Raw genomic sequence first — 72,089 nt, forward strand, 5'->3', positions numbered from 1 at the left:
ATTTTCAGTCTAAAAGAATGGAATATTTGTGGGAGCTATGAAAAGAAACATGAGGGGGAGCCTGGGTGGCGCAGTCGGTTAAGTGACCGACCCTAGGTTTCAGCTCAGGTCCCGATCGCAGGGTCGTGGGATTGAGCCCATGTTGGGCTCTATGCTCCGGGCAGTCAGTCTGCCTGAGATTCTTTCTCCCTCTCCCTCTGCCCCTCCTGTTCATACGCTCTCTCTCTCTCAAATAAATAGATTGATTAAAAAAAGAAAAGAAATATGGTGATAGGGAAGAGGGTTAAATTTTTGGAGATATATATATACATATCTATATATATATATGTATATATATATCTCCAAATATATATATAGATATGTATAGTATATGTATGTATATGTATAGATACAATAAAAACAGATATTTTATAAAATCAGCAATTGTTTTTCTAGAATGTGATATTTCTACCACTTCACATATTAATATAAATAATAATGATGGACTAATTTCATTGTATAAATATCCACTGCTGAAAGAATCCCAGGAGTATTTCATTGAATTTATTTTCATTAAAATTATTATTTTTTTCCAGCTTCATTTTACTGTACTTTCTTTTTCAATTTCTGAACCTGTGGGCTCATGATTTCCCTTTAATTACTCTTTCACACCATTTCCCAAAAGTCAAAACTTGCACCTGGTAGTGAGCAGAATACCTGTTTTAAGCAATGGGATAAGACCCCATTGGCAGGGCATCTATATTTAAAGCAAAAGGCAGCATTTGCTTAATTCTAGCATTTTCTTCGGCATTGTTCTGTAAAAACTGATAACCAGCTTTATACTTATAAAGTTATATTTTTAGTTGTCTGAAAATCCTGGACAGGTCTCTTAAAAATGTATATCAGAAGATGTTATGATATTAAAATGCCACATGATGATTAATATTATTATAAAAGTCCAAAGTAAGAATGAGATGGTAGATGTCCCAAAGGAAGCACCTTTATGATATAAATAATCTTTGTAATTTTCTCTAATATGCTACAAATGTATTTCTGACTCTAAACGAATAATCCCTTCATGGAATAACAATTAAATTTGATTTACAGTGCCACTAAAAGTTAACCAAGAGCTTCTATCAGTTGTTTAGAAGAGAGTAGATCATAGGAAAAACTCTAGCTGTTGAATTGTTCCCAAACAATTGGAAATAAATCTTCTTAAGATCAATCTTATATAGTACTTACTTCCTTTTGCATCTAAGATGAATTCATTATTAACAAATGATCTGTAACAGGAGCATTTTGTGTTTATTTGTGTGCAAAGCTGTCTATCTGAAACACAAATCGCAGCTGCCCTTTTCCTCCACTATTAACACAGCAGCTTTGACATTCGACAGACAATTATATTTCAGAAATTAGTAACTGGTTGAATAAATATAGCTCTCTTTTCTTTATTTCCTTTAACTCAGTTTATGGCAAAATCTGTGAATTAAGCACAATCCACATTTACTTGGCAGAAGGCTGTTACAATGAATGTCGAATAAACTTATTTTCTTTTTTTTTTTAAAGATTTTATTTATTTATTCGACAGTGTTAGAGACAGCCAGCGAGAGAGGGAACACAAGCAGGGGGAGTGGGAGAGAAAGAAGCAGGCTCGTAGCAGAAGAGCCTAATGTGGGGCTCGATCCCATAATGCCGGGATCACGCCCTGAGCCGAAGGCAGACGCTTAACCGCTGTGCCACCCAGGCGCCCCTGAATAAACTTATTTTCTGCCAAGACTCTCTTCTTCCCCATCACCCGTTTAGCATCCAATTCAGAAAAAAAACCACACCCATGGAACAATGTTTTCCAATGTTTCATGGTACTCTCCTTCCTTGAGATGGTAATAGGTAGAACTTTAAAAAACTCTATACTCAACTGTGTCAAGTACCTGCATACTTGTATTAGTTAGCTAGGGCCGCCATAACAAAATGCCATAGACTAGGGTGGCTTAAAACAACAGAAACTTATTTCCCCAATTCTGGAGGCTGGAAGTCCCAGATTAGGGTGCCAGCATGATTGAGTACTGGTGAGAGCTCTCCTCCTGGCTTGCAGATGACTGCCTTCTTTCTGTGTCCTCACATGGCCCAGAGAGAGAGAGAAAGAACTCTATGGTGTTTCTTTTTATAAGGGCACTAATGCCATCATGAGGGCCCCATCCTTATGACCTCATCTAAACCAAAATACCTCCCAAAGGCCCTATCTCCAAATACCATACCATTGGAAGTTGGCTCTTCAACATACGAATCTGTCATCCTTGTAAGGGAGGAGAGGGAATGCAACACACAGGTCAGTCCGGAGGGATTCTATAGATTCCTCTTGGGTATTCACAGCACATTAGCATATGAAATGTCCTGAGATTTTTTTTCTGGAATTAAGAAACACTGTTTTCTAAACATTTTTTTAAACTAAAACTCTACCCTCCCTCACACCCCCACCCCCCCAATAGTATCCGCTTTTATTGACATCTTATGGAAAGTGTTTGTTAGTGTTTGGGACCAGTCCACAGTTTGGGAAATGCTATGGTAGAGCTTCCTTGTAATAGTGGGGAGAAGGATGGACATTGAGATCAAGCCCTCAAGCATCTTTTGGAAAAATAACCTGAACTGAATAGCATTCCTCTCAACCCACTGGGAAATTGTATATTACTTATTTAGGCTTCAAAAGCTATAAAACAGAGAAAGAAAACTTCATTCTTTGTCATACTGCTCGAGACCTTTCACTTCCCTGTACAAGAGTCATTGTCATTTTAAACTTGTCTTTGTTGCTCTTCCACATTCGTAGAGGGAGGTCCCTTTCCACACATCCCCTCCACATGCATATAAAATGAGACATTTCTATTGCCTTAGAAGCCCCCAAGTTGAAAATGTTAGGCATAAAATACCCTATTTTTATTTTTTTGAAGATTTTATTTATTTATTTGAGAGAGAGAAAGCACATGAATGGGGAGGGAGGGGCCGAGGGAGCGGGAGAAGCAGACTCCCTACTGAGCAGGGAGCCCCATGCGGGGCTTGATCCCAGGACCCTGAGATCATGACCTGAGCTGAAGGCAGATGCCTAACTGACCTATATTTAAAGGGGGGCCAGTCACCCCTTTAGAGGTGATTTTGTTACCACCATCCTGCAAACACCCTCCCAGTCTATAGAAGATGACTACCATGGGAAGAGAGAATTCTAAGAGAAATGTGGAAATTATCAGTTGGCAGAAAGTGCTGGGTGCTGGGTCTTTCCTCCCCTTCTCATTCCAACAAACAAACAAACAAACAAACACAGGCACATAAATTAAAAATCCTCATCACCCAGAAAAAATGAGAATCCCTGCAGAAAGGGAAAGTTCCGCAGAGTTTTGAGGTCTGCCCAAGATGTTATTAAGGGTGAAGGAAAATATTTGATAGAGTGTGTTTGAAAGTGATGACGACAAAACAAAACAATAGAAAAAATTTCACATCAGTACCCCCAAAACTTCCGATTATTCATCCCGGGGTTGGCCAACTCCTGATTTATGCCCTTTTGAGGAGAGAAGAGAACTGGAGAGAAATGGCAGTCCAGAGAGAGGCCTAGCAGTGCAGCAGCCTGCACTCCCTCCATGCAGCGAGGCAAGCATGCATGAGCTTCGGGCAGGCGAAGTTAGCAACTCCCTCCCAAGTAAGTTGTGTGCGAGCCTTCTTGAGGGACCCCATCTATGAGTGCCACTTGCCACCTGGAAGACCAGGGAATGCTCAGGCATGCTATGTCATGGAAGTGTGCAAAAGGAAGGCCTCTGAAAGACACCTTTAAGAACTTATAACCTTGACCCTTACAAAAGAGTCAGTATTTGGGTGCCTACAAGACGGCATCAACAGTCAAGAGAGAGGTAGAACTATAAGCAATTTGCCTCTTTCCCCTTATCTTCTCTTTCGCCTTTCCCTTTAGCCCTATGTGGTATAGAAGCAGAAGGTAGTGTCAGGGTGGACATTGGACTAAACTAGGTTGGGCTTTTAAGACTTCAAAGGGAAAGCTCTGGGATTTGCCCAGTATGTCATTAAGAGTGATGTAAAGGAATCGACAGAGGGTGTTTGAAAAACAAAATAATAGGGGCACCAGGGTGGCGCTACAGGTAGAGCATCTGACTCTTGGTTTCAGCTCAGCTAGTGATCTCAGGGTTGTGGGATCGAGCCCTGCCTTGGGCTCAATCCGCGCTGAGCAAGGAGTCTGCTTAAGATTCTCTCTCCCTCTCCCCTGCCTCTCCCCCTGTGCGGGCGCTCTCTCTCTCCCTCTCTCTCAAAAAAAAGAAAGAAAAACAAAACAACAAAGTAACATTTTATGCCAGTATTCCAACAACTTCATATTTCTTAATAAATCAGTTATATAATGTTTCCGTTGCCTTCTGTTGCTTTCTCTTTATCGATATTTAACTTTTAATACTTAATTCACCTCAGTCTTACCATATTTAAATTTTAAAGACAATTTCAGGATCTGTTCTTTATGGCAAAATCCAAAAAAAAATTATATGAAATTTAAGATTTGGTCAACATGAATGTCCCCCCAAATTAAGGAAAATGTCTTGCTCATCTTTGCCTCCCTGGTAACTAGTACATCACCTTGAACAGTGTAATCACTCAATAAATGTTTGTGAATTAAGTTAAGCTACTGGTTGATATCTGAGGAAATTTCTAAGAGCTGAAGGACTCCATTTTTCTTCTTTTCTTGTCTCAGTTTTCCATTCTGACCATTGACTAGAAAGACAACTCTTGGAGGGCGGCCTCATGTAGGCTTATTTTCTTTTGCCCTTAACGTTAATTTAGCATTTACAGATCATTAAAGGAAAGCATGTCCCCACTGTTTAGTAACCAGCTATATTCAGTGATACATAGACCAAATCTCTAAAAGGTCAAGAATACAATATAAAATTAAGTACTTTTGAGTGCCTATCACGAATTTGGCATGGGCTAAGTACTTGAAAGAAGCAGAAGTAGTTTTAAAGTTGGTATATGCTCTTAAAGAATTACACTCTAATTGGAAGCTAGAATATAAACACTATTGTTGGTTCAAGATCCTAGAAAGAGACAGGGGAGGTGAATAGCATTGCAGGTGGGGACAAGCATTTTAATACACAGATTTGGAGCATAGGCTCTGAAAACCACATTGCCTGGGTTTTTATCCTGACTGCTTCTTTAGCGAGTTACTTAAGCTTTCTGTGCCTCTCATACTTAAAATGTGGATGAAATGAATTAATGTAGCACCGGACCTACAGGTAAGGGCTCATTATTAATAATGATGATTATACAAAAATTTGGAGTTGGGTTTTTGAGGGACTCAAAAAAATTGATGGGAGTAATTCCTATATTAGAATAGTGGGAGAAAGTTCAGAAAAAAAGGGCTAGGGACAGATAAAGGGGGCCACTGATTGCCAAAACATTTGGACTTCATTCAGTAGTAGAGAGCCCCTGCACTTTTTAAATTGCTGAGTAGCGCTATAAAAATGTTTTAGAAAACTCTAAACTGGCTATGCAGAGTGGTTTGGGATAGGGACAAGTGAGAGACCGAGAGAATATACTACGGCTAATAGCTGACTTTTGTCAGATGCTTTCCATGACCTTTGTGACTGCCAGAAATATTACTATTTATAAAGATTACTACATTCCAGGTAATATGCTGAACACCTTATATGGGATATTGTTACAGACTGAACTGTGTCTCCCTCAAAATTCACATGTTGAAGCCCTAACCTCCAATATGATAATTTTGGAGGATAGGGCCTCTAAAGAGATATATGAGGTGAAATGAGGACACAATTAAGGTTGAATGAGGTTAAAAGGATGGGGCCCTAATCCAATAGGACTGGAATCCTTAGAAGAGAAGGAGATACTAGGAGTGTGAATGCACACAGGAAAGACTACATGAAGACACGAGAAGGCCACCATCTGCAAGCTAAGGCTTTAGGATAAATCAACCTTGCTATTACATTGATCTTGGGTTTTCAGCCTCCAGAACTATGAGAAATCAAATTCTTGTTGTTCGAGCCACTCAATCAAGGGAATTTAGTTATAGCAACACTAGCAGACTCAGGCAATAGCTCATTTGACTCTTCAAACAGCCAGAAGGGTAATACTGTGCTCTGATGATCGTAGTGTTATCCATAAAGAAACCAAGGCTCAAAGACCTTGAAGTGAATTGCCTAAGACAGCTAATAAGTGGCAGTAAACAGGATTTATATTCAAGCTGTCTGACTACAAATATTATAGTTCAGTTGAAAACTGATAAATGAAAGAATTTACACACAAATGGAAAAAACACGACTTGGCATCTGACTGGCTAAAAAAACCGGGGGGGTTATCACCAGATGACTGAGACTTTAAGCCTTGGGGTCCACACAAGATAAATGACCAGCTTGTTTGTGTGTGACATGCATGCACATAGTTTATATTAAATATTGTAGAAAGGTTGTTCAGAGCAGAAGGGAGTTAATTGTGGATGAAGCGCTTTGGGAACCTAAAGATGGCTGACTCAGGTAAAATGAGTGAAGGCGTATGGTACTACCGGGGAGAAACAATATTAAAGTAAAAGGATACATGGGGGCAAACAAGGGTAATGGGGGGGGGGTTTAGGTATGAATCATGAGGCCAGATCACATTTCATCTGTTTTAACTGTTATTGATTATAACAGTGCCTGACTTTTAGAAGATACTCAGTAACATTTGGGAGCTATAGGAGAGAACAGCAGAGAAATGTCAAGATTTAGTATTTGGAAGAAAGGAGCTATTTAGGTGTTTTGTTTGTTTAACAGGCGCAGTTACAGATTGAGACAGAATTTTCCTTGTCTCTTGACTGGGCTTTCTCTTTCTTTTAGAAAGGCCTGTGAGCTAGCTCCAATTCCAATTAAACAGATAAAAACGTGGGCACTAAATCAAATGATTTGGTATCTGATTTCCCACTGTTGTGTATGTCTCTGGGAACGATCAAATACAGCTGCAAGATTAACAAATCCACGAGAGCTGACTACAGGAGGTAGTCCTTTAGCTGCTCTGAATAAAACGAGAAGGTCCAAATACAATCATCATTTAGCCTTCCTTGCTTTAGCGAGCTCTTTAATGCACGGAGCGAGTGTGCCTAGCGGAGACTCGGCTGCCTTGAGGATGAGGCTACCATCACTCTCCAGGATTGGCGTTAGGAAGTCTCTACTACATCTCTGCCAAGAACACTAACTGATCCGCATTGCGCCTGCCCAAACCGCCGCAGCCTAGCTCTGCGGACATCCCACAGCAGCAAAAGGAGCTGTAAGAGGAAATCCGAATACGCGGCAAAAACCAATCGCGCGGGGAGCTAAAGGTTTTATCCACCACAGCTGACTCCTCTAGACTACAAATCCCAGCATTCACTCTTCGCACGGGAGCCAATGAGGAAGCTACAAGTTCCTTCAGCCAATCACATGCTGACCCAGTGTACCACGCCGAGTGAATTGTGGGATTTGTGGTTTTCACGTGGCAACATTATTTCACAGTGAAGGCAAAGTAGGCCACGCGTCCGATTCGAATGAAAGCTTCTACTAATAATTCTTATGTTGGTCCCCACGCTACCCCTTAGCTAGCACTACTCCCTGGCCTTATACTCCTTAAAAATCGTAAACCTTTCCTTTACTGTCATACGGAAAAAAAGCAAGTTATTCTCAGATTACAGCACGCTTGTCCCCCTCACTCCCCCCATCCTTTAACCGTCGCTTTCAAGTCTCGCGAGGACAGCCCCTTTTGGTCGTTGTCATGCCTCCTGAAAGGCGGTTCACGCGAAGACTGACGGAGGCCTCAGCCAACAGGATTGCCTTTTAACTAGCGTCTCTATCGCGTGCGTGGGGAGACCTCCGTGAACCCTGACCTCGGCTTTCCGTGGCGTCCCGCGTTTACCGCCCCCGCCCCCGGAGCGAAGGAGGCGGGTTTTGGCCCCTTGCCCTAGGGAGCGAGTGCGAAGAGAGTGGGAGCGAGACCGACCCGAGTGGAGGTGTCTGGCTCACCGGAGAGGCCCTGCTGTACTCCTCGCTGCCCATGAGCTCTTTTTCCAGCGAGCAGCGCCGTCGTTAGGCAGACCCCGTAGCCTCTGCTTCCTCCAGTACAGGCCCACGCCTCTCCGAGGAGGGGGCAGCCCATCGAGGCGCCTCCCTAGTCGGCGTCGGCGTCGGCGTCGCGCTGCGACCCTGGAAGCGGGAGCCGCCGCGAACGAGAGGAGGAGCCCCAGCAACAGCGGCGGCGGCAGCGGGCAGCAGCACCAGCAACGCCAGCGGGCGGGATCGAGGCCGTCAACATGGCGAGCGCCTCGTACCATATTTCCAATTTGCTGGAAAAAATGACATCTAGCGACAAGGACTTCAGGTGAGGCCGAAATCCGACCGTAAACCCACCTTACGGTTCCCCATCCGCGGCCCTGGCCCTCAAACAGGCCTTGCCCCACCCCTTTGGCCTTAGTTGGTTTGTGTGCTTTCCCGAGCTCTCCGGCCCACCACTCCGTTCCCTGATCCCGCAGGCTCCTTTTTCTCCCACCTTCTACCCCCTCCCCCCATTCTTTCCTCTAGGCCGTTGCCCGCGGCGGGTCCGAGGCCCCTTCTGCGTCCCCAGACGCCTCCACTGCATTCCCTGCTCCCCACCCCCAATCCCGAGACGTGATTTTCGCGTCCCAGGTAGTGTGAAAGGGGCAAACTCATCCACCGTTGTGGGGAAGGGAGTTGCTCTAGGCTTGGAGACCAGGAGGCCGGGCCTACCGGCCAGCCCGCCTCAAGCGCTAGGCCGCCCTGCTTGCTCGGGCTCAGGCTGCTGCCCACTCCGGCCCCAGCTGCCGCCTCTTTACCCGCCGACGGGAGTGGGCCCAGGTGCATTCAGCTTGAATGATTTGCTTTATTTGAGCTTTCCACGGATTGGGTTATAAACTTTTTCTTTGGACAATTCCTTTCGTGAAGGTGGGAAGAAGGGGGTGGGGTGGGGAGGGAGCCAGGATGAGGAAACTTGACTCGCAGGGTTTTCCCGCCAGCATCTCTGTCATTTTTCCTTGTCAGGTGAAAACTAAGCAAAAATTCGAGGTTTCGTTCTCATTTCCTTATATCCAAAATTACTGCCAGAAAGGTGAATTCCTGAACCTTAAACTAAAAAGTAAAGCAAGCAAATGGATCGTACTAATGGAAGTTTTCAAAAATGAGGGTGGTGAATATGAAGCTTTATTACAGCAGTTCTGTTCCCGGAGACTTGTACTGACCGTTCCAAACCTTGGTAACATTCATATTGAAGAATTGTTATATTTTCACGGATTATCTTGGTCCACCCACCTCCCGCCTCTTTTTTTTTTTTTTTTTTGGTACTACAGTGGTGGTTACATTTCTTCTTTCCCATCTCCTATTCCATCACAAAATAAATAAGCTCCCAATCTAAAAAAATCTTTATTTCTTTGATACTTTGTTCTCTAAGGCTTGGTAGTTGTATTTTGTGAGCATTTTAAAAGAAAGAACAGATATTTTCTATTAAAATTGAGGGTGAGGCCTATTTTCGTTTTGTTTTATGTATGTTATGAATGAACAGTATTAACACCTGAAAACATGTTCAGACCTCATCTACCAGGAAGAGATTTTCCTGTTTGTGAAAGGAGAAGCATGAAAAATGTAGTGATCATGTTCCTAATTAAATTGATGTGCCGGTGTATTCAAATGGTCAGTGAAATACAGTTTTGGTTCTGTGACTTCAAAGCCAGAAATGATTTTTTTTTTTTTAAAGTTTTGCTACCTAGGGAGGTGCTGAGTATTGCATTTGAAACTTGTAAAATTCAGTTTGCTAATACCAAAGATTTTAGTGTTGTGACTTTTTGGAAGAGACATGTTTGTTTTGGTTATTTTGGTATTTTAGATTGGTGTAGATCAATATCAAGATTTATTGGAGGAAATAAAAGGTGTGTGTGTGTGTGTGTGTGTGTGTGTGTGTTTTAAGGATTAGAGTGCTGTTTACTTCCCTTTGGAGCTTTGCTTGCTCCCAGTGCAAGACACTGAAATTTAAATGCACATTTGAGTTGAATATATACATATATATGTAAATTTTCAGCTGTGTAGAGCTTGTGGTGTGATTTTTCCCACCCTTCCCATTCCTGTCAATTTGGCTCATTCTGTAAAAGTACTAAATACTAAATATCATTCTGATTGTATTCAATTTCGTACTAAAGATAGCACTTTGGTGTAATACTATAATATTTTGTTCAACTAGGTAGACTTGTGTATGGGTAGTATGCTTAGAATAAACAAATCAAGTCGTGTTAATACTGCATGTGTGATTTTGACTCAAGCTACCTAAATTTCTTGTAGGGATAATATATACGTCATTTTGTGCTTTCTTTTTTAAATGAACTGTATGAAAAAAATAATGCTTTGATGTTAAGCTGTAGTCAGTGTTGAACTTGATAAAAATTATCTATGAGTTTCAGCCAGAGTAAATCAAAACATTGCTTGGAGGATTGTTCTTCTAAAAGTGTAATATTGATATATTTCCAATAGTTGGTGAAGAAGGTAAGTGTAGAAACAGTGACTTCCAGCTATTTGGCATTTTTAAGATATTTTTATTAACTATGTATTAAAGTCTTGTAATATGCTGAAGCCATCCAGTTAACGGACAACTTTTTGGAACTGAAGTATCGTGTATATTAAATTACAGATAATTTAAGAGATTAAAATAGTGAGCATTTGAGGTCAAGTATTTTGAACATTTTTCTGTATAATTCCAGTATAGGCATTTATTTGAATATATGTGTTCTATTTTAAAATTATTCCTCTACTTTCTCATTTGAAATTTGTTTATTTTGGTGTAAATATCGCAGTTTGTCGCTACGTGTTTTGAAATACCTACTAACAAATAACAAAGATCTTGAAGACAGTTAATATTGCAGAATATCTCGTGCAAACCACTCTGCTTGTGAGAAGGGGAGACGAAAACAATAATATATCTAAAAGGAAAAAAAATTATTCCTCTCATGGTAGAATCCAAAGAGAATATGACTTACTGGTCACTGGGCTCTAGTCATGTGTTCTAATCTAGTAGGATTTTTCTTGTGAACTCTCTATGAGATCTTGGGCAGGCTATTTAATTTGGGATTAAATTTTTACTTTGAGAGACTTGTACGTGGATGATTACAAAAGGTCCCTTATAGGCCTGAAATTTTAGGTCTCTGGATAACTACGTAGTCCGTTCGTATAAAGAAAGTAAAGAAATGGGTATAAGCTTCCATTTTTTCAGATGTCAGCATTTTTAAAGAATCATTTTGTAGGATTTAAATCATGGGTTCTATTTATTGGTTGGGGTACTGTACTCTTTGAAGGAGGTATTTTAAGGTTTACTACTAGTAGGTAGGTCATTCTGTAAATAACAATGAAAACTTTAATGTGCATGAACCATGTGAGTGCTCTATTTATGAATATTAATATTGACAATTCAGTGGGTTGAGGTAACTGAAGTTTTGCTTTTATTTTCATATGCTTCACCACCAACTGAGTTAAAGTAGTCCAAGGAATAAAGAGCTGAAAAAAATTTACTACTGTTCTATCTTTATCTACATAGTAGTTAACATTAATGCTTACTGTCAACTTTATATACTTGGTCCTGTTTATCCTTATAACTCTAGTAAAGTGGATACTAACAATCTCTATTCCAGTCCAGGAAACTGAGGTGTGGTGATGTTAATTAAGTACTTGCCCAAGGTGAGTTAGCCATTAGATCTGGGATTTCCAGACCACCCCCAACCCCAACCCCCAGATCATGAACTGTTAACTACCATGTTATGTTACTTCTCCAGGGTTTTGACTAAGGGGACATTAAGACTGAGAACTTCAGTTTGAGTTCCCCCTGAGGCTTATGGAATATTTTGTGCTAGAAGACACTTTTAGTAATTCCCTGAGAGGGACTACAAAATGTTTAAGATCTAGTGCTTGCCCTCAGTAATATTTACATGCTTGTTGAATGGTTAAGGCACTTTTATAAAAAGATAAAGAACCCAGGGCAATATGTAGTCGTCAGCCTTCAGTGGCAGAGAAGATGAAAGCAAGGAGATTCCTGTTTGTGGAGTCACCTGAGCTAGGTCTTGAAATTGTAGGTAGAGAAAATGAGTGCAAGTGTGAAAGCTCACTATACAAGTAGATAATCTTGACTGGAGCTGGGGGTATTGTTTAGGGAACTGCTTGAGGGTAGGGACCTTGTTTTACTGAACTGAATCCTCCACTGTTTTGGCCTTGTGGTTCTCAGGTGCTAGTTTTAGTTGGATTTTAATTATAGAGTCAAGAGAAAAGCGTGTAAGGATTTTGGGAAATCTCTTCCAGAAACAGTTGTAAAAATCTTCCAGTTTATTTTTTAAAATGCTATTTGATACAATCTTATAATTTACTGCATTGCAGAATTTCCTAGCTTGATAATGGTTTATGTTACCAAATTTATGTATGTTTGTATCTATGTATGTACGTATCTGTTTTGGATATTAGCAGGTATTTTTTTCTTGGAAACTTTAAAATGCTAATAAAAATCTCAGGCCTGGTATGGAATTCTGCACTTCCGGAGCTGGAAGGGACCTTAGAGATCCTATAACATAGCTGAAAATACTGTATGGGCATTTATAATAATGTAACAATAAATACTAGTGAAGTTCTCTGTACTACTTGTGCTTGAAGAAAAGTTTAATTAGAGAAAATAGATTTGTAGCGCTTAGGAAGGTGATTTCTGGGCACTTTTTAAGTACTTTGCCGGTTGATGGCAGTAAGTTACTGGATTTCATTTATGTGATTTTTCTTGATAAAGGTGTACTGCTAACACTGATTATCAGCAATGATTAAAGCTCACCACTGAAAAATAGAAAGACCTCCTTGAGGAAACTGGGAAGAAGAAAGGACTAAAATTTAGTTTTATTTACATGAACAATAAAAGACCATCCTAAATTCATACTCCAAGGGAATAAATGAGAAAAAAATGAGATAGTGGTGGTGTGTGTATGAGTTCTTTGAAAGATAAATAGCTCACTGGATAGTGCAGTTGGCCCATATCACTTAGATTTCTGTTAGTAACAAAGGTAAAATTGTGCTGAAGGGTTGTGAAACTGCTCATTGTGCAATACAAGGTATCTATTTCTACCATTGTTTCTGCACATCTCTACATTGGATTTACTAAAGATGAGTAAGTTCTCCCCTCAAGGAACTTTCAGTCCAGTAGAATAAGCCAGGTTTGTAAGTTCTATCCTTTGATTATCTTGTTCATAACTGTGTTTGCAGAACCTGGCACAGTTCCTAATGATGGTACTCCCAAAATATTTATCGAATACATGAGATGGTACTGCCTGTAGGTTATATCCACCTGGGACTGCCATAGAAGCTTGAAAGTTAACATTTTAACTTCAGTGTCTCCCACCTTAAGCCTTTTTTATTTTTATTTTGTCCCATTGCATTATCATGTCCCAAATGTCCCATTTGGAAAACCTTGATGTCACCCTTCTACTTTTTTCTTTCTCATTTAATTCCCTGATGATTATTTCTCAAAATTAGTTTTCCTGTCTCAGGCCTCTTTTTAATCCAGTCGTTTGGTAACTCTTCCATTAGAATTTTCTTTCTAAATATCACAGCTGATCATTGCCTTCCCCCATTAATTCCCATTGACTACAAGATAAACTCTGAACTTCTTAGCTGTTGCCCACCTAAGATCACTGAAATTACTCTTCCCCAAGTTTCTAACAAGCTTTATGTAATAATTCAGTGGATATTTTCTTTGCTCATCTATTTGATACATAAGCACTGTTTATCATTTTTTCCTTTTTGAAATTCTCTTAAATAGGCATCCTTGACACAGGTTGAGTTTATTACCATTATAGTGAGGGAGAGAGAACACACACTATGGGAAGTCTCAATTAAAGGGTGTTAGAACCTATTCATTTGGGTAATTTTGGGAAGGGTCTAAGGAAGTGGAGTTTCACAGTGGATTGTTGTAAAGTGGGGGCAGTTCCATTGTTTGACATCTTAATACAAGGAGGGCAAGACTAAAGCAGAGGAAAAGCTGTAATTGGTGAAGAAGTAGCAGTCACATAATGAGTTAGAGAAGACGTGTTTGGTATTTTGTGTTAAGTGAACTTGCCTGAAATGGATGTTCTGTGAGGTTGTTTATGTCTAGGAAAACAATATGCCTTCATTGTAAGCATCAGATCAGTTTGGAATAACATTCAGATATATAGATATGAGCCTCAGATCAGTTCCTGGACTGTAGGGCTCTTTTGTTCTGTTCTGTCCAAACCCCCCCCCCCCGCCCCGTCTTAGTCCTCCCTTTTGACCAAGGGCAGATGAAGTTGGGCTGTGGGGCATCATTGATTTATGATGTTTAAGTCTTCACTATTGCTGAGATTTTGTTGATTAGGATCAGAGGAATGGCCATTCAGTGTAGCCTGTAGTTGAGCCAGGTTTATTAATCCTTTCTCCGATAGTTGGGTGCGTGGTTGAACCAGCTGATAGGACAGTGGCTGCTAAATAACAGTTAAGAGTCGGGAAGGGACGCGTACCTGACTGTTAACACCCAAGTCCTGTCGTTTTCCTCCTACTTTGTCCATTTCCTAACTTATCCCTTACCATCCCCTTATCTAATCCATTTCAAAGACTTACTTTAACTTTTAAAATCTCAAATAGTTGGTTCTCATTATTCTCAGTAGGGTGTACTATCAAGTTACCATGAACATTGAATTAGTGATACTGAGCCATTACTTCTAGAGGAAAGACGGTGGTAGGTTCCTGTGAGCCTCTCGTCACAGCATTTTCATAGTTGATTAGTTCATAACCTTGTTTTATGTTTATTTCTGTTTAAAGACAACCTTATGTAATATATGTTGTTGATTCGTTCACATTGTGCTCATGGCCAACAGCACTATCACTTCATGCCTGAGAAAAGCTTATCTAATACGTGTATTTTTTTTTTCGTGGAAGACACAGCTTTCTTGTACTTAGGAATACTAGACAGCGCTACACTATGCTTGAGGGTCCTTTTAAACAGCAAAATTACCAACAAAAAGCACAAACATGCAAAAGATGTGGCACTAAATAGAAAAGAGGATACTTTTTACAGTATATGAGCTGAAACAAGGCATTTACTCTGCTAACAGAATTGATTGTATGTCCATTTTTCTTCCTCCATTGTCATAACCTAATTGTAGCTATCATCATTTCTCAGACTGCTACAGTAACTCTCCTAACTTTCTCCGTTCAGTTTGGCTAAATGAAGATTGGTTCTCTCTACACTCTGACCATAGTGTAGCTGGAGTAATGTTTGTGAAATGCACATTTGATCATTTTGGTATACTGCCAATCTCTGACCCAGGTGCCTTTCAGTAGCTTCCCATTGCTCTTAGAATAAAGACTAAAATCCTAATAAGACCCCCAAATCTCTTCAGTCTCTTGGCCCTTGCTTCTTGCTTCGCCTGCAAAAATAATTCCTGCCGGTGCTTCAGAGTTCAGTCTTTCCTATGCACAACTCCCAATGCAGTCTACATCAGGTTACTTTATTATACCATTGAGTTCTTTGTGCTATATTCCTTTCCTTCCCAGCATTTATCTCTCTTCGTAAGTACATACATAATTAACCCATATATGTAGTTTTTAAGACCAATCTGTCTCTCTTTGATTGTATTGTAGGCTCCAAGACAGCAGGAACTGTATTTGCTTTTGCCATCTCTTATTTGTACAGGGTCAGCATAGTACCTAATACATACATGATAGTTTCTCACTACGTAGTGAGTGTGTCAGATCTTTCCTATCTCGATGTCAGCCTACATTTCCATCTTCTTCCTGTTAGGTTTCTTTCTACCTGCCTATGTCCCAGCCACACTTAACTGCTTCTTAGCCCTTCACTGAAAAGTGTTATGTCCCTCAGCATTGTTGCTGCTGCCACCACCCCTACCCCAACAAAAACAAAAATAAAAATTGAAAATTGATGGGGCGCCTGGGTGGCACAGCGGTTAAACGTCTGCCTTCGGCTCAGGGCATGATCCCAGCGTTATGGGATCGAGCCCCGCATCAGGCTCCTCTGCTGTGAGCCTGCTTCTTCCTCTCCCACTCCCCCTGCTTGTGTTCCCTCTCTCGCTGGCTGTCTCTATCTGTGTTAAATAAATAAATAAATAAATAAATAAATAAATAAATAAAAAATTGAAAATTGAAAACCAGCTTTCCCCATGTGCACACCCCTGTTAATCCTTCGAGATCCAAACTAATTGTCAGTTGTTTGGTGTGATCAGTGTCAAATGTCCTTAAGTATTTTTGAATCTATAAGATTGGGATTTGTCCATTTACCTGTCTGTCTGCCATATTAGATGAAAAGTTTAGGAGGAAGGGACTAAGTCTGTTTTATCATCTCAGGTCTTAGCACCATGTAGAACATTACAGGCTTACGAGACATTTTACAGATTGTCTTTTGAATCTGCCATGGACAGCTTTTTAGCTGATTAAACACTTTCTTATAGGATGATTTATAATGCAAATTTTTATATCAAATTAACAGAAGGAGAAATTCTTAGAACTTTCTGGTTGGGGGTCACCATTAAAAAGTAACTCTTAGTATAACTTCATACTATCGCAATACATTTTTTCTGATTTTTAAAAATGTATGTTAATTTTATTGGGGCTCATTTCAATTTAAAAAAATGTTTAACCATTAGTGCTATTTTTTAAAATTAAAAACTTATTGAAGTATAGTTGACATACAATGTTATATTAGTTTTAAGTGTACAAGTGATTTAATTCTGTACATTACACAGTCCTCACCGTGCTTAGTATAGTCACCATACAAAATTATTAAAATATTATTGACTATATTCCCTGTACTTTACTTTTCATCCCTGCCATTTATTTTATAACTGGAAGTTTGTGCCTCTTAATCCCCTTTAGGTCCATGCATGTTGTTGAGAATGGCAAGATTTCGTTTTTTGTGGCTATTCCATAAAATATTCCATTGTTCTTTAATCCATTTACCTATCAGAGGACATTAGGTTGCTTCCATATCTTGGCTATCGTAAATACTGGTGCAGTGAACATAGGGGTGCATATATCCTTTTGAGTGAGTGTTTTTTTGTTTTTGGCAGATACCCAGCAGTGGAATTACTGGATCATATGGTATTTCTATTTTTAATTTTTTGAGGAACCTCCATACCATTTTCCATAGTGGCAGCACCATTTTGCATCCTACCAACAGGGAACGAGGGTTTCCTTTTCTTGCCAGGGCTTGTTATTTCTTGTATTTTTTATACTAGCCAATCTGACTGGTGTGAGGTGATATCTTGTGGTTTTGCATTAATCATAGATTTTTGAATATCGGTAGACTTCTCTGAGGTCAGGAGCTAAGGTTTATTTACTTTTTATCTATCCTTTGCTCATAGTCCAGCCTTTGTAGCATAATAGGCAATGAATAAATAAGTGGTAAATAAAGGAAAGAATCTGTACACCAGTAGACTCCCTTCAGAACCATAAAACAACTTTTTGCATTGGGATTATTTGCTTTTTTACTGAAATTAGTGGCCATGTTCTCTTCAACCAGATGGTGAGCATTTCAAGGGTCTTTAGAAGTCCTAACTACTGTGGTTTTATTTCATGATTTTATGGAAGTAAAATGGCTAAGATATTTTAATGCTTTGTGTAATAGAATTCCTGCAGTAGTGCGCCATTATTCAAATTTTTGTTTTATAGAATATTGTGTGGTTTTAATTTCATTTGTCATCATATAAAATGAGGAAGGCTATCAATTACAACTGTGTTGATTTAAAAAAAGTACATGTTTGCTTTACCTTGTATAATCCCAATTTGAACACAGACTTTATAAGCTGTTTCATAAACCTTGGTAAGACTTGTGCTTGCATTGTAGTTTAAAACTTTGTCAAGTTAGCATTAAATGAACATATTAACTCCTTAAATAACAAATAATGAATTCCTAAGTTAATAAGTTGTTTTGCCAATCCTTATCACATAGTTTATCGCCTGTATTGCCAGACTGTCTGCATAGCTATTTATCATTTCAGCTCCAATAGTTAGTGTTTTTTAATTGATTTAAACAGATTTTGACATTTCTGTATGTAATATAAGTAGTACACTTTACTCAAACTTGATCTAGTTCAGATACCAAAAAAAAAGGCATTTAAGTAGTTGTTACTGCAGTTGGATTATTTCAACAGGTAGAGAAGAGCCAGAATTAGGAGAAAAATTCATTTGGCTTTCAAACAGGTTAGGGGGGCTTTATTTCAGTGTGATTATCTATTACTCTTGAGAAATTACTTTTGAAACAATGAATCGTCTGGGAGGTATATGAGAAAAAATCTGAGTCTGTTTACCTTATTTTTGTCTCCAACTCTTTCGTTTAAAGCTGAAATGAGACAGTTGATCACTCTGGGTTTTTCTTTAGGCTATTCAGTATTAAACTTGTCTTTGGCGGTAGTTCTTAAGGGGAGGGGGCTGGATGTCAGATGGAACAATGTTCTAGAATCATTGCCTCTTCATCATTTTGAAAATACACCTGATAACCTTGTGATGGGAGTTAGGGTGGAGGTGAGAATTTGTATTTTGGAAATTTCCCAGTAATTTTTTAATATGTGACCCTTGTCCCTCAGTCCCAACACAGAGTATTATATAGGAAGGTGTTCTTAATGTTTGTTGTTAAAGGCTTCCTAGATAAAATTCAAATCACATGCAAAGAAAAAGTAAAGAGGCATTTTTCTCCTCCTAAAAGCAATGATATCAGTTAATTAGAGTGAAAGAGCTCTCACAGTAGATCCTATCAGTAACTTAAAACAGGACTGACCTGGGGAAGATAATTTAAAGTGATGGTACCTTATTTAAAAGAGTTTGTTAGGACTTAGATAAGGATGATAGCATTAGATTTGAAAGACAAGATCCTTATGCTTAAAAATTTAAATTATCAACAAATTTAATTTTTTGATAGGTTTATGGCTACAAATGATTTGATGACAGAACTGCAGAAAGATTCCATCAAGTTGGATGATGATAGTGAAAGGAAAGTAGTGAAAATGATTTTGAAGTTACTGGAAGATAAAAATGGAGAGGTACAGAATTTAGCTGTCAAATGGTAAGTGTTTTTTACTTGCTTCCCACCCCTATCAGCCCCATTAAAAGACTCAGTGTAATAGTTGGTAAATTATCTTAGTCTTGTACTATGCCTTTCTGGAGTTTTCTTTAGAATTTGTAGGTGAGCGAGGAATGTTTAATGTTTGTACGTGGTACATATGATACACTAGAAAGTTTCTTTTCTTTTTTTTTTTTTTTTTTAAAGATTTTATTCATTTATTTGACAGAGGGAGGGAGAGAGCACAAGCAGGGGGAACAGTAGAGGGAGAGGGAGAAGCAAGCTTCCTGCTGAGCAGGGAGCCCGATGCAGGACTCCATCCCCATGACCTGGGCCAAAGGCAGACGCTTAACCATCTGTGCCACCCAGGCACCCCATACATATATTGACTAGATATAACATTTTACGGTATTTTGATTCGTATGAAGTACGTAATGGAAACTCCAGAAAGAGTGATTCTCTCACTTGTTTGACCTGATTTTTAGCGGGTTTTAAAGGCTACCTGCCTCTGTTCATGTCTGTATGAAAATTTAAGAACCAATGATCAAGGGAAGTAAAAAATAATAAGACTTTATAAAGAACAGCAGCATTTAAAACCATAGTTAACACAAATTAAAACTGATGATAACAGCAGTTACAAAGAATTTTTTCTAAAAATTGTGGGAATTCCAGTTGTCTTTGGTATGTACAGTGCGGTAGGAGCATCTTATGAGGCACGATATTGACAGTTTGACTATTTTTAGTAATAGGGTACAGAATTTGAGTTCTCAGTAAATTCTATTAACAAATTGTTTCATTTATATGTGTCAAATACTAGAAAACCTGAACAATTTACATAGTAAGTTATTAGAAAGTATAACCTTTAGTTTCATATAACAAACTGTGGAATTTTATGTCATTTTGTATGTCCCATGATAATTAGGCATCAATTTAAATAAAGCATCGTCTCATTATGACTCCTTTATTGCATTTAAAAAAACCTTTTTTTTTTTAATATTTTATTTGAGAGAGAGAGTGTGCACATGCTCATGCACAAGCGGGAGAGGGGGTAGGGCAGAGAGAAGGGGGAGCAGACTCCCTGCTGAGCACAGAGTTTTGACTAGATATATCATGGGATCATGACCTGAGCGGAAGGCAGACGCTTATCCACTGAGCTACCCAGGTGCCCAATATTGCATTTTATTATAAGGGTTTTAAGTTTGTTTTAGGCTTAGCTTTTACCTACCTGCCGTAAAAACAGGCAAAAATGTGAGAAATCATTGGTCAGCATAGAGTTTCTAGACATGCAGTATAATTTTCTGTAACTTGGAGCATTTGCAAGTTTAAAATAAAATGGGTCTTAAAAAGGTAAGTTGCAGAATGATGCAATGAGTATAATTTTACTTTAGTTATTTTTCATCTTTTAAAATTTTTTTTGCCTGTGCTTAATAAAATTAAATATTCAAAATATGTGATGAACATTTACCAGCTTTTAAAAGTGGTAATAAAAAGTAGTCTTTGTCCAGGATTGAGAGTTGAGAGGTACATAGATCTTACTCACTTGCATAGGAATCTTTACTCCTTAGGAACCAGAGCTTTTGATCTTTTGACGACCTTTTATTCTTAAAACTTAACAGGTTAGAGGAAGAAATGGCATATATTCAAGAAAAAAAGGAATTAAGGTATAAATGAAAGTAATATAACAGGAGCTAAAACCCAAGAACTGATTCTTGGAGGAGGGAAAATCACAATAGATAAATTACTAACTAGCATTATTAAGAAATAGGGGAATTTGTCAAAGAACTCATCACCCAAAAGAAACTCAGGCCCAGAAATCTTTCACACATGTCTTTGAAACCACAAAGAACAGATAATTCCAGTTCTGAGAGTTCTAGTACTGTTCCAGAACATAAAGTATGAAAACTTCCCAGTCTTTTATTTAAACCAATTACTGATAACACATCCTGACAGAAGATAACACTGAAAAAAGAAGACTACAGACCATTCAAATGTTCAAAATATAATCCAACAAGACAGTAAGTGTGACATACCGTGACCAAGTGATCCCAAGAATATGAGGGTGGTTCAATATTATGTGCTTTTGTTAAAACATTTCATTATGTTGGTAGGTAAGAGGGAGAAAAAGCAGTTCTCCAGGCACTGGTAAGATTCAACATTGATGCTTGATTTAAAAAACAAAACAAAACAAAACACCACCACCAAAACACAACACTTATTTAGGCTACGTAGTGTAATTAAGAGGAGTGAAACACCTTCCAAAGACCACCATCATCATACTTAATATGTCACTGGAGTGAAGAACAGGTCAGGGATGCTTTATCTCACTAGGGAGAATTCACTACCTGTTTGAAGGGAAACATTTAATAACAGGGAATTGTTAAGACCTTTTTTAACATTAGAAGTACATACATATACACACATCTCAACCCAAAAACCAGTAAATTACCAGATACCTTTACACTAATGTCAGGAACAAGGCAAAGATGGGTTTCTGTCTCCACTACATTCTTTTTGAAGGTAGCCGCGATAGGACAGAGGGGAATAAAAGTAGATGTGTAAGAATTGGAAAAGGTACGTGAGAATAATCAAGTCATTCAAGAAAAAAATTTAATATGGACAGTAAGAATTCAGTGAAGTAACAGGAGGATGTGAAAGTAATGAACAAAAATCTGTAGTTTTCACAAAACGTCCATTGATTACAGCAACAGAAAGACAAAGTGCCTAGGAATTAAATGTAACAAGAAATGTTACGGTGGTGACCTTGAGTGAGGGTATTGTATGGTAGGGTAAGGTTACAATGTTATCTTTTTCAAAACTTAAGGAAAACTTTAAAATATTCTTGATCCCTAACAAAAATGTCCTTGGAACAAATGGAAAGACATTGCGTGTCCTTGGATAGGGTAACTCAACAAAGTTGTTGCTTCTCTCCAAGCTAATTTAATGCTAACTTAATTGTAAAAATTATTTCACAAGCTAGACAAGTTAATTTTAAAGTATATTTTGGTGGGAGGGAGAGGGGGCAGGTGTTCGGTCAAGATAGCCAAGAAAACTTTGACGAAGTGTAACAGTTGCTGAAGTTGGAGTTGTTGCTTAGCCCTACTAGATAGAAAAAGAGACTATTATGCTTCTGTATCAAAGCAGTGCAGCAGTGAGGCATTAATGGACAAATGGAGTAAAATAGGACAGGATAGAAAGTTGGACCTTTTTTTTTTTTTTTAAAGGACTGGATAACCATTTGAAAAAGAAAATTGTATCCTGCCTCACATACAACATCCCTACTTAAGGTCACCGTTGTTTTGTTTACTTTAAATTAGTTTTGCCTGTTTTAGAACTTCATATAAATGGAGTTGTATAATATGTGCTCTTTTGTGTCGAGCTGTCATACTCATCACATCTGTGAGATTCTTGTTGGGTGTATTAATATTGACTTTTTATGACTGATTAGTAGCCATCGATACTAGTCTCTTTATACATTTGGTTTCTTTCTAGAGTTTGGCTATTGTGAATAGAGATAAAATGAATATTCTTGTATGAGTTCTTTTTAGGATATGGATCATTTTTATGAGTAAATATCTAAGAATGAAATTGTTCTCCATTTAGATTTTTAAGAAACTGCCACATTGTTTCACTTTACATAAAGTACTGTTGTCTCCTCATTCTCACCAACACTTGGTTTTGTGACTCTTTAATTTTAGCCATTCCAGTAAGTGTATAGGAGTAGTTTTAATTTACATGTCCTTGATGATTAATAATGTCCAGTGCTGTTCTGTGTGTTTGTTGGACTTTTTTTTCCTGACTTTTCCCAATTTTTGAAATTGAGGTGGTCTTTTTATTATCAAATTGTAGGAGTTCTTCATATATTCTAGATAGGCCCTTTGATACATACATTTTATAAATATTTTCTCCCAGTTTGATGAACTTAAGTTTTTTTTTTTTTTTAAAGATTTTATTTATTTATGTGACAGAGAGACAGCCAGTGAGAGAGGGAACACAGCAGGGGAGTGGGAGAGAAAGAAGCAGGCTCCCAGCAGAGGAGCCCGATGTGGGACTCGATCCCGGAACGCCGGGATCACGCCCTGAGCCGAAGGCAGACGCTTAACGACTGCGCTACCCAGGCGCCCCTGATGAACTTAAGTTTTTTAAATTTAGTTTTAAATTTAGTTTCACTTGATTGTCTTATAAATTAATTTCAACTTCTTCTTTTATGGTAATTGCTTTCCATGTTACGAGATACCTTTGTTTACCTTATGTTGCAATAATTTTCTTCTGTGTTTTATTCCTAAAAGCCTTATAGTTTCAGCTTTTACTTTTAGTCCTGTGATCTGTGTTGAATTAATTTTTGTGAATTAGGAATTGAGTTCAGTTTTTTCATGTGAACATCCAGTTGTTGAAGCACCGTTTATTGAAGACATCTTTTCTCTGTTGAATTGCACTGATACCAGAGATCAGTTGACTGAAAGCGTGGGTTTATTTCTCGACTCTCTTGTGTTCCATTGGTGTTTTTGTGTGTTCTCATGCCAGTATAAAGCTGTTGTATTAGTGTAGTGTATTAGACAACCTTGCCGCTCTTGACTTTTTGGGCAGATGATTCTTTGTTGTGAGGAGCTGTCCTTTGTATTCTGTGTATTGTAGGATGTTTAGCAGCCTCTTGGCCTTCAGCTACTATTTGCTAGTAGCATTCCTTCTTCCCCCGGGAGTGACAACCAGAAATGTCTCTAGACATTGCCAGCTATCTGTTGGAGGTTAAAAATTGCCCTTTGTTGAGAAGTCCTGGTATGGATCTATAGAAGTCTGATGTGAGGTAGTATAACTTCTCTAGCTTCATTCTTCCTTTCCCAAGAGAATTTTGATTTTTTAGGGTTTTTTGTTTTGGGTTTGTTGTTGTTGTTGTTGTTGTTGTTGTTTTGGTATTTCCCATTGTAAATTTTGGAATCAGTTTGTCAGTTTCAATTTTTTTTAAAAAAATAAGCTTGCTCAAATTTTGATTGGGATTGTGTTGAAGCTATGTAGCTTTTTGAAGAGAATCAACGTTTTAACAATACTGTCTTTCAACAGTGAACCATAGTATCTCATACTTACTTAATAGTCACAGTAGTTTTTGTTGATTCCTTGGGATTTTCTACAGTGAATATCCACCTATTTCAGTCCTGACTTTGGTAATTTGTGTTTTCTTTCTTTTTTCCTTCAATTTATCTAATTAGGGATTTACTAACTTATCAAAGAACTGACTTTAAGGTTTGTTAATTTTCTCTATTGTTTGTTGCCTTATTTCATTGATTTTTTCTCTTTTATTTTAATGCACCCTTTCTTCCTTTCTAATTCTTAAACAATTAAAGGTATGTATTTTTCTCTAATTACTTCTTGAGCTACATTCTACAAACTCTGGTAATGTCATTCAGTTTGAAATACTTTTTTAAAGATTTTATTTTTAGGTAATCTCTACACCCAGCGTGGGGCTCAAACTCACAACCCTGATATCAGGAGTTGCATGCTCCACTGACTGAACGAGCCAGCCAGGTGCCCCTAGATTGAAATATTTTTAATTCTGTTGTGATTTTCCTTTGATCCATGGGTTATTTAGAAGGAATTTTCAAGTATTTGGAGGTTTATTTTTATTGCTATCTAATTTAATTCCATTTTGGTCAGAGAGCCATATTCTTTAAAATTTCAGAATGTTTTTGTTTGTTTTGTCTACTTGGGTTTGTTTTATGGTTCGGCATCTTGATAAGTGAATGTCCCATGTACACTCGGAAGAAAGTATATTCTGGGAAAAAAAATGTATATCCTGTGGTAGATGGGCATAATGTTTTAGAAATGTCAGGTCAAGGTAGTTGATAAAATTTGAATTTTATATTCTTTGTGATTTTTTGTTGTTGTTGCTGTTTTTGGTATTAAATACCCAAAGAAGACGAGTATTTAAGATTTCCAGCTATGTTTGTCAAATTTTGTTTTTCTCTTTAATAATGTCAGTTTTTGCTCCATGTATTTTATTTTATTTATTTATTTTTTTAAATAATACTTTTTTATTATATTATGCTCCATGTATTTTAAAACCTGATGACCTGGGGCGCCTAGGTGGCTCAGTCATTAAGCGTCTGCCTTCGGCTCAGGGCCTGATCCCAGAGTCCTGGGATCGAGCCCCCTGCATTGGGCTCCCTGCTCTGCTGGGAGCCTGCTTCTTCCTCTGCCATTCCCCCTGCTTGTGTTCCCTTTCTCGCTGGCTGTCTCTCTCTGTGTCAAATAAATAAAATCTTTAAAAAAAAAAATAAGTAAAACCTGATGACTAAATACATACATATTTGTCTTCCTGATGTTTGACTTTTTTATGAATATAAAATGTTTCTCTTTAAATATACCTTATCATCAAATATATTTTCTTTTATGTTAATATGGAAAAGTCACCCCAACTTTTTAAAGATTAGTGTTGCATAGTGTACCTTTTTTTATTTTTCAGTTATTCTGTATTTTTAAATGGTGTGCCTTATAGACAGTGAATAGTTAATTCTTGCTTTGATTCAGTTTCATAATTTTTGCCCTATAATAGGAGTGCTTATATAGTCCTTTGGCGTTTATTATAAATATTTGATACGGTTGGATTTAGGTGTATCATTCTTTTTGCTTTTGTTGTTGTTGTTGTGGTCCCCCCCAATGCCTTCTTTTGGGTTAATCAAATCTTTTATAGCAGCAGTTCTCAAAGTTTGATTCGGGGGGCCCTGGGACATCCTGTGACCCTGAAAGTGTCAAAATTTATCATGTGAATAATTATTTTCCCTTTGACTCTCGTTTTCTAATAAGTGCACAGTGTGATTTTCCAGAGGCCCCATGACGTGATCATCACAACAGACTGAATGCAAAATCAGATATGGAATCTGGTTTTTTTTAAGTGCAAACATATAAATCAGTGCTATTTTTCTCACTTTTTTTGAGAATATAGTTAATTTTTAAAAAATGTTTATGTTAACATGTGATAGGTTTATTTTTGTTACTTTTAATTTTTAATATGGTAAGCATTGACGGATACAGCCTACATAAAGAAAAGTTTTTGGGGTCTTCATTGATTTTTAAAGCATTAGAAGGGTTCCTGAAACCAAAAGGTTAGGAATCTGTTTTATATTTAATTTTGATTTCCTCTGTTAACTTTTTAGATACATCTCTTAGTGTTTTTTGAATTGTCACTCTAGGCTATGGATTGTAAATTGCATCTTAAATTCATGACAGTCTATTAAAAGTTAATATTGTACCACTTGATATAAATTATATAAACCTTGCAACATTTTTCCATTTACTTTCTTCCTGTCTTTATGTTACTATTTTTTAAATATATATTTGTATGTGTATCTGTAATACAGTATTATTTATAGTTTGAAGAAAAAATACTAGTGAAGTTCTCTGTACTACTTGTGCTTGAAGAAAAGTTTAATTAGAGGAAATAGATTTGTAGCGCTTAGGAAGGTGATTTCTGGGCACTTTTTAAGTACTTTGCAGGTTGATGGCAGTAAGTTACTGGATTTCACTTAGGTGATTTTTCTTGATAAAGGTGTACTGCTAACACTGATTATCAGCAATGATTAAAGCTCACCACTGAAAAATAGAAAGACCTCCTTGAGGAAACTGGGAAGAAGAAAGAGGACTAAAATTTAGTTTTATTTACATGAACAATATTAAGACCACCCTTTTTATTTTTTTAAGTTTACTTACTTATTTATAGTAATCTCTAAACCCAACATGGGGCTTGAACTCACAGCCCTGAGATCAAGAGTTGCATGCTCTCCATGTAGTCAGCCAGGCACTCCATGTAGTCTCTTAAATATAACCTTTTATGTATACACACATTTACATTTCTGGTGATCTTTGTAAATCTGAGTAACCATCTGGTTTAATTTTTCTTTAGCTTAAAGAGCTTTGTTTGGCAATTTTCTTGCAGTATAGGTTTGGTAGTGATACAGTTTCAGTTTTTATCATAAATTGTCTTTATTTTCAAGGGATAATTTCACTGGATTTGGAATTCTAGGTAGACCTTTTTCTGTTTTTAGTTACATCATTATCTGGTGTTCAAATTGTTGTTTTTCTAAAATACAGTTTTAGAGAGCTTATAGTCTTCATCTGCAGAAGGGTTGGTCCAACAAAGCTATTTTGCCGTTCCCACAATTTAGAACTCTTTAAATTCATTTTTTGGAATCCCTTTTATTTTTACTCCAAATTTTTTCATTGTGTCATGTTAGGTCTTTGCACATATGCCATGTCTCTTTGTCACTGCCGTTATTTTGGATTGGATTGTTCTTGGATTTCTCCAACCTTTCTGCTTATTTTTTCTTCCTTCTCTTAATTCCCCAAATTGCACTCCCTATGGCTTCTGCAGTCAAGGAGTTAGCAGTTTACTGAACATCTGTATTTGGTAAATATTGATCTGATATTTATCAAATGAAACTATTTTTATCCTGCCCCTTATGCTTGACAAAATGCATTGGCTCCCAGTTTTACCACATCACATTTAAATTTGCTGGCCTAACTTTAAAGGTTCTCCATAATGTTCCTGGGGCCTACCTTTCCTATTGTGTTTTATATGCCTTTTCTATCAAACAGTTATTTTCATCCCTCATTTTTTTAATCTTTTTTATTTAAATTGCTTAACATATAGTGTATCATTAGTTTCAGATGTGGAGTTTAGTAATTCATCAGTTGCATATAATACCCAGTGCTCATTACATCTCGGGTCCTTCTTAATGCCCATCACACAGTTACCCCATCCCCCCACCTGCTTCCCGTCCAGCAACGCTGTTTGTTTCCTATAGTTAAGAGTCTCTTATGGTTTGTCTCCCTCTCTGATTTCGTCTTACTCTATTTTTCCCTCCCTTCCCCTATGATCCTCTGTTTTGTTTCTTAAATTCCATATATAAGTAAAACCATATATGATAGCTGTCTTTCTCTGATTGACTTATTCCACTCATCATAATACCTTCTAGTTCCATGCACGTCGATGTATATAGTAAAATTTCATCCTTTTTGATGGCTGAGTAATATTCTCTGTGTGTGTGTGTGTGTGTGTGTGTGTGTGTTTGTGTGTGTGTGTGTGTATGTATCTTCTTTATCCATTCATCTGTTGATGAACATCTGGGCTCTTTCCATAGTTTGGCTCTTTTGGACGTTGCTGCTATAAGCATTAGGGTGCAGGTGCCCCTTCGGATCACAATGCTTGTATCCTTTGGGTAAATACCTAGTAGTGCAATTGCTGGATTGTGGTGTAGCTCTATTTTTAACTTCTTGAAGAACCTCCATACTGTTTAGAGTGGCTGTACCAGCTTGCATTCCTACCAGCAGTGTTAAGAGTGTTCCTCTTTCTCTGCATCCTTGACAAACATTTGTCGTTTCCTGACTTGTTAATTTTAGCCATTCTGACTGGCGTGAGGTGGTATCTCACTGCGGTTTTGATTTGTGTTTCCCTGATGCTGAGTGATGTTGAGCATTTTTTCATGTGTCTTTTGGCCGTTTGTCTTTGGAGAAATGTCTGTTCATGTCTTCTGGCAATTTCTTGACTGGATTATTTGGGGGTTTTTTGGGTGTTGAGTATGGTAAGTTCTTGATAGATCTTGGCTACTAGCCCTTTATCTGATAAGACATTTCCAGATATCTTCTCCCATTGCATAGGTTGTCTTTTAGTTTTGTCAACTGTTGGCCTTTGTTGTGCAAAAGCTTTTTATCTTGATGAAGTCCCTATAGTTAATTTTTGCTTTTGTTTCCCATTCCTCATTTTTAAAAAATATGCATTCTACTCATTCTGGTCTCTGATCTTTCCATTTGAAATGCTCTTCTTTTCTAACAATATCCCATAAGCCTAGTACCTAAATATCTGTCCCTTAGGTGCAGTCTTCTGTCCTCTAAATACTAACATTGAATTTAAGAGTTTTTAAAAAGAAATTGTGCAGAGTAGTGCATGCCTTCAATTCATTTCTAAAATAGCTTTGTGAATTCCTTAACCTCATCAACCAGTGGTAAATATTTGAAGATAGGGACCTTACTTTTCTTATTCAGTACAGTCTTGAATACAGTGGCTCTTCAATAGAAATTCATGCACGAAACATCTGTGTGCTAAACTCTATGGGAAGAACATGAAGGAAGAACTTTTCTCCCTCCTCAATCAATGGACCTACATGCAAACCTATAATAATAGTACAAAACACTAATATGAAAGGACTGTCCGAGGTTCTTTGGGAACACAGAGTAGTACTAACTTGTTTGCTTTTTGCAACCAATGGTTCGATGCTTTTAAATTTTAAACAGGAAAATAAAAGGAATGCACATTCTTTTGGTTCAGAAGGTGGAGTTGGTGATAGAGGATAGGAGGAAGGCAGGGTCAGAGTTGGCAAAGTGACATATTGGATGGAATTGCTATTTCAGGTAAACCGTAGGATCTTTGTTAGGAGCAGACTCTTAATTAGCCTTTTTAGTACTAAAAAATGTTTTGCGTATATGAAGGATTGGGAGGGGTAAAAGCATCTTAAGTTTCATGATACCATGGTGGAAATGAGTGGGGAAACACTGGAAACCAACTGCAGGGAGCTTCTCAATCCAAATTTGTTTTAAAACCTTATTCATATACTATCTGTGATACAGGTATAGTGCATTTACTTTGTGTTGATAGTTGCTAGGCAGAAAAAATTAATGCTTTTGTCTGTTTTTCTGTTTTTATATTTAATGTAAATTAAAATTTTTTTTTCTATTTTATATTACAGTCTTGGCCCCTTAGTGAGTAAAGTGAAAGAATACCAAGTAGAGACCATTGTAGATACCCTCTGCACTAACATGCTTTCTGATAAGGAACAACTTCGAGATATTTCAAGTATTGGCCTTAAAACAGTAATTGGAGAACTTCCTCCAGCTTCCAGTGGTAAGCAAGAGCACTTTTTTCTTCCTAGTTCCATTTTACATGGAGCTATTTTTCCTCCTGGCCAGGGAGGGAGAGCGGTGTCTATCAAAGGATCTTTGTAAGCATCTCTTTGAACAGATAAGGGGGGAAAAGTCCGGGAGTCTTATTTTTGCTTGAAAATAAATTCAGTTTTCAGTTTTAAATGAATATTATTTTGATTGAATTTAAGTATCTTGTAGGAATAGCAAGATGTTTTTATTGTTGTATGTACCATGACTAGTATCTTTATTAAGGCTGACTCTATAGCTTCTTTGGTAATTTAAATTTAAAACGGCAATTAATGAATTTGTCAATTAGATTTTGGCCTCTGACACAAATATTTAGGTAGTGCAAGTTTTAGAATTGATGTTGACTAATTGATTCAGCTGTCGGCTAAAATCAGCAGGCTAAAGTTATTGATGGTCTTATCTACAGATGGAGTGAAATTATTATCTATTTCATGGAAAGATGTAGACTGGTAGTAGTGTATGTAGTCTAAGTATATAGTTTTTACTCATTTACTTAACAAATATATATTAATCTTTTGCTATGCTAGCTGTCATGCTAGATGATACGTGTGTATTATTTCAGTTAATCCAAACGTCAGCCATATGGGAGGTCTTAATATTCCTAGTTTATTGATGAAGGAACTGAAATGCAGAGAGATTAGGTTAATGCACCCAAAGCTGTGATTACCTGTTTGGGTGAAGATTCAAATCCTCCATTATCTTTTAATCCAAAGCTGATGGTTTTCAACTGTTTCTTACCAGTGTTACTTTATTCTTATTATTTCAAAAAACATTTCTTATAACTGTATTAGTTATATTGGCATTTTCCTCATTTCTTTTCATTGAAACACGTTTGTTTTTAGCTGATTTCTGGTTCTAACAAGAATTCTGTTAACCATTCAGATTTGTTTCTTGTTCCTTTTTTCTCCCATTTGCCAGTAACAAGACAAATCTACTTCAACATAGTAATAACCTTGATTTTCGAGTTCTCTGGAACAGCATTTCTAGTTCATCATAATGAAGTTTTGGAATCTTTGGATTGGAATAGGAAGGATCTTAAAGGTTTACAGCTCTCTTTTTTAAGAGATCATGTTGTTAGAGCTCAGAATATATTTGGTTTTTAATTCACTGAAATTTTAAAAAGTCTAGGTTGCTAGTAAAGAGTATTCAAGTAGAAGAAAATTGATTTCTGCTTCCCAGTCTAGAGGTGCAAACACTGTAGGTACTACTGACTCCATAGTTAGCAGTCATGTCAGTATATAGAAGTAGTTGTCCAGTAGGGTCTGTTGAATCATTATTGTTTTGCCTGTGTCATGTATTCCTTCTGCAGTTATTATCTCTTATTCCTGTCTAAGTCTAATAAATTATTTTGTTAAAAACAATTTTGAAATACTTGTTTTTCTGACATGGCTCTCTTAAGTCTCGATTATCATCAAGTTCAGAGTTGTTGATTATCTGGTAACCACCATGAATATAAGGTAGAGTCAGTATACTTGCCTTGAAATTATTCTGGGTTTATTATTCATGCAGGCTCTGCATTAGCTGCTAATGTATGTAAAAAGATTACTGGACGTCTTACCAGTGCGATAGCGAAGCAGGAAGATGTCTCTGTTCAGTTGGAAGCCTTGGATATTATGGCTGATATGTTGAGCAGGTAAACATGCCCGTCATTTGCATTATTTGTAATACAAAAACTATGTGCGTTTATTAAAAACACCTTTTGAGAAATATAATTTGGTCTAAAATTGTCCATGTTTAAATTGTGGCTCTTTTATAAATATGTGGGTAGTGGTAAGGGGAGAAATAAGCTAATTATATTTATCACATAATATTGCACAGCAGGCATTTTTTTGTAGTTTTGAAAAGTAATAAAATTTGTGACTTGAATATTTCCGCACGGTTTTTGTTTTGCTTTACTCTTATATTTTGATTACAGTGATTTCTCTGTTAAATAAGAGATGTGCTGGTAGGAGTCGCAAATTTTCCAGTTAAAATAATGGCGTAAATTTCAGCAACCATGATTATACTGCATGTTTGGGGAGGAGGGAGCTTGGCTTTATACATTTGTTCCTTGTTTGCTTTCCCCTGAAAGTCAAACTTGGGAAGATAGGAAGATATAAACAACTCTAAGGGGGAGAATACCTTAAAAGACCTGTCAGTTTCCGTTTATCCCTAATTCTCAAAATCATTATATGTCTTCATTGTTTATGTATTATTTGTGCCTGATTCACTGCAGCTTGAAAATAATGAGTGCCTTCATATGGTACATATTTATAGTAAAAGGTAAGAGCTGTCATCCTGGCACACACAAGAACTTATACTTTACTATAGGAGATAAGAACAAAAATGGGATTAAATACTGAGACTGTGTGTTCTGGGGTTTAAAATGGAAGATTCCAAGAAAGTTTGTTATGGAAAGAATGACATTTGAATTTAGTTTTGAAGAATGGGTAGGGCACAGGTGTCTCTGCCCAGGCTTAGAATATATCAGCATAAACATCTTGTATTCTCGTTTTCCAGAATATATAGAATGAATAGAAAAGTAGTAGGAAATCATTTTCATAGGTTGTGGTCATGTTGAAGAGGGTGAGGAATTTATACTTAAAATTCATAGGTAGTAAATATTCAGGTAGACTTTTTGTCCTGTGTGTTACTGGATCAGTTTCAGGGTCCTGGCACATAGATGTTTAACTGCTATTGACTCCCTGAACTGCACATGTGAAATGATTGGGAAGAGAGGGTTGGACCAACAGGATCAATGCAACTTAGTACATAGATAGGTTCAGGAAAGACCATAGGGAGAGGGGGCAGTCAAGAGGTTTTGAGATTTTGAGGGTTAAGAACTTGTAGAAAGCTATCATAGAGAAAAAGCTATTAATAGGGAAAACACTTCAGAGATCTGGGAATGGGAAAAGTGACAAGACCATTGGTTTTTTGATGTATTCTCAAGCTTGTTGGTTGGATATCTTATAGATGGGGATATGGTTCTAGATTCTAGAAGTGAATTTGGGGATACAGATTTCAAAACTGCCTTTACTTAACTTTTCAGTTGGGTTGGCAGGGAGAGTAAGAATTTAGTTTTACTTTAATTCTGAATTTGGATTAGTGTCATCTAAATGTTTACTCTTTGAATACATTGAGGTCAGAGGCTGGACATTTCAGTAGTGCCCAGACATCTTGAATTGATTTATGGTTTTCTTTCTTTTTTTATTTTATTTTAAGGCAAGGAGGACTTCTTGTTAATTTCCATCCTTCAATTCTGACCTGTCTGCTCCCCCAGTTGACCAGCCCTAGACTTGCAGTGAGGAAAAGAACCATTATTGCTCTTGGCCATCTGGTTATGAGCTGTGGAAATATAGTTTTTGTAGATCTGATTGAACATCTGTTGTCAGAATTGTCCAAAAATGATTCCATGTCGACAACAAGAACCTACATACAGTGTATTGCTGCAATTAGTAGGCAAGCTGGTCATAGAATAGGTAAGAAATGTTTAAATAGTTCAAAATTTTCTTTAATTAAAAAAAAAAAAAAAGAATGTTTTTAAGAACCAGTATGTTTTTCTTAGGTGAATACCTTGAAAAGATAATTCCTTTGGTGGTAAAATTTTGTAATGTAGATGACGATGAATTAAGAGAGTACTGCATTCAAGCCTTTGAGTCATTTGTGAGAAGGTAAGTTTTTAGGATCTCTATATTCAAATAAAATTTTCCCTTAAGAAGAGAGTAATAATTAAGATCTAGAGTAGGTGGGAGAAATGGGTTATTTTACTGACAGCCAGGATGAGTCTTGGTTTCAGATGTGTTTGATTAGATTAAATTTTTATTAAACAGTAATTGATAACCAGTGCAGTATTTGAAGTAGATGTGATCTTATATTTGAAAATATGGTCCTTATATTTATTTTGAAATGTTTTCTTCTCATTGTTAGGACTTGAAAGAATTTGGAAAGGTATTTATGGTTGTCTTTTGGTTTAATTTAATAATGTAGTTACTATCTTAAAGAGCATCAGGGTAAATTAATTACCTGGCCAAAAATATATAGTGAATTTTATATCTTTCCAACATTTTTTTCGAAGTTTGTCACATCCATTTTGCTAGGGCAGTGAATCTCAATTTGGAAACCTTGATTCTAGTAAGAAAATCCTTGTTTATGTGTTAGGCAGGCCATACTGGCTGAGGAGCAGATTTTTTTGCCTTTGGCTAGAATTGACAGTCTGGTAGAGCATAGTGTCTTGAGACTTCACCGGTTGGTATCTGCAGTAATCCCTTGCTCCACTCATGGTTTTAAGAAGAAGCTTTATGGTCATACCAAATTTTTAAAATCAAACTGTGGGATTCGTTTCTGTTCTTTTAATTGAGAAACATAAATTATTCCATTATTGTGGGGCATTTCTGTGTTCTGTCTCTTAGCATATAGCTAGAAGACCAAGCCTAGAAGTATGTGCACTGGCATTTTCACAAACAGTCCTAGTTGCTGAAGAGCACATTCGCTTGGACTTGGTCTTCTAGTCTTAGGTTGAGAAGATAGAGCATATACAGATTTCTCTCTGTACTACCCCCCCATTAACCATGATATATCAGTTATTGTAAGAACCATCCTGACTTGAGAGATGTTAAAATGGGAATTGTTCATCTCAAAATTAAGTGTAATTTGAAAAGTAAATATTTTTAAAATATTTGGAGTCATTGGTATTGAAAGGCTGAGAACCACTTTTCCTATGCCGTGTTAAAGGGAAGAAAAAAATCTGGTAACAAAACATGTCAGATAGTGAATCAAGAAGAGCAGTACAGATATTCAAGGCAGCTTTTACTTTCTTCTTCAGATGTCCTAAGGAAGTATATCCTCATGTTTCTACTATTATAAATATTTGTCTTAAATATCTTACCTATGATCCAAATTATAATTATGATGATGAAGATGAAGATGAAAATGCCATGGATGCAGATGGTGGTGACGATGATGACCAAGGTATTTCAGATTAAATAGAAGGAATTTGTTAAATTTTTGTGAAAGACCCAGTGTTATAGATGGAGATGATCCTTTCCTAGTGAAAGGGGAAATGACCTCAATATTCAACTATAGCAACTTGATTAGATAAATTATAGGGCATCCATGTATTGAACTGCTGTGCCACATTTTCAGAATCTAGAAAAATACTAAAGCAGTTATTAATAAGTTGAGTGGAAAAAGTAGATAACAAAATTATGTCCCAGTTTTATTTTTTTAAATACACAGAAAAAAAAAATTTACTAGTACATTTAAAACTGCTAGCCAAGAGAATTTTGTTCTTTATTCAGATTTTCTGCAAAGGGTTTTTATAAGGAGGGAAATGAATGTTATTTTATTTTTATTTTTTTCTGTAAGGAGCTTTTTTTTTTTTTAATTATGTTAGTCACCATACAGTACCTCCCTAGTTTTTGACGTAAAGTTCCATGATTCATTACTTGTGTATAAGACCCAGTGCACCATGCAATACGTGCCCTCCTCAGTATCCATCGCCAGCCTCTTCCATTCCTCCACCCCCCTCCCCTCTGAAGCCCTCAGTTTGTTTCTCAGAGTCCATAGTCTCTCATGCTTCATTCCCCCCTCTTTCTTTATCCCTTTCTTCCCCTACCGATCATCCTAGTTCTTATGTTCCATAAATGAGTGAAACCATATGATAGTTGTCTTTCTCTGCTTGACTTATTTCGCTTAGCATTATCTCCTCCAGTCCTGTCCATGTTGCAGCAAATGTTGAGAACTAGTTCTTTTTGATAGCTGAGTAATATTCCATTGTATATATGGACCATATCTTTTTTTTTTTTAATGATTTTTTATTATATTATGTTAGTCACCATACAGTACATCCCCAGTTTCCGATGTAAGGCTCAATGATTCATTACTTGCATATAACACCCAGTGTACCATGCAATACGTGCCTACCCATCACCAGCCTATCCATTCCCCACCCCCCCTCCCCTCTGAGGCCCTCAGTTTGTTTCTCATAGTCCATAGTCTCTCATGCTTCCCCCTTCTGATTACCCCCCTTTCTTTATCCCTTTCTTCCCCTACCGATCATCCTAGTTCTTATGTTCCATAGATGAGAGAAATCATATGATAATTGTCTTTCTCTGCTTGACTTATTTCACTTAGCATTATCTCCTCCAGTGCTGTCCATGTTGTAGCAAATGTTGAGAACTCGTTCTTTCTGATAGCTGAGTAATATTCCATTGTATATATGGACCACAACTTCTTAATCCAGTCATCTGTTGAAGGGCATCTCAGCTCCTTCCACGATTTAGCTATTGTGGACAATGCTGCTATAAGCATTGGGGTGCATATGGCCCTTCTCTTCACTACGTCTGTATCTTTGGGGTAAATACCCAGTAGTGCAGTGGCTGGGTTATCTTTGGGGTAAATACCCAGTAGTGCAGTGGCTGGATCATATGGTAGCTCAATTTTTAACCTTTTAAGGGACCTCCACACTGTTTTCCAGAGTGGCCGTACCAACTTGCATTCCCACCAACAATGTAGGAGGGATCCCCTTTCTCCACATCCTCTCCAACATTTGTTGTTTCCTGCCTTGTCAGTTTTTGCCATTCTGACTGGCGTAAGGTGGTATCTTAGTGTGGTTTTGACTTGAATTTCCCTGATGGCTAATGATTTTGAACATTTTTTCATGTGTCTGTTAGCCATTTGTATGTCTTCATTGGAAAAGTGTCTATTCACATCTTCTGCACATTTTTTGATTTGTTTATTTGTTTCTCGTGTATTGAGTTTGAGAAGTTCTTTGTAGATCTCGGATACCAGTCTTTTATCTGTAGTGTCATTTGCAAATCTCTTCTCCCATTCCGTGGGTTGCCTCTTAGTTTTTTTGACTGTTTCCTTGGCTGTGCAGAAGCTTTTTATCTTGATGAAGTCCCACAAGTTCATTTTTGCTTTTGTTTCTCTTGCCTTTGTAGAGGAAATGAATGTTATTTTAAAACTGTATGGTAGATATACATATTCAGCGGTTTGGTTGGGTTTATGCATACTTTGATGAAAAATCCTAAATATTGTTTGAGGCTCCATTTAACTTTCATGAATCATCTAAACATTTCTGAGGCTCCTAAGATTGATGTCATGCTATGATTTGTAGTATTTACTCTGGAAAGGAATAGCACTTTCAAGGACATAGAGGTTGCTCGTGTTTAGTTGTTTCTGCTTGTATTAAAAGAATCATAGTGGAGATAATTAAATGGGTAAGTTACAAGGTATGTGGGTTGGTGGATTTCCTGATATTTTTCATCCTTTTAAATTTGATTCTTTGAATGAATTTACATTCCTCCAAAGTCTATAATTTCATTTATCTTTTAAAAAGAAAACAAACTACAAAAAATCCCTCTTAACCTGATATTATAGTCTGGCAGCTACTGCCCGGTTTCTCCTACAGCAGAACTCAAAAGAATGCTCTCCAATTCCTTTTTCTCCTTCTGTCATGAATCCAGTCTTTCAGTGATTGAAGGATCACCACTGACCTCCGATATTTGCCTATTAGATCAGCAGCATTTCTTTATTTAATTTCCAGGATACCACACTCTCCTGGTATTAGTCCTGTTTTGTGATGATATTAGTCCTATTTTTGTGATGACTCCTTCTCGGTCTCTCTACTGGTTGCTCTTCATAATCCTGATCACTAAACTTTGGAGTTTTCCAGGGCTTGGACGTCTCTGTGATACTCTTATATTCCTGTTAATCTCATTTAGTCTCCTGAGTTTAATATCAGTATGCAGAAAACTCAAATTTTTTCTTTATTCCAGATCTTTCCTGTGAATTTCAAGTTTGTATATACACTTGGTTAATTGACTTACTGCTTAGGTGTCTAAAAATCTTCTCACCCCTTCCCCCTCTCCTGCTTAACCAGCCTTTTCTATCTCAGAATGGCACCTTCGTCTTAGTTTCTCAGGCCAAAAACTTTGGGGTATACCTAATTACTTTCATACATCCCCTTCATTCAGTCTCACATCTCAGGGCTTTCCCCTTATATTCTTCCTTCTCAACGTTTTTATTTTCTTTTATAACTAATCCCATTCGACATATTGTAATTATTTTCCACCCACTGGGATGTAAGTTTCATGAAGACAGACTTTCAGCCTTTCTATTGACTGTTTTATTCCAGTGCCTAGGATAGTGCTTGACATACAGAAGACACTCAGTAAATGTGCTGTATTATTGAAGGGGTTATAACAGAATATCCTTTGAAAAAGGCAGTAGCAGTAAATCAATATTCCTGTTTTCGATGGTTTTTAGTGTGCCAAGTACTTATGTTGAATAACCAAGTCCTTCAGCTGTTTTATCTGTTTGCATGGATTATACCTAATCTGCCTTTCTACCATAATGTTATTGTAACATAAAAGCAACATAATTTCAGTGATTAGGGTATTTAATGTTTCAGTAACCCTTTTTTCAACAAAGTATATTTCTGCAAAATAATTCCCATAGTTGGGTTGCCATGGAAAAAACTTCATTTATTTATTAGCTTTTAAATAGTGCATTTTGATACAGTACTTTTTAATTTTTATTCACATATGTATTGGTGAATAAATCAAATGCCTTGGGCTTAGTAGTATTTTGTTGGGTTTTCCCATAATGTGCCATGATGAAATTAAACCTTCTGGAGATTGGGAAAATTTATTATATAATCCTAGGATTTTTTTAAGGCATAGCTGGCTCCATTTAGCTGTCACTAAGCTAATTGCAATATAAGCCAATGAAGAGACAACATCTTTTTCTCCTAGTGAGGAATCAGCATTTCAGGGCTATAGTCTTATCTAAGAATAACAAAATTATTGTTAGATAATTTTAGACTGTCCTGAGAACTGCTAGTATTTTTGCCATCCTCCTGACTTTGTTACCCAACTGATTCAGCCTTAGAGTGTTAGAAGGAAATAATTTTCAGAGATTTCACACACATGAAAGTTAATGAAGGATACGTAAGTGAAATGGAATTGATAGCATTGGAATATTGTTTTAAGATTTAACAATAATTTGGAGAAGATGGTGTTTTGTTTTTACATGGTGCTTTGTTGTTACCAGAATTTTCTTGTAATTGAGGAAGTATAATTTCTTTAAACTACCTTAAGAGAATATATTGGAAGGTTGGAAATATACGTATTTTTTCCTAGTAGCCCATCAACAAATTTAGTGAAAAGCCTTAAAGCCACAAAGAAAGCTGATGTCAGGATTCTTTTTCTCTCCAGCATGTCCTGGGATTGGTAACCATACTTTTCTCAACACCTCATCTATAGTCATTAATCTTATTTCCTGGTTTATCTTATTAACTCCTTGATTGATTGATTTTCCTATAATGTCAAATGAGTCCTTTGAACTTCTATTCGTGCTGTTTAAAAGGCTGATTTTACAAATATTTATGTTGGAAAGAAGTTTCACTGTTTGTTAATCATTATAAAGATTGATAAGGTGCTTATTACCCATAATAAGTGAGAAGGTGATAAGTTAAAAAGTTATGATTATTTTCTTTAGAGATCAATTTGTGTGTAAATTTGTATAATTTCTTGTTCTTTTAAAGCTCTATTAAAAAAACAAAAAAATAAAACTATTGCTGTATGTCAGTGATAAGTTATAAAACTGAGTATCAGTTCACTTTCTGTATTAAATGATAAACTTGCTTACAATTAATAGCCTGTTAACGTTAAAACTTCTCTTTAGGGAGCGATGATGAATACAGTGATGACGATGACATGAGTTGGAAAGTGAGACGTGCAGCTGCTAAGTGCTTGGACGCTGTAGTTAGCACAAGGCATGAAATGCTTCCAGAATTCTACAAGACTGTCTCTCCTGCACTGATATCCAGATTTAAAGAGCGTGAAGAGAATGTAAAGGCAGATGTTTTTCATGCATACCTTTCTCTTTTGAAGCAAACTCGTCCTGTACAAAGTTGGCTGTGTGACCCTGATGCAATGGAGCAGGGAGAAACACCTTTAACAATGCTTCAGAGTCAGGTCAGTTTAAAAGTGTGGTTGAAAGTCATGCTTGTAAATACGAAATTTTAAAATCGTTTTTTATATGGAAATCTGAGAACCAGAACATCCCAGAACATCTTCAGAAAAGCAAACTTGTGGGATATGTTTATGTAGTAGTTTATGTACATTCATATTATGTTACTTGTAACTAGTTTATTCAGACTTGAGGTATTCTTGATTTTACTAGATAAGCAATATTAAAATAATTTTAAGATTCAGTAAAATTATCATTGATGGTAACAGAGAAATCTTAGGGCTGTGGAGTCACACTACTTGTGTTCATGCCTCGTTTCACTCCTAATTAGCTGTGTGATCCTGGACAAGTAGTCATTTTATTAAACTTTTCTCATTTGTAATAACAGTCTATTTACTTAGAATGGTCTACCCACGGTAGTGAGAAATGAGATGATCTATAGTAAACAGTCTAGTGCCCAGTACGTAGTAAGTACTTATTTTACTAATAACAATTAGCATAGGTATTTTTCACTACAGGACATCTAAGATTCTAAAGATTAGAGCTCTGTAGCTTCTACTGATTGAATAGTTAGTGCATGCTAGGCATTTTCCTGTCTTCTGTATAATCCCTACAGCAGCCCTATGGCATACATATTTGTTCATTTTTATTAATTACAAAAACATGTTGAGAGGGACTGAACAACTGACCCAGGGAGGATGTACATATCTGTCTTGCTTTCAGGTAGCACACATTAACAAAAAAATCATGGTGAACTTAAAGGTGAACACTGAAGATTAGTCGTAGAAGGAAATGAGAAAGTATATAGAAGTCAGATAAAAACATGGGAAATGCTGATGATGTAGTGAATTAGGTAGTTTTCTTTTGTCTTTAGCTCTCAGATCACTTCGATAAGGCATGTGTCTGTATGTATCTTTGTATCCGTAAGATTAGTAAATACTCCGTTTAGGTTTTACCAACTAACAAAACATTAGAAAGTTTAGAAGCAGATGTCTTTGAATCATAACCTTGCTGCTTGTAGCTACATTTTGAAGTGAGGCCTATTTCATTGTGAGAGCAAAGACGAAAACTCATTTAATGGTTTCTTTTTCCTAATTTGCCCCCCCCCCTTTTGAAACACATATCTATGCTGTTTTTGTTCAAAAAGCCATTTATAAATTATGTTCCTAAAATTTTGGTTGAAAATTTGATTTCTATTTAGTCTTGTGCCTTTCATAATTAAAAATTAATCAAGACTTTTCTTGCTCTGTAGAAAGCTAATGTTAGCTTTTCTCTATTATCAGAATAAAGCAAAGAGAGTTCCAAGAGACCATATGTAATAGGTACAACAAAATTTGTATCAAACAGTCTTGTTAAATTCTTCCCTCTCCCCCCATCCCCAATAATTTGTGGTAAGTGTACTGAGGAAATACTAGTTGAACCAGCTAATGAGTGTGTGATAATTACAGGTTCCCAACATTGTTAAAGCTCTGCACAAACAGATGAAAGAAAAAAGTGTGAAGACCCGGCAGTGTTGTTTTAACATGTTAACTGAACTGGTAAATGTACTACCTGGGGCTCTAACGCAGCACATTCCTGTACTTGTACCAGGTACGAAAGAAACACTAAAATCACTTTGGGGATTTATTATAGACTTTATTTAGTCTTCGACAAGCTTAAACGGTTGTTTCCTTCAAAAAGGTAATCTGTGACAACTTAATTTGCACATAGAACCATCTTGAACACTTAAAGTTAGAAATTCAAGTAAAAAGGTTAAAATCTTACCTTAAAATTTTTGGCTCTAATATTGATCATAGATTGTGGAATTTCTACTACTTTAGAGAGATAGTATGATGAAGTAGAAACTTTAATAAATATTTTAGGGATTAGTTTTTAATTCTTTTTTTCCTAGAACTACATAAAAATTATTGGACTTTTTTTGTTGACTTTTTAGGAATCATTTTCTCACTGAATGATAAATCAAGCTCATCAAATTTGAAGATTGATGCCTTGTCGTGTCTGTATGTAATCCTCTGTAACCACTCTCCTCAAGTCTTCCATCCTCACGTTCAGGCTTTGGTCCCTCCAGTGGTGGCTTGTGTTGGAGACCCATTTTACAAGATTACATCTGAAGCACTTCTTGTTACCCAGCAGCTTGTCAAAGTAATTCGTCCTTTAGATCAGCCTTCCTCGTTTGATGCAACTCCTTATATCAAAGATCTATTTACCTGTACCATTAAGAGGTTAAAAGCAGCTGACATTGATCAGGAGGTCAAGGAAAGGGCTATTTCCTGTATGGGACAAATTATTTGCAACCTTGGAGACAATTTGGGTTCTGATTTGCCTAATACACTTCAGATTTTCTTGGAGAGACTAAAGAATGAAATCACCCGGTTAACTACAGTGAAGGCGTTGACACTGATTGCCGGGTCGCCTTTGAAGATAGATTTGAGGCCTGTCCTGGGAGAAGGGGTTCCTATCCTTGCTTCATTTCTCAGGAAAAACCAGAGAGCTTTGAAACTGGGTACCCTTTCTGCCCTAGATATTCTAATTAAAAACTATAGTGACAGCTTGACAGCTGCCATGATTGATGCAGTTCTAGATGAGCTCCCACCTCTTATCAGTGAAAGTGATATGCACGTTTCGCAGATGGCTATCAGTTTCCTCACCACACTGGCAAAAGTGTATCCCTCCTCCCTTTCAAAGATAAGTGGATCCATTCTCAATGAACTTATTGGACTTGTGAGATCACCTTTATTACAGGGGGGAGCTCTTAGCGCCATGCTAGACTTTTTCCAAGCTTTGGTTGTCACTGGAACAAACAATCTAGGATACATGGATTTGTTGCGCATGCTGACTGGTCCAGTTTATTCTCAGAGCACCGCTCTTACTCACAAGCAGTCTTACTATTCTATTGCCAAATGTGTAGCTGCCCTTACTCGAGCATGCCCTAAAGAAGGACCAGCTGTAGTAGGTCAATTTATTCAAGATGTCAAGAACTCAAGGTCTACAGATTCCATTCGTCTCTTAGCTCTGCTTTCTCTCGGAGAAGTTGGGCATCATATTGACTTAAGTGGGCAGCTGGAACTAAAATCCGTAATATTAGAAGCCTTCTCATCTCCTAGTGAAGAAGTTAAATCAGCCGCCTCGTATGCTTTAGGCAGCATTAGTGTGGGCAACCTTCCTGAGTATCTGCCATTTGTCTTACAAGAAATAACCAGTCAGCCCAAAAGGCAGTATCTTCTGCTTCATTCCTTGAAGGAAATTATTAGCTCTGCATCAGTAGTGGGCCTTAAACCATATGTTGAAAACATCTGGGCCTTACTGCTAAAGCACTGTGAGTGTGCAGAAGAAGGAACCAGAAATGTTGTTGCTGAATGTCTAGGGAAACTCACTCTAATTGATCCAGAAACTCTCCTTCCACGGCTTAAGGGGTATTTGATATCAGGTGGGTACCTAGATTTTCTTATTTAAAAAAAATTTTATTAGCGGTTGGTAACCTTGAAAGATGCCTAATGCAGAAGTTAAAGCCTTTCTGTGTTGTGTTACATGTAGAACCTATTTCCTTATGCTGCAATGTGGAGCCATATTCAAATGACATTTTGTTAAAAAGGATAGAGTAATAAGATCATGGTTAAATCTGTTGTAGTGCCTGTTGTTCATTATATTTTAATGTTATGCTTTTAAAATGTGGAAAAGACAAATGTCTCGAGTGAATACATACTAAGGAGCTTGGTAGTACTAATTATAATACTAAGATTAGTGAACTTAGTTCAAATGAAGGATCCTAGAAGACTTTTGTTTTCAGATTTACCAGTGTCAACTCCTTTAGACCAAGTAGTGGGTAATACTAGCCATTGCTTTCTTCAGAAACTGCTTTTTTAAGAAAACACTTGAAGATCTTATAAGCTATTTATGGGTTTAAACACTTCCCTTTTGAGAGAGCTAGATTCTCCCCTGTTGCTCTCCCAGAAGACATTATTTCTTTTGAAATCTAATGGGATTATGTTTTATGAGTACCACCCCTCTTGACCTAAGAGAATTTTGAGGAATTGAGGACATTGGTGTCAGTTGAAGTGGTTTGAAAATGATAAAGATGTCCATGGATTTACATACCAATAGACTTAAAATTTCTTTGGAATTAGGCTCATCATATGCCCGAAGCTCCGTGGTTACAGCTGTGAAGTTCACGATTTCTGATCATCCACAACCAATTGACCCCCTGTTAAAGAACTGCATAGGTAAGTGGAAACAAAGATAAACATGCTGAGTAATAATGTCAGCAACTAAAATTATGACCAAGGAACTAAAATAAAATGCTTGTAGGGGTCTGGTAATTGTTTCATTAAAAAGATAATTGATAATGTGTGATCTTACATACTTACATTCTATCATCCTTTATAGTTTGCAGAATTATCTGATAACTTCAAATAAATACACTGGGATGTCTTCAGAGTCAACTACATATTTGGTCTGACCAGATAGAAATTAATCTTGATCTGTTAGAACCCCAATTTTCTGTTCTTACTTGTAAGTCCTTCAACCCAAGGAGATCCGTGGAGACAATATAAGAGTAAAAAACAGTAGAACTGAGAGAGAGACGGCCAGGAGAGACTAGGGTTATCTCCACTTCTACGAGGACAAGAATTAGCTTTTAGGATTATTTTTAATGCTTTTATAACTTCCTTGTTTTGTTTTCATCATCAGTTTTCCTAGAGTTGGTAATACTAAAAACCTTCAGAGCTTAGTTTGGTGTTTTCTTGAAGACAGAGCAATGGAGATAACAGCAGAGAGGACAGAGGGAAATGGCAAAGAAGCTTTGTAGTTTTGTGCCATTTTGCAGTAGGCCAGAAAGGAAAAAAACATTTTAAAGGAATTACAGAAATGGATTATCAATTCAGAATAAGAGGGACATAGGGATAAATGGATGCTGTTGTTGGGACCTAGAAATAAAGAAGGTCTGAACTGGAAGATTCTTTCCTTTTGTTCTCCTCACCTGTTTTTAGTTTGATTAATTGATTTTGAGAGCAGGCGAGCAAGCCAGTGTGTGAGTGGGAGGGGCAGAAGGAGAGGGAATCCCAAGCAGGCTCTGCCCTGAGCTTATCGCCTGACAGAGGGCTTGACCCCACAACCCTGAGATCACAACCCAAGCTGAAACTATGAGTCGCCTGACCAACTGACTGTGCCGCCCAGGCACCCCACTTTGAAATATTTGACATTTTTTGTATTGTACAAGATAGGACAAAGGAGAAGAGTCCTGGGCCACATCTAGAGACTATTTCCACGTTGACAAGTCAACCATTTTGTATCGTTGGTGTAGTTATTTGAGCAGATGGTCGTTCTCATTGAAGTATGATCTATGTTAGTATTATTTGGGACTGTATGAACATCAGAACCACCGAGGAAGCTTTTTAAAAATGACAGTAACTAAACCAAAGAGTTGGGGATAGGTAATCCTGTGCATGTCACCATTTGTCCAAAATAATAGCAATATTTTAGATGCTCTTCTGAAAGCAAATACTTTATTCTAATCATTCTGATTTACTGTCTTAGTAATTGTAAGCAAACAGAGGGGTAAGAACGTTTAGTCTGGTATATTTAAATTCTTTTTGATTCCAGGAACACTTTTGGTAATCAGAAGTTCCTGGGTGGTCAGCCTTGAGTTTACCAGTATATGGTGTCTAAAGTATTACTTCCTTCCCATTTTTTCAAATTGATATTGTGGTACATTCAGGTCTTGGCACCTCTTTTTTTTCCCCTATGTATTCCGAAAGATTGCTGACTGTACGGTTGATGTTACATAATGACGAACACTAACTCCATGTGAATACCAGGGATGTCCCAGACACTGTTCAGCAGTATACATGCAATTTATTCTACTCATGTAGCCTTAAAGGTTTATAATTCTCATTTTGCAAACTGAGAAACTGAGGCTCTTGCCTAAAGTAACTTGCCAGAAGTCATACAGTTGGCAAATGAAGTGATTTGGATCGCCGTCTCTGTGACTCCAAACGTATTTGCACTACAATTTCTTCCCCACATTGGCAAGAACAACCAGACTCAGTTCTGCTTTTTGTCCTGTGTTAGGTTTCAGTTTCCTCCTATTGTATTTTTAACCCTCTTGACAGTTCATGTATTCTTCATTAAAGATAGAAATAAAAATATTTTGAATGCACATTTCTCTTTATCATCTGATAAATTGTATACTTAGTTAATAGTATTCAGTTTATCAAGCAGTGGATCTGTCCTCATCCTATTTATCTTATTTTGAACTCGATATTTTTAATTCTGTTTTTGTTGCTTTTAGTGAAAATGTTAATTTTGAACTCTGAGTCGAATAATTTTTGTTATTTTTGTAGCTGCTGGCTCTTTTACTTCTCTGTGCAACCTACCTTTTTTAATGTATCTATAGGATTAGGGACCTTTTTGGGCTTCTCACTCCATGTGCTCTGCATTATAGAATGCTGCAAGAGTCAGTTACCATGCCTGAATGTAAGGGGGTTTAGTCGGTAGTTTACCTATTGCCAGAAGCAGCTGTGTGGTCCACTTATTATATCATCATGTTCTTCTGTGCCCTGCATTGAAGAAACAACAATATCAACAACAAACTTACCCATTTAGAAAAACATATGTATTTTATGCCTACCATGACTATATGTTTCTTCTAATTTTCAGGTGATTTCCTAAAAACATTGGAAGACCCAGATTTGAATGTAAGAAGAGTAGCCTTGGTCACATTCAATTCCGCAGCACATAATAAACCATCATTAATAAGGGATCTTCTAGATACTGTTCTGCCACATCTTTATAATGAAACAAAAGTTAGAAAGGAGCTTATAAGAGAGGTAAGTTAGTTACATTACTGTTTATCTAAGCTTGTCTTGTACTTCTAAGTATATCCACACATTCTTTTTTGTTTCAACAGGTAGAAATGGGTCCATTTAAACATACAGTTGATGATGGACTGGATATTAGAAAGGCAGCTTTTGAGTGTATGTACACACTTTTAGACAGTTGTCTTGATAGACTAGATATCTTTGAATTTCTAAATCATGTTGAAGATGGTTTAAAGGACCATTACGATATTAAGGTAAGATATTTGTGCCTGTTTATAGATTGTTTTAGAAGACTTTGCTCTATAGCGACTTTCACCCTTGTAATTGACTCTTGTTAAGAAAAATTGATTTGCTTGTTATGATTTTAGTGTGTTATTAACTGTAATATGCAAAAGGAATAGTGATGCAATGTAACATCAGTTAACATACAGGAAAAATCCAGAAACTGCATTGGAGGAGGAAGTCAAGTCTACATTATGGATAAAAATTCTAAGAAATTCTCTGTGCCAGCTTGCTTTAGTGCATAGTTTCTAGAGCTTTCCCTTAAGAATCCAGACAAGTTTTGCTTTATATAATGTGATATTTTTGTCCTAATACTGGATAGTAGTCTTCCAGCATGGTCTTAGCTCATTCTTTATGCTGTCTTTAGAGCTGTTCTACGTGGTAACCATTTTATTTACTGGAATGAGGGATTTTTATTTTCCAATATATTATAGGCTTAATAGGAAGTTTTGTTAAAGGATAACACAAAAGGACTTTCACACACACAAAGCAATCTGTAGAAGCAAGTAGAGAGAAATCACACTGCTTCTTATTTTTACAGCATGAACTTTACTCATAACTGCTCTTTGTTTTATTTGCTCGTGTCTGTTTTAAATACGGACTCTAAAAGGGTGATTTTAAAAATCAGTGCATTGTCTTCTCTTCGGGGCCTTCCTTTAGTCACACAGAGCAAAAGCGGCAGCTGAACAGTAGTTGAGCATATGCTCCGGATCCAATGAACAAAGCTCCAAAAGAAGTAGTGGAAGCCTCCTGTTTCAGTATGGGTTACTGGATTAATCTGAATAACCAGTCTTTTTGATATCTGCTGAGAGAGTAGAAACTTATTTTAAAGCTTTTCTCCTAGTTCAGTTATTTTTTTTTTTAAGTGATTTTCCATTCTGGTGCACACAAGCTTTTTAAAAAATACTGTTATCTATGGCCCTATCCTGACAGGTTAGGTAAAAATCTCTGGGAAAGGGGCTGAGGAATTGGTCGTATTTCTAAAGCTCTGCGGTGGTAATGCGCAGCCACGACTGAGAACCACTGTTAGTTCTGTACTCTAGGACCACATTATAGGTTAGATCTAATGCTTGTAACTAATATTCCTCAGATAGGGTTTGAAACTTTATGGTACATGCTAGTCATTCCTCTAAAAACTTCGTGAGGATTTGGAATATTGTCTTTAGAAAATAATGCAAAGTCTAAATTTGTTTTGATTTCTAATAGATGCTAACATTTTTAATGTTGGTGAGACTCTCCACCCTTTGTCCAAGTGCAGTACTGCAGAGGTTGGACCGACTTGTTGAGCCATTACGTGCCACATGCACAACTAAGGTAATCATTGACTGATACCACCTCAGGCCAGACTTGGTATATTCAAGATTCCTAGTTGATTCTGTACTCTCGTTCTCCAAATTTAACCGTGCTAGCACCCTGTGTAGCAGTTAGTTTTAAAAGTTAGCCTGTTGGATGTTTTAGAAAACTTAGCATTGTTAAATGCTATGCCTAAAAGCTTTTATTTAATGTTATAACAGTAGGATACATGTGTTGAAGTACTGATACAGGGTAAAATGGGATAGGACCACAGAAGAGAAAATGGTGAATTCTGGTGGAGATGGGTAGAGGTGGGAGTCATAGAAAGCTTCCTGTGAGCGTGATGACATTTAAAATGGACCTTGAAAATGAATTATTTTTAGATTCAGAAGGTGAAACAGGACTTTTCATATAAAAATAATTATACATATTAAGGCACAGAGAGGTCAATACCTGATCTTCTTGAATAATGAATAAACAGGGTAGCTAGAGGAGTAGTTTCTTGGAGGCCAGAGTTGGACTTGATAAGTAGGTAAGGCTCTGGGTCCCATTCTTTGTTTCAACCATGATGGCTCTGGACTTTCCAATGTTCCCTTGAAGGAAGAACGGCTACTGCTGAAAAGTTTAAAAATAACTATGTTTAGAGTAGAATGTACCTTTTAGACCTGTAAAACAATAGCTTTGCTTTATTTACCAGAAGTTTCTACATGCTTAAATTTTGTTCGAGTTGTCTTTATAACACACAGTATAAATTTACTCAATGTTACAGGTGAAGGCAAACTCAGTAAAGCAGGAGTTTGAAAAGCAAGATGAACTAAAGCGATCTGCCATGAGAGCAGTAGCAGCACTGCTAACCATTCCAGAAGCAGAGAAGAGTCCACTGATGAGTGAATTCCAGTCACAGATCAGTTCTAACCCTGAGCTGGCGGCCATCTTTGAAAGTATCCAAAAAGATTCATCATCAACTAACTTGGAATCAATGGACACTAGTTAGATGTTTGTTCAACGTGGGGACCATTATATTGACCATATGATGCACTGAATTGACAGGTTAATCATAAGACGTGGAAAGAGAAGTATTTAAGGCTTCAAAATGTTCCATTTTTTTTCCCCCTTCACGGAGACAGTTTGGCTTTCTTCCATTGTTGTTTTTGTAGTATTTCTTTCAGAAACCTGTATTTCCACAATCTCCAGAGGTTGTAAAACCACTAATGTCTTAGTGGTTAGGGCAACATTTAAAAAATGGAAACTATAAGTTAGGATTTATGGAGATAGGGTCCAGTATCTATTTACCCTGTAATGTTTAGGATTAAAATGTTAAAGTTTTGTGACCATGAATTTCTTTCTTTTATAAATTTTCTTTTAAAAATCAAAAATTCTGCAAGATGAAAACCATGTTTTTCTTGTATAACTTTTTGTTTCAGCAACATAAATTGATTTTTAGCTGGCAGACAAGAATATCTGTGTAAGATTTGTTACATTTCAAAGGGTTCGGCAGTTTAAAAAAGATAATAAGGTATCATTTTTTAAGTATGGGGATTAACGATATCCCTGTTGCGCACACTAATTTTGCATGAGCAAGTTTACAAATATGTATTGTCTGTAAAGCAGCATGTGCAGATTATTCATAATAACAAAAGTTAAAATAAGTATTATTGTATTAGTGCAATTTTCAGATATTTATTTTTGCACAGAAAACATATCTGGGGAGAGAGAGAGAGAGAGAGGAGTAAATTTTTGAAACTTTGGTTTTCTTAATGCCAGTGTGAATTTGCAGATGTTTTCAGCAAATCAAGTCACAATAACAGTTTGCCACTTTTTCTATTATAAATTTTCTTACACATTTAAAATTTGAATATTTAAGTACTCAGTTTTTCTCAGTTACCCATTTGTGTGTGTGTGTTTCCACTCAGAAATGTTTAAAACGAGATGTTTCTTTCATTCCCTTTGGGTCCCTGCATTCCTTATCGAAGGATACAAATACTGTGTATGCTTTTGAATTTTATTTTTAGGAAAATTCTGAAGCTATCACAGGTTTGTTAGCTAATATAGTATTTTCTTTTAGTTGAGTTAGATACCCCCCTCTTGTAGAGCTAATTTACATATTGTATTTGGTAAGTGTTGACTACTTTTCCTGATTAAGGGGTCTGTGCTGGGGGGAAACAAAGCTTTGCAGTACCTTATATTGTAGTTAAAATTTTATTTAACATCCTTCAGTGAGCTCATTTCACACTGTAGCCTCTTCCTTCAAATTTGTGGTGCTCCTGTAACAGTAAGAACTAATTTCGAAATAAAAGACATCTCCTAATGCTGTGCAAACATAGTTTACATGTATTGAAGGAGGCAGTTGTTAAATTGACCAATTTAAGCAATCAGATATTTGAAAACTGCACCCTTTATTTTTGAAACTGTGAATTAGAAATACTTTTCCTGCTGTATAACTTCCTGCTTTAACATCTGAATATGCAGTGATTTTAACTGATAACATACTGTGGTTATTAGATTAACAGCTTGATTTCAAATGTTCAGATGATAATGCATAAGACATCATTACCAGTAAGGATTTTAGTCCATTAACATAGAACGTTACATGAAGGTGCCATTTCAAAAATGTGGCAGGTGATAATCTTATACCATAATTTGCATAAAACTGTAATAGATCTATTTTGAGATGTCAGTATATTATGTACTATGCATTACCGTGGTATAGATGTTGTGGATATATTTAAGTATTTGGTTACATGGTTTCACAATAAATTACAATACTGCAGGCTCTAGGACCGTATAGGAGACTGACATGCATATGTTGTGTGAATGTCTTAGTTGTCTAAAGTTAAATCCAAATACTTTTCATGTATTGGATTTTTTTTTTTTTTTTATCTTCCAAGATGGCATGGTTTTTTAAGTCTTGGAAGATGGCTAATTTTTCTAACATAGCTGGAAGTCTATCTTTTAATACAAAAATAGAGGACACCTTTTTCTAGTAGTAGATATGGTTTTAGTGGTTTTTCAAAATATATATTTACATATATATATTTACATACATGACAAAATTAGGTAACAGAGAATAATACTCAGATTTTAAACGCTGGGTCCTACTGATTAACTCTACTTCTAGTGGTCATGTCAATACTAGCTACTTCTAGTGGTCATGTCAATACTAGAATACAGGTTGCAGGGCGTGGAGTCCAGTCATAGTCTGCCACTCACACTCCTCTTACCAGCCTTACTTACGTATTATTAGGAAGTTCTGCTTAGCAGTTCTCCATATGTAGGTTTCTCAGGAGAGCTACAAGTTCATAAATAGCTGTTTGCTGATTTTCTTGAGGACACAACTGTTTAGATCTTTTTTTTTTTTTTTAAGTTCAATATGGGGGGTTGCATTTTGAGGTTATTTTGTGAAACTAAAGCAGAAAGGAAAGTTGGTATGCCCGGGCCTAACCTAAAAATTTACATATAAAATCAGTAGCACTGAATGATAATTTTTAAAAAGGTGGTGTGGTCTTCACGTTAGTGATGGCTAAAGCTTCCTAGCCATTGGGAATTAGAATGCTTAAAAGGTAGTATGATGACTTCATCAAATGGCTGAATATTTACCAAAAAACTTATGTAACCGTAATTAACCAAATCATTTTTTTTAAACACTTTTGTTGGGTAAATGGTAAATAGGGGTATATCTAACTTAACCAGTTCTAAGGGATGTTTTGATATATAGCTCACTCTTGGACATCAAATGAATACAATTATATAGACATGATCGAAGTTCACAGATAATCAGAATCCCTGGTCATTGAAACATTTAGTTACTAAGCCATGTAAGCTTTATTTAGCCACATGACAAAGTATATGGCAATACTTCACAATTAAAAAGTTGAAGTAACATTTTCTGCCCACATTAAATTTTACCAAAAATTTAAATTGTTAAAATTAACGGCCATTCTCTACATATATTATGCTTAGTAAATGTTTTGATATTAAGGAGCTTAAAATTTCAGCAAATTTTGGATTCTAGCTATATCTTATTTTTTTTTAAAAGATTTTATTTATTTATTCGACAGAGATAGAGACAGCCAGCGAGAGAGGGTACACAAGCAGGGGGAGTGGGAGAGGAAGAAGCAGGCTCATAGCGGAGGAGCCCGATGTGGGCTCGATCCCAGAACGCCGGGATCACGCCCTGAGCCGAAGGCAGACGCTTAACCGCTGTGCCACCCAGGCGCCCCGTGTTCTAGCTGTATCTTAAATTGAGTCTTATTTTTCAAATCACTGCCACCCCAGATTCATCTCTCTTTAAAATCTTATTTAATCTTCTGTAGAATGGAAAATGAACAATACAGTAACACTTCATATTACTGTTTGGAAAAAGGATATTCTGGTTTTAACTGACTTTTCCAGTTAATTAAATATAAAACTCCTTTGATACCTTTGGTTGGTTGTAAAAATGGAACACAGAAGTATTTGGTGGCAGGCTCCCAAAAGCTTACCAAATAAGGCCACTTTCTTAAGAAAGAGATAACACAGTGAAATTACTGCTTTTCCTGTTACTATAAAAATAAGATTTTTGTGAACACTGTGCTGCAAGTGAGGGCAAGGTTTACCAGCAGCGTGTTTGTGCACTTAGAAGGTAGTCCCGAATTCAAATTGTGATTTGTTTTTCATTGGACATCATAAAAACCAACTTCAATTAAAACTACTGGAGGGAATCTTGCAGGTATATTTTACTTTGTTAGACCCCGTGATGTCAGTGCTTGTCAGGTTTCAGAATAAATTTTTTAGTAGAGGGAGTCTTCATACCCTGACCTGTTCATACCTTTTAATTCTGATCTTAAATGGTTTATCAGTGATGATTTTGGCAAATTGTTTTACTTCGGTCTTGGAGAGAAAGTTTACATTCTGTGAACTGAATACTGTCCAGATTAGGAGCTATTGGAATTCGTGTGTATTTACCATTATCAGTAACTAATGGTTGATGCACATTGAGTGATTTTATTCTAGAATGCTCTCTCCCCACACACATAAATCTATACTCCGGAACTGGGTAATGTATGGCACCAAATAACCTCATGTTTTAATAGCCTGGACTAACCCTGTTACTCTGAAAAGCTGTTTTAATACAAACCCAGCTGCTTCCTTAGGTAAGGGCAGCTACCTTCCTCTGACGGTAGCTTACTCTAATCCTAGTGTCGTATTTTTAGAAGACATGAAATGTGTGTTTTGTTTGAATCATTACCATCTATGAACTAAGGCTTTCCTAAAAGGACCAGAAAAAAACTCCTGGCTCCTTATTCTAGATACGAAATCCATGCTTTTCTCCAGGATTTATACCTCAGTGGAAAAATACGTGTTCTTTTTAGATCAGGATTTCTTACCCTTGGCACAGTTGATGATAATTCTGTGTCATGAGGGCTGCCCTGTGCATTGTTAAGATATCCCCTCGCCTCTGTCCACTTAGATACCAGCAGTACCATCAGCACCCCCAGTTTTAACAACCCAAATTGTCTCCAGATACGGCCAAATGTCCCCCGTGGAGGTCGGTGGGGAGGGCGTTAATAGAAAATTGCCCCCAATTAAGAACCACTGTTCCAGAGATTGGTTTCGAACAGCTATGACCAACAGAGCTTGACACATAAAACTTCAGACGTTCTTGTGTCCACTCATCTTACGAACTACTTCTAATGAACCTATTTTCTTCTTAATCATTAAGCACAATTCATTATTTAGTAGAAATAGGTTTCTACTCTATAACCTCCGCTGGTGGAAATAGATGGTCTTAAGTCCCTCCACGATGAACCGCTTTCCGCAGCCTTGGCAGAAATAGGAGTGGGGGGGGCTGCTGCTGTGCAGGGGGGTACGAAGCAGCTGAGTGCTTCGGGATTGGCGCGCTGTATACAAAAGTCCAGGCACAGTAGCCGCACGCAACGAGCACGTTTTTCTTGAATTCTTAAAAGAGGACGTAGATTTTCAAAATTGCTCCTGTTCTCTTCAGGAGAGGAGGCTCTCATCTACTTGATGGAACTAGTGACTTGTTTCCCAGTACAGTTAACTTCCGGTTTAGCTGTAATAGGTGAAGTCCTGCCAGATAGTGCTATTTTGTATAATTCCAAGACGATATATATATTTGAACTTTGAAAGCCACTATTAAAAAGCTGACTACAGCAGATTTTTGCTATTTTTCTAGGATTAGTTGGTGTATGGAGACAATATAATGCTTCTGTATGAATCTTGACACGCACACATGGGATTTTAAAGGCTGATGATGGTAGCCATGTGGCAGAAAAACTACCACAAAACTGCCTGTTCTTTAAAACCAGACCATTGAGCGAGTAGTCTGTCAAGCTTCTGAACCATCTCAGTACCGCGTGGGAGAACCGGCATTGATCAAAAAAAAAAAAAAGTTTCTTTTCCTTTTACATGATGTTATTGAAATACTAATGAGGTTGATTGGCCCACAGTGTAAGTCCAGAAAACCTTGAAAGTCATTCAGTCCTTAACATTTACATTGAAAAGATTTAGAAATTTGTTTCAGCATCGATTGCCCTCTAACGTACAGTCAAACCTGATCAGATGACCGTGTGCCGCGGCCCAGATAAGAGGCCCCACTGCTGATCTGTGTAGTACCGGAGCCCCTGCTCGCGTGTCCCGCAGTCAAGATTTATACATTATCATGCTTCCATTTCTGTAAATGGATCAAAGGCAGAGCTAATTACCTTTTCTTCTCCCTTGGTACCTCCTCCTCTTTAGTACTTGATATTGGGGAAGACACACTATGAAACAGTGTTGTAATAAGGGAAATACAGGGTTCTGTATGATTTGTTACCAGAGAGGTTCTTTGGGGTTCAGATCAAGCCTAAGCCAAGGAAGCTGTGTCCTCTAGTGGGAACAGAACTGGCGAAAGCATAGAAACATGGGGTCATGGTGTGTTTAGAACTGAGTGGCTGTAGTATGCAAGAGTAATGAGAGGCTAGGGAGGATTATGTGGGGCCTTGTAAACAGCTTGGCTTGCCATCATCCCTGAAATTAAATCCATAGACTGAAAAGCTTGGCAATCATGTAATCAGATTTGTATTTTTGAAAAATTAGCTACAGTTTAGAGAATGGATTAAAAGGAAGGTAAGATATTTGCTGATGAATTGGGACATTATTAGGGTAATGCAGGTGAGAAGGAAGGTTAGGCCAAACAAGTGTAATTTGGAGATGAAGTCAGGATGTTTGAAATAAAATTGACAGGGCAGCCATTGATTGAATATTAGAAATACATACAATTAATCCCACAATATGAACATTGTCCAAAATGGGTTTAGGACAGCTTGTTTATTACTCTACTTGTCTATTGTAGGCAGCATGGGGGGTTGGCTTCCCATCTCACTGGGACCCAGTATGACAAAGATACCATTTGGAATGTGGTCCGTTGCTGTGGCAGAGGGAAAGGGAATGAATCAATCTCTCCTTTTGCCTGTGCCTGACAATGACACATCACTCTGATCACATTTTGGTGGGCGAGAAGTCATGGCCGTGCATAACAGCTGAACATTTATTCACAAGGCATTTGTGGAAATAGCTCAGCTGTGATTTTTTTTTTTTTTTAAGAGGCAAGGAAGGTAGAGTAGTTGTGTCCCCTTGCATGCCACACCACAAGCAACTCAAAATCAGATGTTCCTACCTCTGTTACAAGTCGTTTTCAATCACCCTGCCCCTGAGATTCTCTCAGGCTTTTCCTTCACTTACTGCCAGTGTCTGACTCCTCTCATCTCTTCTTTATCCGCCGTAGCTACCCTCACCCTTTCCAGAGTGATAGGTTTTGTTACTCGCTTTAAACACTGGCACCCAGGCCCAGGAGAAATAGATCACTTACCTCACGTCCCTCCCCCCGCTCCGCCATTTTAAGTGTATTTTTCCAAGCAAAACTACACTCTCAAAGTGCCAGCCATGTTGGTGTCTTCTAACATATGTACGTAGATACTCTTATTCAATATTCCAACCCTATGATTCTTGCTTTTATCAACTTCATCTTTATTTCAACCAACCTCTCTGAGGGCTACGGCTTAGATATTTCGATTCAGAGCTACTCGAACTTAACCTCTGATAACCTACTCTTAACTACAACTTCCTGTCCAAATTCTGTGCTCACTGGCCCTAACCTGATCTTGGACCTCACAGAGCCCTGCAGCCTGTGTTTCCCACCATTCCTTCTCAGTCCATTCTAGCCTTTGGATTTCCACCTAGCATTGACCTGGTTGGTTTTAGAAAGGGCTTGTTTATAAAATTACTTGTCCTCTTATTGCATTTATGGGTGCTTACTCCTCCAGTCCCTAGATCGTCGTTTAAGTTTTACACTTAGCTTCTTCTCCATATCCAGTGGACTACCATTAATCTCATTTTATCAGTAAAATTAAGTAAAATTCTCATATGCATTCCTGTCTTCACTCATGTTCTCTTCTCAGAGATTGAGTTGCCGCCTACAGCTCAAGACCAACCTCTCCCAGGTTTTTGGATCGTTAAATTGGTCCTTCATTTCTTCCCTTTATTCTCAACACCACTTCCAGCGGGTCCACCTGCTTGACTCACAAGTACGCTGAGGTCTCATCTAAAAAATTAAGTTTTATTGCATCTTCCACAAGATGTCCTGTATCTATAGAGACAGAGATTTGCTTTCCCAGTTTCTTGCCATCTTTTCACTTAACATAATCTAATCTGGCTTTCATCCCGCTGTTGGCGAACCTAGCAAGCCCATTTTAGTGATGTCTTAGATGCCAGAATGGCCTTCAGTCTTTTTCTTACTTGAATTCATTGGTACTAGTACTGTTCGTCACTCCCGTCATAAGACTCCCTGTTGCCTTGGCTTCTAGGACTCTGCTGTCTCCTGGAATTTCCTTACACCCGTGAGGCCACTGCATGGTAGATTCCCTCCAGTATCGTTCACCAGGGCTTTCACGGTGCACAGGTCTCATACATACAGCTTTCCCCTGCTGTCTGAAGGTACAGGTTCCTGTGAAACCTTTCATAAGTCCAAACAGGGTAAAATGAACTTGTGAACTTGTATGGAAATATCTGTGAGCGTCCCCAGACCCAAAAATAACCTCTTAGCAAGATGTATCCTAAGGTATCTGAAAAGACTAACAGTTACACAAAATAAATGGAGACAAAGCACAGATGCCCAGAGTTCAAAGCCACGGCAGCCCACCGCGGAGATGCAGAGTGTGGTTCCCCGGGAAGGCGGGGGTGGCGCGACTCCCCGGCTGGAGCGCGCACAGTCTCTGTAACTGCTCGCTGCGGGACCACCGCGGGAGGCTGTTTTCGCTTGTCCACTGATGCAAAAATCCTCTTTGGGTTTCTTTCGGTTAGCAAAAACAGGGACTAACGCAGGTCTTTCATACAAGCACAGTGGTGTAACATGAACTTTTGAAAAGTGGGAATATCTGTAATAAATACCTCCTAGGTCATCTCATTGTTTGCATGTTGATTTTAAAATCCGCCTGCCTAGGGGCACCTGCGAGGCTCCATCGGCTAAGCCCCTGCCTTCAGCTCAGGTCTTGGTCCCAGGCTCCTGGGATGGGGCCCCACATAAGGCTCCCTGTTCAGCAGGGAGTCTGCTTCTCCTGTTCCCTCTGCCCCTCGCCCCTCACTTGTGCACGCTCTCTCTCTCTCGCTCACTCTCTCAAATAAATAAAATCTTAAAAAAAAAATCCATATACTGAGCCCAGTCCATGCCCCTATATTTCAGGCTATTACATCAAGCCATTGCTAGACGCCTGGTAAAGGTATCTCAAACAGCATATCTAACGCTGAACTCAGCATCTTCCCCCAGTTTTTCCTCTTTATGTCTTTGCTGAAGGCACTCCATTTACCCAACCACTCAAAACCTCATCGCAAGTTTGGAGGCAGAATAATGCAAAGAATGAGGATTCTGCTGCCAAACATCGCTGGGTTTGAATATCAGCTGAATATTAGTTTGCTTGGATAAATTACTTAGCCTCAGTTTCCTCATTTATAACACGGGGATAAAAATAGTAGCTACCTCATAGGATAATTGTGAGGATTAAATGGAAATGCTTGTGAAGCACTTAAAACTGCCTGGTACACAGTAGGTGCTATATAATTGTTAGCTCTTCCTAGTATCCTGCCCATTTTATTTCCTGAATATTTCTCAGGTCCATCCCAACTACTCTTGACTCAAGACCTCATTTCCTCATCTATTGACCAGATTACTGCAAATGCCTCCTAGTACGTATTTTTGTGTCTTTCATCCAGCGGACTAGTTTATGAAGCGCTTTGCCAGGTGCTGCTGACCTGCAAAGGCGGGCGAGAGACAGCCCGTGAGACAAAGAAGTGTGCTGGTTGCCATGACAAAGCTGACATAAGGAAGCACCAAAAATTCTACCGTATAAGTAGGTGTAGGAGACAGGGGGATGACAACGGAGGACATGATCCGTTCCACATGGGTGGGGCAGGAAAGGTTCACAGACAGGGTGAAGTGTCTGGAGATAAGAGGTGTTCCTTGGAAGAGCGGTTGCGAATGAGGATGCCTCACAGTCACTGGAGGGCTTATTAGAACAGACTTACCTCTAGGGGTTCAGGTCCAGTAGGTGGCCGTGGGGCCCAATAATTTGCATTTCTCCCAAGTTCCCAGGCCACACTTTGGGAACGACTCTGAGTATTAAGATACCCAGAGAGCCTTCATTCCCAGCTCCCTTTTTCTACACAATTGCCAAAACAATGGGCTCGACCATTTCTCATCCTTGCGGTACATCCTTCAGTTGTTCCCTTTTGCCTACAGGGCCAGTATAATCTCCAGACTGGCTACTGTCTGCCCCTCTAGCTTTAGCATCTGTCACGTCTAGGACTGACCTTTATCTCCGGCAAGAAATATCTTTCTGAGCCACCATGTTGTTCCTTACCTTCATACCTGCGCTCAAGTTTAAATTACGCCTTTGCCTGGAATATTTTGGGTTTCTTCCTCCCTTTATATGACTGGTTGCTATCTTGTAGGCTGAATTAAGGACGCCAGGTTGTTTTCCTTACTGCCAAGTGAGAAAGAGGGCATATAATCTAGGAGCCAACTCCCATGTTTGGAGCCTGTCCCATTTTTACACATGTAATATAGTCCAATTTCTTTAAAAAGCACCTGTTAACACTGCAAGTACTGCTATTCCTCGTGCCAATGCCTATGATTGCTGAGTAGGGGAGGGTAAAGGGAAGAGCCGACTGAAACAACTGTTTGCAGATAGGCCTTTATGTAAAACCAAATACTGCCAGCATCCCAGGCCCACTCTGTACCTAATGTCTCATAGCTTGGAGTCCTCTCTGGGGCTTAGCTGGTCTTAAAGGATTGCTGTTTTGTCTGGTTTGTGACTTCCTCTATTCTGTTGTCCCCTGCTGTCTTCTAGAAATTTGCCAGAATTGCTGAAATACTCGGATGTTCCCTTTTGCTCTCTATATTGTTTGGATTTATATTTTACAAATGCTTGCTGTCATTTCAGTAGAATTTTGAAACTGATTAAATAGTATATGACATTTGTCTGCCATCTTGTAGCTTCTGTTATTTCTTATTCTCTTCTAATGCATTAATGAGAAACATTACAACAGTTGTTAAAAGTTCAGGCTGTAAAGCTGAGTTCAAATCTGATTCTACCACTACTTAGTTGTGGGACTTTGGCCAAATTATTAATGTCGTTAGGTCTATTTCTTCATCAGTAAAATAGAGTTATGTAGACCAGCCTCAAAAGATTACAAAGGTTAACACGTATACACCCACCCACACCACAGCATATGGTACGCATTTAGCGTTCAGATATATTTTGAAAAATACGTTTATTCATAAATGAATGGCTATAGGAGCTAAAGAGTCCACTTACAGGTTTTCCTTATATTACTCCCACTGCTAACTAGTTGAGCTTTTCCAAAGAGGGTGGGAGGGATGCACTTTGAGGAGAACATTTTACAGCAAATTTTAAGACTGCTAGGATGACTCAATATTTAGACTATTAAGCATAAATTATAAGATTTAAAAAATTTTTTTTATTTATTTGACAGAGATAGACAACCAGCGAGAGAGGGAACACAAGCAGGGGGAGTGGGAGAGGAAGAAGTAGGCTCATAGCGGAGGAGCCCGATGTGGGACTCGATCCTGGAACGCTGGGATCACGCCCTGAGCCGAAGGCAGACGCCTAACGACTGTGCTACCCAGGCGCCCCTGTTAAGCATAAATTATAATACTAGAAAACTAGAATAGTAAAACTATGGCACTGTGGAGTAGTTATCAGAAATGATAACAAATAGTATCCTAAATGGTGAAACATTAAAACCATTTGATCTAGAGCAAGGTACTAGACTATCAGCATTATAATATAGCATTGTCTTGTTTGTTTTTTTAATGAAACAAAGCAAGAAAAGGTAATAGATGCTATTAGTTAGAAAAGAGAGAGAAGAGGGTGGTCCAAGATGGCAGTGAAGGAAGGTCCTACACGCACCTCCTCCCATACACACATTGACTCAACAGCTACATATGAAAAAATTTGCTCTGAAAAAGACCTGAAAGCTAGCTAAGCAGCTCATTCACATTGGCAAACAAGAAGGGGGACCCCATCAAGGTGAGTATTAGAGGCTGAGACATGGTTTCACCATAAACTCCATCCCTGGTGCAGCAACCCACAGTTGGTAGGGAAAGCACAAATGAGGAATATCTCCTTGAGGAGTGAAGAATTTGTACCCTACATCGGGCACCCAAACTTTTATCACCTGCACAGGAGAGATGACCCCTCAAAATATCTGGCTTTAAAAACCAACAGCGCACATGTCGATGAGACCCAAAGGAGATAGCAAAGAAATGCCTTTTAAAGGGCTAATGCATGAATTACTCATCCCAAAGCTCAGCACAAAAGCAGCCATTTGAAGGGAGCCCAGACATTATTATGTGAAAGAGATTTCTTGGCTAATCTTAAAGCATAATGGGTAGGGGCAGGGACCTGTTGAGATACTCTATGAACAAAGGAACTAGTGAGAGCTAGTTTCTTTTTTATCTTAGGAGGTATCATCTTCATGATCCGCTTCTGCCACTATCAACACAGTCAGTATATCCCGAGAGAGAGATTTGCATAAAACTAATGCCCCGGTTTTTATGGCTAAGACTAGAATACGCTATTTGTCACCTGACAAATAAGGCCAGGGAGGTTAAAATTCAAAACAGATAAAGAAAGCATACAACCCAGCACCAAACGCCGCAATAGCTCAAGTGAAAACAAAAATGGGCAGGGGACCTGCATAGGCATTTTTCCAAAGAAGACATCCAGATGGCCAATAGACACATGAAAAGATGCTCAACATCGCTAGTCATCAGGGAACTGCCAAGTAAAACCACGAGACTTGTCAACTTTACACCTGTCACAAGGGCTAAACTTAAAAAGCACAGGAAATAACAAGTGTTGGGCAAGGATGTGGAGAATAAGGAAACTTCATACACTGTTAGTGGCAATGCCAATTGGCGGAGCCACTGCAGAAAATGCTACAGAGGTTTCTCAGAAACTTAAAAATGGAATTACTGTAGGCTCCAGTAATTCAACGACTGGGTATTGACCCAAAGGAGATGAAAATATTAACACCAAGAGTTATATGCACCCGTATGTTTCTTGCAGCATTATTTACAATAGCCCTGATATGGCAGCAGCCCAAGTGTCCAATCTTAGATGAATGGATAGAGAAGACATGGTATCTATGGACAATAGAGTAGTGCGCAGCCACAAAAAGGAACGGAATCTTGCCATTTGCAACGACGTGGATGGACCTAGAGGGTATAAGGCTAAGTGTAAATAAGTCAGCCAGAGAAAGACAAATACCATATTTCCACTCAAATGTGGCATTTAAGACAAAACAGGGGAACATACAAAGAAAAAACAGACAAACACACAAAACACAGACTCTTAAACACAGAGAATGGACAGATGGTTGCCAGATGGAGGTGGCGGGGAGGGGGGAGCAGACGGGTGAAAGAGATGAAAAGGATTAGGAGTTAACTTATCTTGAGAAGCACAGCAACATGTGTAGGACTGTTCGATTATCACATTGCACATCTGCAACTAATATAACACTGTCATTAATTGTACTTCAATTAAAAAAAGAAAAGAAAGTCATCAGGAGGAGTCATACAGTCAGGGTACTGTATTCACCAAAAACAAAAATCCAAGTATAAGCAAACCCACACAGTTCAAACCTGTGTTAAGGATCCACTGTATCAGCACAACACTAAAGAAAGTCATCAAACCACAAAGGAACAGAGCAAGGGAGAAAGAAAGGAACAGAGAGGCATTACAAAAATAGCCAGAAAATAGTCAATAACAAAATAAACATATACCTCTTGATAATTACTTGAAATGTAAATGGACTAAATGCTCCAATGAAAAGACAGAGTGGCTTAATGATTGGCAAAACCAGAACCATTTGTCTGTGGCCGAAAACAGACTCACATCAGATGTAAGGACACACACAGACTGAATGTGAATGGATGCAGAAATATATTCCGTGCAAATGGAAACCAAGAGAAACCTGAAGGAGCTATACTTCCATCAGACAAAACAGACCTGAATAGGAAGGCTGTAACAAGGGGCAGCAAAGCGCATTATATAATAATAAAGGGGTCAATCCCACAAGAAGACATGATGATGTTTGTAAATATTTGTGCACCCAATAAAGGGGAACTTATGTATGTTAAGCCAATATTAAAAGGGCCGAAGGGAGAAACAGAGTGACAGAACAGCAGTAGGGGACACTAGTACCCCACTTACATCAAGGGCTAGGTCATCCATCAGAAAATCAGTAGGGAAACACATCGGCCTTAAATGATACATTAGGCCAGAAGGACTTTGTGGATATGTGTAGACTAGCCCCTCCCAAAGCAGCAGAGGACACATTTACTCATAAGCACAATGATTATCCTCCAAGATAGACCTTATGTTGGCTCACACCACAATCTTCAATATACTTAAGAAGAATGAAATCATGTCAAGTATGTTTTCCAACTACGATCCCAAGACACTCAAAATGAAGCCCAAGAAGGAAACCGGGAAATTCACAACTATGTGGCGAGTAAACTGCACGCTCCTGAGCAACCAATGGATCAAGGAAGAAATCAAGAGGAAAAACTAAACAAAGCAATACAAACCCTGAGACAAGTGAGAACGGATTGGCATCATACTGAAAGTGATGGGGTGGAGATGAGCCAGTCCGAGGAGGGAAGTTCATAGCAATATGTGCCTACCACAAGACACCAGGAAGATCTCAAGCACACAAAGTTTACAACACCTCAAGGAACTAGAAAGAGAAGCACGAAAATGAATCCCAAAGTCAGGCAAAGGAAGGAAATAACAAAGATCCCCATGGAAATAAATGAAATGGAGTCTACCAAGGCAATAGGAAAGATTAATGAAACTGAAAGCTGGTTCTTTGAAAACAGAAACAAAATGGACACATCCTATAGCTAGACCCACCCAAGGGGGGGGGGGAAAGAGGGGTCTCAAATAAAATCAGAAATGAAAGGGGAGATATTCCAACTGATACCACAGAAGTGTAAGTGGTCACAAGAGACTCCTACAAGACATTATTTAAAAAAAACAGGGGACACCATGGAAATGGATGAATTCCTGGAAACCTATTACATCCCAAGACCAAATCCTCAAGAAATACAAAATCGGAATAGACAGGGTACCCATACCAGCTGGAGTCAGTTATCAGAAGCCTCCTAACAAAAATCCAGGACCGGACAGCTTCACTGGTCAATTCTACCAAGTGCTCAAAGAAAACAACTTCTCACACTTGTCCCCAAGCAGAGAAGAGGTGAGGACACTTCAAACTTACTTTACAAGGCCAGCATCACCCTGAGAGCAAAACCAGGGCACCCCTAGTGAGAAAAAATAGAGGCCAATATCCCCAGCGAACAGAGATGTAAGAATTATCAACAAAATATTGGCAAAGTGAATTCAACAATACAATAGTTGTACACCATGATCCATGGGGATTTCCTTCTGTGATGCAGGGATGGTTGAATATCCATAAATCAGCAAATGTGATATACCACATTAAAAACACGAAGCACAAAAATCATATGTTCCTTTCAACGGATTCAGAAAAAAGCATTTGAAAGCAAAATTCCACATCTGGTTACAGCCAAGTCTCTCAACCAATTGGGTGGAGAGGGAATGTACTTCAATGTACTAAAGGCCACGCATGGCAATGCCAGTGATTACATCATACTCAAAAGTACAAAGTGGAAGGTTTTTCCTGTAAGAGAAGGAAGAGGGCCAGGATGCCCACATTCTTGCCACTTTTATTCAACATAATGGTAGAAGTCTTAGCCATAGTGTTTAGGTGAGGAAAAGAAGGAACAGTAGTAGGGAGAAGAAAACTCACTATTCACAGGAGACAATACACCATACACACAGAGTACCCTAAGATCCCTGCCAAAATGCAGCCCCAAACAAGATGAACCCAAGGATGTCCACACCAACACTCATAATAATTACAATGGCAAAAATTAAAGATAAAGTGAATCTTAAGAGCAGCAAGCAAAAGAAAAGCAAACCACTACATACAAGGGAAATACTCTAAGGCCATCAAATGATTTTTCAGCAGAAACGCTGGCGGCCAGGAGGAGGGGTGGGCTGGACAGAATGGAGTGACTGGAAGCACAGCCTGGGGAGGTGGTGGCAGAGCTGGGGGCCTCGCAGCTCAGCTGCCCATTGGAATAAGCCTCCAAGGCATTTGCCCCTCCCCGACCCCACTCTGGGCTGGTGTATGCTGGTCACTGAGGCCCAGGCCGCCTCCAACATGGCCTGTTCTTGAAATCATGAATCCTGTTTACAGCCCAAGTTCTTCTGGGGTCCCCATGAAAATGCCAAAGGAATTGGTTACCCAGCTGATTTCCTCATGGGCTATGCAGGCACAGCTCCTGCCTACTCCCCCAACATGTGCCCTTCATGATAACCACAAACCAAAAACTTGCAATAGATATACAAAAAATTAAGAGAAAGGAATCCAAGCATAACACTGAAAAAAAAAAAAAAAAGCCATCAGATCCCAAGGGAGGAGAGCAAGAGGAGAAGAAAACAGAAAAACTGTAAAAGCAGCCAGAAATTAACAAAATGACCATAAGCACATCACATACCTATCAATAATTACCTCAAATATAAATGGACTAAAGGCACCAATCAAAAGACATAAGGTAACCGAATGGATAGAAAAATAAGATTCATCTATATGTTTCCTCCAAGAGACTCACTTCACACTTAAAGACACATACACACTAAAAGTGAAGGGATGGAAAAAATAAACCATGCAAAAGAAAGAAAAAAAAAAGCTGGGGTACAACTTATATCAGATAAAGAGACTTTAAGACAAAGACTGTAATGAGAGACAAAGAAGGCCATTCTTTAATGATAACAGGGTCAATCCAATGGTACATAACAATTGTAAATATCTATGCGCTTGGGGCACTGAAATATATAAAGCAAATATTAACAGACCTATAGGAAGAGATTGACAGTCATAAAATACTATCAGGGACTTAATACCCCCTTATATCAATGGATAGATCATGCAGACAGAAAATTAATAAGGAAACAGTGGCTTTGCAAGACATTAGACCAGATGGACTTCACAGATACATACAGAACATTCTATCCAAGAAGAGCTGTATACACATTCTTTTCAAGTGCATATGGAACATTTTTCAGGATAGGTCACATGTTAGGCCACGAATTAAGTCTCAATAAATTTAAGAAGATTGAAATCATATCCAGCATCTTTTTTGACCATAATGCTATGACTCTAAAATCAATTACAAAGGAAAACATTGGAAAAAATCACAACGTGGAGGCTAAACAACATACTACTAAACAACCAACGGATCAATGGAGAAATCAGAGAAAAAATAACATAATGTCCAGAAACAGATGAAAATGGAAACACACTGGTTCCAAGTCTTTGGGATGCAACAAAAGCCATGCTAAGAGGGAAGTATAGAGTGATACAGGCCTACCTTGAGAAACAAGAAAAATCTGAAATGAATAATATCACTTTACACTTAAAGAAACTGGTAAAAAACAGAGGCCAAAGTTAGTAGAATGAAGGTGATAATAAAGATCAGAAAGAAAGTAAATGAAATAGAAACAAAAAACAAAACAAAACAACCTGTAGAAAAGATCAATAAAACAAAGTGCCGTTTTTTGAAAAGATAGAATTAATAAACCATTAGACTCATCAAGAAAAAAAGAGAGAACTCAAGGGGCGCCTGGGTGGCTCAGTCGTTAAGCGTCTGCCTTCAGCCCAGGGCGTGATCCTGGGGTCCTGGAATCGAGCCCCACATCGGGCTCCCTGCTCTGCTGGGAGCCTGCTTCTTCCTCTCCCACGCCCCTTGCTGTGTTCCCTCTTTCGCTGGCTGTCTCTTTCTCTGTCAAATAAATAAAATCTTAAAAAAAAAAAAAAGAAAAAAAAGAGAGAACTCAAAAGCAGAAATGAAAGAGAAATTACAACAGACACTCCAGAAGTACAAAGGATTACAAGAGACGACCATGGAAAATTATACACTAACAAATTAAAACACCTTGCAGAAATAGATAAACTCTATAAATACAGACAACCTTCTAGGATTGAAGAAGAGAAAATCTGATGACCAATCACTAGTAAAGAAATTGAATCAGTAATCAAAAAACTCCCAGCAAATAAAATCCAGAACCAGATGGCTTCACAGATAAATTTTACCAAACATTTAAAGAAGAGTTAATATCTCCTTCTCAAACTATTCCAAAAAATAGAGGACACAGTTATGCTTCCAAATTTATTCTATGAGGCCAGCACTAGCCTGACTCTAACACCAGATAAAGACCCTACAAAAAAATAAATAAATAAAAGGAAAAAGTAAAAAGCAGAATATTATAGGCCACTATCCCTGATGAACAGGTGGGAATAGATGCAAAAATTGTTGACAAAATATTAGCAAACTGAATTAAAAAATACATTAAAAAATAATTCACCTCAATCAAGTGGGATTTATCCCAGGGATGTGAGGCTGTTTTATTGCCCCCAAATCAAAGTAGTACACAGTAATGAAATGAAGGATAAAAATTGTGATCACCTCAATAGATACAGAAAAAGCATTTGACAAAATTCAATATCCATTCATGATAAAAATTCTCAGAAAAGTGGGTATAGAGGGAATGTACTTCAACATAATAAAAGCCACATAAAAAAGCCCACAACAAACATCATAGTCAATGGTGAAAAGCTGAAAGCTTTTCCTTTAAGATCAGGAACAAGACAGGGATGCCTACTCTTGCCACTTTTATTCAACATAGTACTAGAATTCTTAGTCACAGCAATCAGACAACAAAAAGAAATAAAAGGCATCCAAATGGGTAAGGAAGAAGTAAAACTGTCTTAATTGCACTTGACATTATAATACATACAGAAAATCCTAAAGACCCCATCAAAAAACCTATTAGAATAAATAAATCCAGTGAAGTCACAAGACATAAAAATCAATATACAGAAATCTGTTGTGTATTCATACGCTAGTGACATATTATCATAAAGAGAAATTAAGACAACAATCCCAGTGAAAATTGCAGCAAATATAATAAAACACCTAGAAATACATTTAACTAAGGAAGTGAAAAATTTGTACAATGAAAAATAGGATATTGATGAAAGAAATTGAAGATGACACAAATAAAAGATATTCCATGCTCATGGATTAGAGGAATTAATGTTGTTCAAAAGTCCATACTACCCAAAGTAATAACCAGATTCGATGCAACCCCTATCCAAATTCCAGTGGCGTTTTTCATTTTCAAAGAAATTCATTTTCATTATTTTCAAAAGAATCCTGAAATGTGTATGGAGCCATATAAGGCTCTAAATAACCAAAGCCATCTTGACAAAGAAGGACAAAGCTTGAGGAATCATAATCCTGGACCTCAAGCTATCCGACAAATCTACAGTGATCAAAACAGTATGGCACTGGCACAAAAATAGATCATAGTTCAGTGGAACAGAACAGAGAGCCCTGATAAACCCATGCTCATATGGTCAATTAATCTCTGACCCAGGAGGCAAGAATACAGAATGGGGAAAAGACAATACCTTCACCACATGGTGATAGCTAACTGGACAGCTACATGCAAAAGAATGGAACTGGGCAGCTTTCTTACACCATATATAAAGTTAAATTCAAAATGGATTAAGGACCTACACGTAATGTCTGAAACCTTAAAACCTCTAAATGAAAACAGAGGCAGTAATCTCTTAGCTATCAGCCCTAGCAATATTTTCGTGGGTACATCTGCCCAAAGGAAACAAAAACCCAAATAAACAACTGGAACAACATCAAACAGAAAAGCTTTTGCATGGTGAAGGCAACCATTCCTAAAAGGAAAAGGCAACCAGCTGAATCAGAGAAGATATTTGCAAATAGTGTATTCAAAAAGGGGTTACTATCCCAAACACATAAAGAATGCATACAATTCAACACCAAACACCCACATAGTTCAGCTGAAAACAGAAATGGGCAGAGGACCTGACTAGACATTTTTCCAAAGAAGACATACAGATGGCCAACAGGTACATGAAAAGACGCTCTACATCTTTCATCATCAGGGAAATGCAAATCAAACCACAGTAAGATACCACCTCACACCCGTTAGAATGGCTATTATCAAAAGACTAGAAATAACAAGTGTCAGTGAGGCTGTGGAGAAAAGGGAACTTCTGTGCACTCTTGCTGGGAATGTAAATTGGTAAAGTCACTATAGAAAACAGAAGAATTAAAACTAGAACTATAGAAGAATTAAAACTAGAACTGTCTTATGATCCATCAATTCTACTTCTGGGCATTTATTTGGAGAAAAGGCTATATGGACCTCCATTTTCCCTGCAGCATTAATTACAATAGTCAAAATATGGAAACCTAGGTTGGATGGACGGATAAATGGATGAAGAAATCATGAGAGAGACAGACGGACACACACACACACTCTCTCTCTCTCTCTGAAATATTATTCAACTATAAAAAAAAAAAAAAGAAAATCTTCCCATTTGCAACATCATGGATGGACATCAAGGGCATTATGCTAAGTGAAATAAATCAGAGAAAGACATATAGTGTGAGATATCTATTATAGGTGGAATCTAAAAAGAAAGAAAAAGAAAAAAAGACAAGCACATAGATACAGAGAACACCTTGCTGTTTGCCATAGGTAGGCAGGAAAATGGGTACGGTTTTTTTGTGTGTGTGTTTTTGTTTATTTTTTTAGTTTAAAATGATTAAAAATATTTTTAAGTAATTTGCAAACCAATTGTTCTTTTCTTCCCTTTTTGGTTTGTTTTGACCACATTAAACTGTTCCTAAGTTCAATATATTTAGCCCTACTGCATCATCAGCTACCATTCCTATGGTGTGAATGGGGATCAATATGGGTCAGATGGTCTCTGCAGTTTCCCTGTTAATGAACTTCACCCTTAGTCTTGCTCCATGTGCCCCGCCTCAGCAGGGAAACATCCTGCAGGCAAGCTGTACAACCAGGAGGTTACCACACTGTTGTCCACGTTTCAAGGCATATTGTCTGCCATTTCCTTTTACCTAGAATATTTTTGTAAATTACTTTTCTTTTAATATTATTAATGTACATTTTACTAATAAGTCATTGCTTAATGAAACATTATTTTCAATCTGAAAATCATGAGAATGGACTCTAGAGCCTACAAGTCATGATTATGCTACTGTTGACCTTCCCTGTGGGTGAGAAGTTGGGGGCTGGATCTGGAGCAAAAGAGGACCCCTTATTAAGTCCGGATGGCACAGGCAGTCCTCAGATTTCCAACAGATAACTTCTTTGTCTAAGTTAGAAACATGTTTTATACCTAAGGTTGAAAAACTCCTTTAAGGTGGTGTTTTGGGAGAGAAGATTGGGATAGTCTTACAGGCTAACTCAGTTCTAACAGGCTTCGAAAAATTATAATTTTAAAATATTTTTATATTTTAAAAAATATATATTTCATAGTGGTAATAACACATACGACGGAAAAAAAATCCAAACAATATAGAACTTAATAAAAAGTCTCTTGTAGTCAGGATTAGGTTAATAAATGCAGTAAAAGTCAGTTCGGTCTGTTTTGCATATTTTCGTAATAAAGCGTAAAACCCCAGAGGTTTATGGGTTTTTGATGTTGTGCCCAAATGGCCTGGCTTGTCATTTGGGCTTTTTGGAGACTGCCTCTGTGTCTTCCTTCTCTTATTCTGCTCTTTCCTTTCTAGCCAAAACATACGCCAGGCCACCCCGTTGGCCCAGCCGGCCCTCTGTCCTCCACGACAACTCCCCAGTATCTTCTTTCTCCGATTTGCTCTTTATGTAATTTTTCTACCCTTAGCAGCCAAAATATGGATAAAAGACTAGTGATTTATTTTTTGATTAAATTAATTTTTTTAGACTTAGTTGAGTGTTATTACATATCTTTGGTGGTGAGGGGGTGGTGGTGGAAATTATTTTTTCGTCTGGGTTTTCTCTTGATACTTTGGCTTCTGTAGATTGGATGCCTTTATAGAAAAGAATTACGAGTATTTGATGTTCACGGAGTACTGGCTATAAAATTGCTGAACCTGTCAGTAGACATTATAAAAATGAATTTGTCAACATTTTATTTGGTGACTGCTGTAATAGTCTTAGGTGTGGGAATAGAAGTCCAAATAGCTAAACACTTCTAATTAACTATGAAGGAACTGAAGTGATTTATGGGGTTAGAAAGGAGATTTTTCTAGAAATAAGTATCAAAAATAGTCCAAGCCATTGGACTTTTACACTGTAATGAAAAATGGTGAAAATATTTAATGTGACACTTAAAAGTCAAATAAAGTATTTTCTAGATTAAGAAATTTTAGAACATGAGAATTATATTAGTATAATGTTTCAAAATCTAGAAAATTGAAATTGAAAATTGAAGGCTTTTCCAGAATGCTTATAGACTTTTTATAGATCTCTATAGTTTTTGCTTATTGAAGTTAATTTTTTCCTTCAAGGAAACAACCATGTATATTTACTATAAGGCTTTAAATACTTTCAGAAAAAGAAATGATTCAAAATTCTGTAATTCCATAAGATAAATAGGGCTAAAAACATCTGACTGAAATGAAACTTTGTAGAAGGTGATATCCTAGATTGTTTCATTAAAAAATAATAAATGGAATTTGGAAACTATCATCAACAATTGAAGTTTCCATAAAAATTCATTTTCAGCTGATAACACTATGAAGTCAAATATTCTAACAAAACAGCTTCATTATCACAATACTCAGAAGCATCTTTTATTTCATTTTCATTCTTTCATTTTATTTTTTTTTTAATTTTATTTGTGTGTGAGAGAGAGAGAGAGAGAGAGAGAGAGAATGAGAGCACATGCAGGGGGAGCGGAGGCAGAGGGAGAAGCAGGCTCCCCACTGAGCAAGAAGCCTGGGGTGGGACTCAATCCCGGAACCCTGGGATCATGATCTGAGCCGAAAGCAGATGCTTAACCGACTGAGCCACCAAGGCACTTTATTATTTTTTTTTTTTAAGTATTAGGCTCCACACCCAGCATGGAAGCCAACATGGAGCTCAAACTCATGACCCTGAGATTAAGACCTGAGCTGAGATCAAGAATCAGATTCTTAACCAACTGAGCCACTCAGGAGCCCCTCAGAAGCATCTTTTAATGGTTAGA

General features: G+C 37.7%; 1 protein-coding gene across 1 annotated transcript; it reads left to right on the forward strand.

Moving 5' to 3' along the window:
* The first annotated feature begins 6,582 nt into the window (after positions 1-6,582).
* CAND1 (cullin associated and neddylation dissociated 1) lies at positions 6,583-49,690 on the forward strand. The gene is made up of 15 exons (XM_008684258.2): positions 6,583-8,355; positions 18,943-19,086; positions 29,814-29,968; positions 31,525-31,648; positions 33,217-33,473; positions 33,560-33,665; positions 34,817-34,962; positions 39,682-39,974; positions 41,418-41,559; positions 41,903-43,396; positions 44,094-44,189; positions 46,624-46,793; positions 46,874-47,038; positions 48,273-48,380; positions 49,129-49,690. Exons 1-15 carry the CDS (start codon positions 8,288-8,290, stop codon positions 49,351-49,353), a joined length of 3,693 nt encoding a protein of 1,230 aa, XP_008682480.1. The 5' UTR covers positions 6,583-8,287; the 3' UTR covers positions 49,354-49,690.
* Positions 49,691-72,089: the final 22,399 nt, after the last annotated feature.

This window comes from Ursus maritimus, unplaced genomic scaffold, assembly GCF_017311325.1.
Source record: "Ursus maritimus isolate PB19 unplaced genomic scaffold, ASM1731132v1 scaffold_21, whole genome shotgun sequence".
In the NCBI taxonomy this organism is placed as follows: Eukaryota; Metazoa; Chordata; class Mammalia; order Carnivora; family Ursidae; genus Ursus; species Ursus maritimus.

Excerpts from the sequence above, each read along its gene's own strand:
- CAND1 (XM_008684258.2), top strand. The coding sequence starts at position 8,288 with ATGGCGAGCGCCTCGTACCATATTTCCAATTTGCTGGAAAAAATGACA. Across the intron at positions 31,649-33,216 it reads ATGGCTGATATGTTGAGCAG|GCAAGGAGGACTTCTTGTTA; the intron begins GTAAACATGCCC and ends TTTTATTTTAAG. Across the intron at positions 39,975-41,417 it reads TAACAATGCTTCAGAGTCAG|GTTCCCAACATTGTTAAAGC; the intron begins GTCAGTTTAAAA and ends TGATAATTACAG.